The 66,308-nt window shown below is 47.2% G+C and overlaps 11 protein-coding genes across 16 annotated transcripts in view; 3 read left to right on the forward strand and 8 right to left on the reverse strand.

Moving 5' to 3' along the window:
• Positions 1-8,732: 8,732 nt before the first annotated feature.
• LOC108160074 (netrin receptor unc-5) lies at positions 8,733-24,433 on the reverse strand. 3 transcript variants are annotated; one of them, XM_017293830.2, is made up of 10 exons: positions 23,093-24,433; positions 16,577-17,498; positions 16,175-16,456; positions 15,933-16,103; positions 14,486-14,539; positions 12,908-13,189; positions 10,626-10,754; positions 10,348-10,540; positions 10,212-10,285; positions 8,733-10,153 (listed from the first exon to the last, which is right to left on the reverse strand). In XM_017293830.2, exons 2-10 carry the CDS (start codon positions 17,247-17,249, stop codon positions 8,835-8,837), a joined length of 3,177 nt encoding a protein of 1,058 aa, XP_017149319.1. In that variant the 5' UTR covers positions 17,250-17,498; positions 23,093-24,433; the 3' UTR covers positions 8,733-8,834. The 3 variants fall into 3 exon arrangements, with proteins under 3 accessions (XP_017149319.1, XP_033247176.1, XP_017149321.1); XM_033391285.1 differs by lacking the exon at positions 14,486-14,539; XM_017293832.2 differs by lacking the exons at positions 14,486-14,539; positions 15,933-16,103; positions 16,175-16,456; positions 16,577-17,498; positions 23,093-24,433 and adding an exon at positions 13,467-13,529.
• A 984-nt stretch (positions 24,434-25,417) lies between these two features.
• LOC108159943 (vacuolar protein sorting-associated protein 35) lies at positions 25,418-29,516 on the forward strand. Of its 2 annotated transcripts, none has more exons than XM_017293598.2 (8): positions 25,418-25,531; positions 26,177-26,366; positions 26,429-27,162; positions 27,227-27,462; positions 27,527-27,865; positions 27,928-28,491; positions 28,556-28,739; positions 28,802-28,963. In XM_017293598.2, exons 1-8 carry the CDS (start codon positions 25,529-25,531, stop codon positions 28,961-28,963), a joined length of 2,412 nt encoding a protein of 803 aa, XP_017149087.1. In that variant the 5' UTR covers positions 25,418-25,528. The 2 variants fall into 2 exon arrangements, with proteins under 2 accessions (XP_017149087.1, XP_017149085.1); XM_017293596.1 differs by lacking the exon at positions 25,418-25,531 and adding an exon at positions 25,724-25,783 and having other exon boundaries at positions 28,802-29,516.
• LOC108159944 (tubulointerstitial nephritis antigen-like) lies at positions 29,475-33,106 on the reverse strand. The gene is made up of 4 exons (XM_017293599.2): positions 32,955-33,106; positions 31,318-31,543; positions 30,263-31,248; positions 29,475-30,197 (listed from the first exon to the last, which is right to left on the reverse strand). The coding sequence occupies exons 2-4, from the start codon at positions 31,496-31,498 to the stop codon at positions 30,054-30,056; spliced, it is 1,311 nt and encodes a 436-aa protein (XP_017149088.1). The 5' UTR covers positions 31,499-31,543; positions 32,955-33,106; the 3' UTR covers positions 29,475-30,053.
• An 11,282-nt stretch (positions 33,107-44,388) lies between these two features.
• LOC108160976 (membrane-bound alkaline phosphatase) lies at positions 44,389-46,225 on the reverse strand. The gene is made up of 3 exons (XM_017295276.2): positions 46,105-46,225; positions 45,702-46,048; positions 44,389-45,639 (listed from the first exon to the last, which is right to left on the reverse strand). The coding sequence occupies exons 1-3, from the start codon at positions 46,175-46,177 to the stop codon at positions 44,431-44,433; spliced, it is 1,629 nt and encodes a 542-aa protein (XP_017150765.1). The 5' UTR covers positions 46,178-46,225; the 3' UTR covers positions 44,389-44,430.
• Positions 46,226-47,207: 982 nt separating this feature from the next.
• On the reverse strand, positions 47,208-49,034 carry LOC108160027 (membrane-bound alkaline phosphatase). Its single transcript, XM_017293766.2, has 3 exons — positions 48,582-49,034; positions 47,837-48,527; positions 47,208-47,772 (listed from the first exon to the last, which is right to left on the reverse strand). The coding sequence occupies exons 1-3, from the start codon at positions 48,981-48,983 to the stop codon at positions 47,264-47,266; spliced, it is 1,602 nt and encodes a 533-aa protein (XP_017149255.1). The 5' UTR covers positions 48,984-49,034; the 3' UTR covers positions 47,208-47,263.
• A 779-nt stretch (positions 49,035-49,813) lies between these two features.
• LOC117187982 (pyridoxal phosphate phosphatase) lies at positions 49,814-51,180 on the forward strand. Its single transcript, XM_033391046.1, has 2 exons — positions 49,814-50,718; positions 50,779-51,180. The coding sequence occupies exons 1-2, from the start codon at positions 49,973-49,975 to the stop codon at positions 51,041-51,043; spliced, it is 1,011 nt and encodes a 336-aa protein (XP_033246937.1). The 5' UTR covers positions 49,814-49,972; the 3' UTR covers positions 51,044-51,180.
• A 60-nt stretch (positions 51,181-51,240) lies between these two features.
• LOC108160026 (potential E3 ubiquitin-protein ligase ariadne-2) lies at positions 51,241-55,476 on the forward strand. Of its 3 annotated transcripts, none has more exons than XM_033391045.1 (4): positions 51,241-51,329; positions 51,866-51,998; positions 53,010-54,337; positions 54,402-55,476. In XM_033391045.1, exons 2-4 carry the CDS (start codon positions 51,914-51,916, stop codon positions 54,555-54,557), a joined length of 1,569 nt encoding a protein of 522 aa, XP_033246936.1. In that variant the 5' UTR covers positions 51,241-51,329; positions 51,866-51,913; the 3' UTR covers positions 54,558-55,476. The 3 variants fall into 3 exon arrangements, with proteins under 3 accessions (XP_033246936.1, XP_017149253.1, XP_017149254.1); XM_017293764.2 differs by lacking the exon at positions 51,241-51,329 and adding an exon at positions 51,373-51,705; XM_017293765.2 differs by lacking the exon at positions 51,241-51,329 and having other exon boundaries at positions 51,373-51,998.
• Positions 55,477-55,770: 294 nt separating this feature from the next.
• On the reverse strand, positions 55,771-56,696 carry LOC108160029. Its single transcript, XM_017293768.2, has 2 exons — positions 56,314-56,696; positions 55,771-56,248 (listed from the first exon to the last, which is right to left on the reverse strand). The coding sequence occupies exons 1-2, from the start codon at positions 56,665-56,667 to the stop codon at positions 55,820-55,822; spliced, it is 783 nt and encodes a 260-aa protein (XP_017149257.1). The 5' UTR covers positions 56,668-56,696; the 3' UTR covers positions 55,771-55,819.
• A 58-nt stretch (positions 56,697-56,754) lies between these two features.
• On the reverse strand, positions 56,755-59,265 carry LOC108160025 (solute carrier organic anion transporter family member 74D). Its single transcript, XM_017293763.2, has 6 exons — positions 59,040-59,265; positions 58,742-58,971; positions 58,352-58,672; positions 57,436-58,277; positions 57,065-57,375; positions 56,755-57,011 (listed from the first exon to the last, which is right to left on the reverse strand). Exons 1-6 carry the CDS (start codon positions 59,213-59,215, stop codon positions 56,822-56,824), a joined length of 2,070 nt encoding a protein of 689 aa, XP_017149252.1. The 5' UTR covers positions 59,216-59,265; the 3' UTR covers positions 56,755-56,821.
• A 363-nt stretch (positions 59,266-59,628) lies between these two features.
• LOC108160933 (solute carrier organic anion transporter family member 74D) lies at positions 59,629-62,023 on the reverse strand. The gene is made up of 6 exons (XM_017295220.2): positions 61,872-62,023; positions 61,573-61,802; positions 61,185-61,505; positions 60,289-61,130; positions 59,922-60,232; positions 59,629-59,856 (listed from the first exon to the last, which is right to left on the reverse strand). The coding sequence occupies exons 1-6, from the start codon at positions 61,991-61,993 to the stop codon at positions 59,679-59,681; spliced, it is 2,004 nt and encodes a 667-aa protein (XP_017150709.1). The 5' UTR covers positions 61,994-62,023; the 3' UTR covers positions 59,629-59,678.
• Positions 62,024-63,000: 977 nt separating this feature from the next.
• The window catches only part of LOC108160575 (solute carrier organic anion transporter family member 74D), a 3,742-nt gene continuing 434 nt past the window's right edge, over positions 63,001-66,308 (reverse strand). The window contains exons 1-7 of the mRNA XM_017294662.2: positions 65,883-66,308; positions 65,594-65,823; positions 65,198-65,530; positions 63,937-64,808; positions 63,748-63,879; positions 63,368-63,687; positions 63,001-63,297 (exon numbers count right to left, since the gene is read on the reverse strand). The exon at positions 65,883-66,308 is cut by the window's right edge and continues 434 nt beyond it. Coding sequence (XP_017150151.1) covers positions 63,123-63,297; positions 63,368-63,687; positions 63,748-63,879; positions 63,937-64,808; positions 65,198-65,530; positions 65,594-65,823; positions 65,883-66,223 — 2,403 coding nt within the window. The 5' untranslated portion in view covers positions 66,224-66,308 and the 3' untranslated portion in view covers positions 63,001-63,122. The remainder of the gene's footprint in view (positions 63,298-63,367; positions 63,688-63,747; positions 63,880-63,936; positions 64,809-65,197; positions 65,531-65,593; positions 65,824-65,882) is intronic.

Raw genomic sequence — 66,308 nt, forward strand, 5'->3', positions numbered from 1 at the left:
GATAGCGGATGCTGTGTTCCTAAAACGATTTTACAAATGTCAGTCTTTTCCATTATGCATCACGATTACTAGATGTACTTGCTTTAATCAACTTTTGAGCCCACAATCGGGGCAGCACACGCGATTAAAACGACGAACGGCAAATGGAAAGTAATTTGCAATGTAAATGAAAAAATTCGCTGCGCATGTGCAAGGGTTGGATCGACTAGGCGAGGGAGCGGGGCGGGGCGGAGCAGAAACCCATTGAGCATTGATTCCGAATGCAGTGCCACGCCAGGCAACGGCAAAGGCAACAACAGCGACAACAGTGCGGTGGGAGAGAGGTTGGGAAAAGGGAACGGAAGCCCGTTCATAACACCATGAATGAGCAGCCGGCCAGGGCCAGGGCCAGGTGGAGTCGAAGTCGAAGTGGACGCCGGAGCCATCGGCAAACAAATTCATTGCGTTTTACACAGGTGTCAACGCTACGTGATAACTAAACGAAATGCAATTGCGACAAATTGCAGCGACGAGAACTGCACGCATACTCTCCGACTACAGTGAGGCTTTTGCAGCACGAACAAACCAACGGATTGCTGGATGCTCCAAATGTCTGCGGCGGGACAAGTTTAATTAAAAAACACATGTTTGCCTAAATTGCCCCCGATTAAGCCGCCTCGCCTGACCTGGTTCTTTAGCCGAGCCGCAAGCCGCTGGCCGCAAGCCGCAAGCCTAGCCAAGTCCACTGGTCATTGGAGTCCGTGGTATCTTCCACTCATTAAAGTTTGGCCTTTGTTTGCCTTTTACTGTGACACTTTCGCGCCCTACGAAATGGCAGCAATTATGTGAAAAGTGAAATTTCTGGCTATGCCCCCTGCAGCCTCCCCCACTTTACCGTGCTGCTGCTGGCTGGTGATGCTGCAGTTCAGTTGCGATTGTCTTCGGAGACCAGCCTTGAGAGCAGTAAAAACTGATATTGGCATTACAGCTGTGCTCCATATCTGGGTAATGTTTTGTTCGTTCTGTTTCTCCGGTCGCTGATTGCCGTTGCCGTTGCCGGTGCCGGCTTCTGTTGCCTGTTGTTGTATTTAATTAATTTTGAATACATTCAAAGAAGAAATGCGCATGCCTGTGACCTTGAGCAATTAGGCTCGTCGGTCGGTCCCGTCTGGCATATCGGTTGGTTGTGCCATATACCTACATACGAGTACTACATATATACATACATACATACATACATATATGCCAGAGCTTCCGTCATCTCTGTGGAGGTGTATGTGTGTGTGTGTGTGTGTGTGTGCAGCAGAGGCTAGTAATTAACACTTGAAATTTCAAGAGCATTAGTCAACGCTCTCTTCCGACTCTCTCGCTCGTTTCTCTCTGTCTCTGTCGCTCTTCTTTCTCTATGTCTGTCTCTGTGCGTCTGAGTGGCTATGGGCTATTGGCTATGGGCTGTGGCTGCACTTGAAATGCAAAAGTCAATTGAAATACCAGCCAGAGGTGGTGGGGGATGGGGGATGGGGGTTGGGCCGGTCCACGTCCACCGCCAACAACAAAAGCTGTTAGTAGTTCAACGAACTTTCTCAGATCGATATGTGCATATATTGTACTCGTATATGTATATACGAGTATGTCATTTCCAGTGTGAGTGTGTGTGTTTGTGTGTGTGTGTGTGTGGGGAGAGTTAAAATGGCTGCAGTATAATATTTATTTATGGCAAATCGAAATGTAAATGCGATGGAAAATATTGCATAAAATACAAAGGCTCAACTGCTTGTCAACTTGTTTGCCATTGCCGAGGAGAGTAAAAATAAATAAATGAAAAATACAAATTTAAATAAAACCTGACTCCACATTGTATGCCAAATATTGCAAGTTATGAATAAAACATTCGCAAATGGGCAAAATAAATTCCATCAGCATCCATACAAACAACAGAGTCAGGAGAAATACAAAGGAATTGCAAATGGATCTCACAACAACAACAGCAACAAAAACGACATCGACAACGACAACGAAAACTTTGCAACTGCAACTGCAACTGCAACAATGTACGTACACACAACTTCAACGCAATCGCATTCGAATATGGGCTGCGAATTCGTATCATCATGAGATGGAATGGAAAAGGGAATGGGGATGTGGATGTGGATGGGGATGGTCGGCTGAGGCTGAGGCTCAAGTTGAGTATCTGTATCTGTTCCTACTCGCATCCGCACTCCTGGCGCTGTGGGTTGCGTGGTGGGGCAAACAATGGTTGCTGATGCTGTTGATGCTGACAGCGGCTGTGCTTGTGCCCAGCGGCAGTAACGACAACCTATACATGGTTAACTCTTGTGCTTCCATGGCGATTCCCTAACTCCCCCCAAACCCACACACACCAATGCACATACACAAAACACACTCACACACAGCGACACACATTTGTGCGCACATGCGCCATGCAAAAGAAATGGCGGCTCGGTCTGGTTGCGTCTCCGGCTCCATCTCAATCTCCGTCTCCCGACCCGGGTCTTGGATGCGTTTGGTTTTTTTTGTTGCCTCCATTTCTATTGGACACATAACTCATGACATTCGGGAGACAAGTAGCGAACCTGGCTGCTGTCAAACGCACCAAATGTTGAGATCCTGCCAACAACTAGAAAAAACCCACATAAATAAATAAATAGAATTCTGGGACTGACTGCAGCTCGGATCTCGACTTGGACATGCACGTAGACATGGACATGGACCAACGACAATCCACAGCCGCTGGCTGCTCTCAATGGTCGGCGGTCGGCGGTCGGTGGTCTGCGGGTTTTGGTCTTTCAGCGCAGTTCACTTGTACGAGTACGTAGCATCCTGCCGGCACTAAGCACTGAAATGTGCGACATGTGTCCAGCTTTGGTAAGCGACGCCTGCGGCTTCCAGCGATTGTACACTGAACGAAAATGTCATCATACAGTATTCAATTTCAAAAGCATATTCGATCCGATGAAGTATTAACAGTTTAACAATCTTTTTGTGTTCCATCTCAATAAAGCCTTCATTCATGAATAGGCAAATTATTTGAAATCAGATCGGACTAATGTGTGATGGTTTGGAAATATAAAACCTTTGGATCCTTTTTTTCTAGGTATAATTCAAACAAAAGCTTCGGCTGACACATATATATAAAAAATATATTTTCCTATCCACCAACAATTAAAATTATAGCAATAATGCTGCTTTCGGAGTAAATATCACAAAAGCAGAGGCCAAACACACTGAAGAACAGGGAACTCACATCGACTCTGTTTGACATCCGGATCTTAAATACGTATGCGCATAGTGGCAATTCGCTTTAAAGTTCTGACTTGAAACAAACGAGATCTAATGTCGTGAATTTAAATTTTCTTTTGAGACTGATACCAAATTTCTTCATTCCTACAATCGTTATACCTCATAGATGTCTATGAATTGTATCTGTACTGTGTTTTAATTTTAAATTGGGTAAAAGTACGGAATTACTTAATCGTTGGTGAATGTTTCTTAACTTATAAAGTCGCGAATAATATTCTCCACAATTGTATATTAATTTGAGTTTTATTCAGTGTTGCAATGTTTTTTAAAATAAATAAATAAAAGCTGTGGATTATTCGCAGAAAAAACCACTAGAATAGGGATAGGACAATACAGCGGGACCAGGATAAGAAGAGCCACAACCGAAAGCGAAACATGTCAAGTAGGTATGTACTACCTTGTTTTGCCTGGTTTTTCCTATATAACCCCAATTGAAAATCGGACATTATTTCGATTTTCCCAGCTTAGTAATTGGTTTTTTCGAAGTTTACTGAAGAGGAAATTGAAACATTGTACAAAACAGAACAGAACTACCAGCTACAATTCAATACAACAATGCCACCGAGCAAAAACACACCCGGGCAGGACAGCCGTCCCCATTGCCACTGTCCGATAGTCGATTTGTATGGCATTCGAAATGTTAACTGACGTCCAAGCAGCTCCTCCAGCAGCAGAAGCAGCAGCAGCAGAATCGGCAGCTACAACTACAACAATGGCGTTGACTTGCAGTCCACATCAAAGTAACAACATGAATCCTACGCAAACGCAACCAATCTTCAAAGGCAACAGAAATACCAACAGGCCGTGGAGGAAGGACTGCGGATGGGGCTGTGGCTGTGGCTGTGTCTGGGGCAGGGGCAGAGGCAGAGGCGAGGGCGAGAACGGTTGGATGCGGCTTCGATACAGCGTACCAATTGGATGCCACGAACGTCGCGACGTTCGCAGTGCCTACAGCAAAGATATCAAATGTATTGATAAGCCAGGAACCTTGGGCTTTGGCACTGCCACTGCCACTGCCACTCTGGCACAGCTCCAGCTCGGACTGCAATTTCCACTGAAAACAGCGAAACATCGGGCAATGGCAATGGCAACGGCAATGTGGATGTGGATGTAAGCTTGCGGAGGTCGCAAATAGAGGCTCGGTGATGGTAGCAGAAGCACCAGGTTTGGCGTTCGGTGGCCATTATGATGCTGCTCCTTGGGGATCCGGCGACAGCAACGGCAAAAGCAACACAGGCAACAGCAGCACAGCAGCAACGTCGATGGACGATTGACGATGGTTGCTGCTCAGGTAGATAAATTCGTAATACAACCGAAACGTCTGCAATTTCTTGGATCTTGGCCTGAAACTGGCTGTGTCTTCGATGGTTTTATGTATAGGACTGGACCCCATTGTCCACAGTCCGGACTGTCCATTGAGGCTTCGACATGTTGCAGGCTGCATATTCGTTTTTATTATTTTTTTTTTTTGCTTTGCTTTCGTTTCAGAGTATTTTGTATTGTTTTGTGTTTTTGCGGTTATCCAGCGCTTTCAACGCCTTGCGATCAACGCTTTGCCGTCCCGTCCGTCCCGTTCGTCCATTGTCTTAGTCGAAGACAAGGGCCGCAGAATCCTCAGCAGCATAATTCATGTTTCACGCCCTTTGCGGAGAGCAGACAAATTCAAAATGGCAGCTGGGGCTGCCATCTGCCTTGCCTTGCCCGAGCTCTGCAATTATTGGATTGACTATGCCATGGCCTAATCAAAGGTTGGCTTACGCCATTGAGTGTTCGTGAAATTGCATGCAAATTATTGGGCCGAGGAAACTGGGTTTGACCTGAAACCGATAGCTTCATTAAAGCTTGTGCTGCAACCTAAGGAGCAATAGAACCGATATCTTGGGAATTGCCCTTTCAACTACATATTATCAGAGCATGTGTGGTTTGGTTGGACCTTTGATACAATATTTACTCATTACTTGAAGACGTCGCTTCCGTTGGCCAAATACATACTCGCATGGACGAGTATTTGCACAGTTCTCGAGAGAAACAATGTGGCATTTTATGAACGCTATTTGTATACATATGTATGTACTCGTAAAATTACCCCATTCTCGATTGAAGGACCTGCTGCCCGTCAAATCATGCTACAGTTTCACACAAAAAAATAAAAAAAATAAGCTTAGGTATAAATGAAGACTAAACCCATAATATTGCACCTGCGGGTGCTGGGACTTATTGATTCCCACATTTTGTAGCGTTCGAAATAAGCTGCTGTGATGGCCACCAGATATACCGACGAAACTCTGAAGCTTGAAGGAGGGCAGAACCAGAAACATCAGTAGCGGCAGCTAAAAATTGTCAGCGCCGAATCGAAATCGTTGTTAGATTGGAATTTCAACCCAATTAGGAAATTTTTCAATAAGCGACAACGATATTGGCCGAGCCGATGCTTCTGCCCGCTGTCCTTTCTGCTGAAAAATGCAAAACCTTCGACGGTCAAGTCTATACGACGAATACGAGTACAACTGCTCACACAAATGCAAGAGTCAGCAAACGATACATAAAATATATTGTTATGTCTGCGGTGAGAAAACTAATTGACGATGACAGCAGTCGGAGACGGCGGCTTCCAATAACACTATCCAACAGCCAAAGTTAATCCAGGAGCCAGCAAGTCTATAGGGAAAAGTCAATTTTCTTCCAGTTAAGAAATAAAAATCCGATTTTGTTGGCTAGTGTAGCCGACGAGGCTGCTCATGGTCCTACGTAAGAGTATGACCAGGATCTCTTTTTTCAGCAGTTGCTGTCGGGGACGGACCGGACGGGAATGGTTTCGGGATGGCGACAGGGGCTCGACAGACGCTTTTTCCCTACATGCTTGTTTGTACGAGTATTGTATGAATGTAAGTGGCAGTGGCCTTCGTAGATTTCTATTTGGGAGATGGAGCAAAAACCGCAATCGCTTAAAGTTATTTATACGTATGATGGTGAGGGATATAAAAGGTGCCGCCAATGCAACAGCAATCATTTTGTGTTGCATGAAATTATTGATTTGTTATTTGTAGAATTGCTGCCGGACCCAAAGCCAGAGTCCAGACTGTTTCGGCTTTAGCTTTAGCTCGTTAAAAGGTCCGAGTCGCCGTTCCGTTGCCGTTGCCGTGCTCTACGCTGATTGCTTAACTTGACTGGTAGCTGCATGTATCTTAATTTTCTCGAATTCATGCCAATTGTTCCAGGCGCTATTACCCAGGAATGCTACGAAAGTGCAGAAATGCAGTCTATCAATTGATCTTGTTGCGACATACATATAGCAGGTTATGGATGCCGTAAAATTAAATAAATAAGAACTAGTAATAACACAGAACAGATTGCTTATACTGGCCGAAGTTTATATACCCTTCCAATAATCTGCTTTTTAATTTATTAATTTAAATGAATTATTAGGCAATGCTAAAGTCGAGTGCCACTTGTTTTGCTTGTATGTTTGTGCTGCATCAAAAATGTGATGTTTCCCATAACAAGTCAATTTTATACCGTGCATTAATGTAATAATATGAACGTAGTTTGGCGCCAAACAAATCAAACTGATGTGTTTTGAAATCGAAAACATTGCAACACTCACTAAAAGGCCATCGCCATCTGTGTGTGAGGTTCCACACTATGGCATCAACAAGGCGGCTCACTGGCGCTCCATGCTGTCAGGGTTTTTATATGGCAGCGAGCTTCTGTCAGAGCCAATATAGGGTTATGCTATCGATCTCTGACAAAAGCTCGGAGCCATGAAAATGATATTTAAGTAGAAATCAGCCGCGAAGTTCAAATCTCCTAGCCTGTGGGATTAACGCTTAGTAACTTACTCTGAAGGAGCGTTTCCATCATTCGTTGCTGAAATTGTCGTTGCTGAATATGGCGAAATTGTGACCATTCTGCCGCTGGATAACCAGTACATTGAGGGAGACATCTCTACGGGACAGCTCAAAGTATTGGCATAAGAGTGCACATTATGTTTGGCAAATCAGACGGAAATAACGCATACATGCACACTTATGCACGCCTGTATCGTTACACTTGCGACATGGCTGCCCTTCTCTTTGTCATCGTTAGGCCTTTGTTTATATGCTGATAAGCGTGTTAACTGCATATTGTGCATACTACATTTTTGGGTGCCCCAACCGTTTAATAATTTACTCAAAAGTGAGGTCGAATTGCTTCCTAAGATAAAACGACGCACCTACATTCATCTATTAAGGATGGTGCAGAGGCGCCCCTCTCCTGTCATTCTCTTCGTCAACGTTAATCCTTTGCTCTTCTGCTATTTACTGATAACTATTTCAATATATTGGCCGAAGCAGCAACAGTATGCCATAAGGAGCAATGGGCGAAGGAGCAATGGACAGACAGTAAGCCATGCATTAAATGCATATTGCATCCTGTATTTATGGGCCCAAGGATATTTTGCATCTCGACATATCTCTTTCCGTCTGAAATTTGGGTAGAAATCTTTATCATAAAGTTGATATAGGATCGATCTGCAAAGGACTTGAAAAGCTACGGCACACGGATTGGTTTTTTTGTTTTTATTTTTATCTAACTTTCTTTTTGAGCCGCTAAGGTATACGTAAATATTCAGTTAATGTTTACTTGATTAACGATTAAACGACAGGATCGGACTTATAACTAAAGACAAATACAATGGTTATCACTTGAGCATGTCTAACAAACTACTCGTTTTGTTGTTTTTGTTTTAGACTATATTCTAAATATACATATTCGTATAAATGTATATGCTCGCTATATAGTTTATATAGTATAGGTATGGTATATGAATGTGTGCTATGGCATCGTTTTGAGTACTTAATTCTGTTCTTCCATAGTGACTATACGTTAATAGAGCAGGCTGAGAAAATCAACGATTTGGCAAACAGTTCACAACTCCACATTTAAATTCGTGCGGAGGTTGTCTATATACGGCCATCACTTAGTCGTACTGCCAGAGATACATACATACTTGTATGTGTAGTATATCTTACAGTTGCTATCGTACATAGTTTCCATCGTAATACTAGAGTTTATGTTTAAAACTATAAGTTTGCTAAGCCACAAGTAATTTATCGCTATATTTCCATCTCTTAGTCATATATTAAATGCATGGCACCCGTGGGGAACAGAGTTCGTTGAGCAGTTACCTTAGAATAGAACACTACAATACTCGTAACTTAGGGACTATAACTACTCGTGTGACTACAGCTACACTTTGATTCAGTATTTTCATTTCGATTCATGTTTTCTGATTTCGTTTCGCTTCGTTCGTACATTTTTTAAATAAAAGGCAACTCATGAACATTTTTGTTTTCAACAGAAAGCTAAACGGACAACACAGCTGTATCCCCATTCACAGTGATTTCATATTAACAAACATTATAGATGGTTCGGTTCAGTTCTTGTGTGTTAATCTTCTTGCAAAACCTGGTGAAATCAGGAAGAGTGTATCGTTTAGTTTGCCGCTTTCTTATTCGCATTCCTTTCAACACTTGTTGGAGTGTGGACACCCATTAGATCCACAGGGGACCAATCGTTTCCACTATAATGTCCAAGACGTCTTGACGTCCCATTTCCTTCAACGTCAGCAGGAGTGCCATAATCGTATGTGAAACTGAAGTGGAACTGTTGGTGGAGCAGCTGTTGGCTCGACATTCCCACAGATTGAGAATCTGTTCGGTGGGCGAGGGCTTGGTGGCAAAGTAGGCAATATACCGATCCGTGTTCAGCTTCTTCGCAAGGAGACGCCAGTCGCGTTCGTCGGCACGCGGAGGATCGAGTGCGGCACAGATCAGGCGCTTCGTCACATGCGGTAGCTGGACAAAGTCCATCACGCAACTCTCATTGACGTAGTTTCCCTGGCGATCAATGGAAATCGTTGTATTTGTGGTAGATGCAAGCTCTTCCACAGAACCGCTCATCGAGTGGGTTGGAATGTTAAAAGTACAGTAGTCCGAGTCATCCTTGCCGCCTTGGCCAAAGTCCACGCACAGCGTACTCTGATCCAGTCGTCGCATGCTAAACTCGCAGTGTAGTATGGAGTTGTTGCTCAGAATGTGATGGTAGGGAATGGCGTGCTCATACGGAGCACCTGCCTCCATTTCCGCGCACCGTACGCGAATGTTCAAATTGCGGCTGTTCAGCTCGAACGCAAACACCTGACTCTCGCCCAGAAAGCTGCCGCCCAGCTTGCATTCCACACTAGCGCAGATGTCCTTGCTGTTGGGCAAGTCCTTGACCACGTAGATTCGCAGACTGCAGTTGGCACTGCTGGGCGGAGTGTGCTGGCTGAAAACCAGCAACTTCATCTTAATGGCGGGCTGCTGAATTCGTGGCTCTGCAACGATGGCGAAATGGCCCAGTTGCTCCGTCATGATGTACACATGCGTCGTCTCCAGCTGCACGAACATGGGCGTGTTAATGGTTTCTTCTCCCACTGACACTGCTCGTCGCCAGCTGACATTTAGCTCGTCGTGCTCGCTGTCTGCATGATAGATGTGAACATGCCACTGCTCCGGAGCCACCAAGCAGTGCGGTATTTTCAGGATCACGGGCTTCACAAAGCTATAGTTGCGCGGTGCACTATGCACCACGCTGCTGCACAAAATGGAGCTCTCGGTGGCACAGGACACGCGGCTGCACTCGTCGCTCAGAAGTAGCAGCGAGACGTGCTTCTTCAGGTTCTTTCCAATCGCATGCTCGGGCACAAAGAGCAATAGCTCCCCGCCATATAGACGCAGCTGTCCTCCTGTGCTGCCAAGGAGCTCGTAGCTGCTGCTCTTCGAGGCATTCAGTAGGGATAGCTTGGCGTTCATATCGAAGGTGGAATTGGCTGTCGAAAATCAGAGCGTTAGTGTGTCTCGGTGATAGCATTTATCTGAATCGCTTACATGTATCGGCAGTGGATGACTCTCCGGTTTCTGACAAATAATCAGCACTAAGATCGTCTATGGGGTTGGTGTAACTAAAATGAAAAATGTATTTTAGTTGAAAATCTAATAACTTTTCGGTCCTTTGTATACTTACTTGGCAGCCAGGTTGGGCACATCGTAGTGATGCTCTGTTACACCGCCGCAGCCCATGCCCATGCCCACAATGTGCTCGCCAGGCATATAACGATGTCCAGGATTGACATAGTCATATCCCAAATTACTGGCCTCGATGTGCATTCGCATCTCCTTTTTCTCCACAACGCCGGGCATATAATCCGCATCCATGACTGACAAACGGTAAGAAATCATACATACGTATATTCGATTGTTGCCAGAAAACGTGGAGCGGGGTCGTTGGACCCCGATACTCACCTGAGCGGGCCATGTTGTAGTGAGGATTGGCGCGCATCCCGCGGCGGGCACAGCAAATGAGAGCTGCGCCAAAGGCAAAGAAAACGGCGGTTATGAAGGCCAGTCCTAGATAGAGTGTCCAATCGAAATCTGCAATGGTAAAGCGAGGCGGACTCTTATAAAACTGCCGATTTCGCATTTTGTATCCTGTAATCCCAACAGCAGAAGGGCATTGCACCGCACGGCAAGGAGCAATCTCTGCCAGATACCGTGTCTTTAGACTGTCTGAAGAGTACAGACTTTCCAGTGAACTAAATGTTTACATTGCCTGCACGGACTTTAAGCCGACTTAAGATGCTTTCCAACTTCCAATCTATGTGTGAATGGCATTGAAAAAAACACCAAGAATTCTCTGCGTAATCCGCCACCCTCATGATTTCGAGGATGCCTGGCAAGCAAAATCCACACATACCCGTACATGTTGAGTCAACCAAACCAAAAACCGAACCAAAACTGAACTGAACCGAACCGAACTTTTCCATAATCAAACAGGGTCGGTTCGGGGCGCATCCTCACCCATTGTCATCAATCCTGAGCAACCATGCGTATCCGTATCTGGCGCTGTGGCGCTTGCTGAGCTGTGCCAGAGCGAACTGTATATGTCTGTATTTAATGTTTTATGTTTGTATGCTCATCCCCAGTCCAGGTCCCGTCCGTCTATTTCGCATTATTATTCGCCGCCGGCTCCCCGTCGCCAGCCAGTCAGTTACGACATCCCGATCCCCATCTCACATCTCCCCACTGCCATTGTTGCGCGCTGCCTGTTTCCGCTGCTGTGATTGTTGTCGTCATTGTTGCTGGCGCTGGCGGTGACTGGTTGGCGAAAAGGAATCGCTGCAGCGCAAGGAATTACTCCATATATATTATGATTATTATACTCGGGATGTACAGCTCGAGCTTTTCACAGTTCTTCTGGGCTCGAGCTCAAGAGCGAGCCTGAGAGAGTGGGAGGACGAGGTACAGGACGAGGACGCATTGTACAATGTATGAAATGAGCAATTATATTCGCTGTAAATCAGCGGCAGCATCGGAAACAGAAACAGAAGCAAAGCCGTCATCCCCAACTGGGAGAGACATACTCCATGGGCTTTCCTTTTTCATTCGCTTTTGTGCAGCTTGCATGCTGCTTTTTTAGACGCTGTGCCTGGACGGGACATCAAAAGCGAAGTCGTCCCCTTAGCATGACAAATACGCTTTTAATATCGGGTGGTTGATCGGGCGGCCTGGGGGCCTCCCGCAATGACAATGGCCCACAACGAAGACCGCAAATGTTGCCTTTGGAGCAATTGCAAGCAGGTATCGGTATCCCCAGGGACTGGATTTGCAAAATGTAATAAAACGGAAAATAAGCTGTTCCTAGTTCCGGGGCACCAAAAACTTGTCACTCTTCATTCTCCCCTTCGAAAACTTTTCAACAGCAATCAAATAACAGTCGAAGAAGGGCACAAAACCTGCGAAACATCAAACATTGTATTGTATTGTGCGAATGGCAATCGAATGGCAAGCACTTGTACCCTGATCCTTTCAATTACACAGTGTGACAGTCATCTAATTGATCCCTATGGACCGCACACAGACCCCAAACTATGCTTGAGTTGGGTCAATCCTACACTCCACCCCATCGAGAATCGAGGCAAACAGCAACAATGACACGGGAAAAGCTCTAAATGGGGATGGCGATGGCCGGGGCTAGAGAATAGGATGCGAATGGGGATGCGACGTCACGACTTTGCCGTTGCCGTTGCCGTTGTCGTCTTCGCCGCATGCCTAATTATCTGGCAAAGCACACAAGCCCACAGCAGCTTAAATCTCAATTCCGAACTCTGTTGCGATTGATTTGCGACCCTTCGATTGGGCTCTGCAGCTGGAATTGGAGTTGGGGATACGGGTTAGGGTTTGGGGGCGTAAGAGTTGGGCTTCGGGGTGGAAAGTGTCCTTTCTTTCTGTCACGAATATAAATACAGCTACTCTTGGTCGGGATGGATGCCGTGCACAAACAAAATGCACTTGGTTAATTTCCCATTGTGACAATCAGCGTTGAGTGCTCAGCTTTTGTGTGGTTGGGTCGACAAGAGACTGAACAGTAATCTGGGAGTTGGGAGTTGGGAGTTGGGAGCTGGGACCTGGACTGTGTCTATGTCGACTGTGATTGTTATTGTTGTCTAACTGTCTACTCTGTTGCTGCTGCTGTCCTTCCGTCCTTCTGTCCTTCCTGCCCCTGCCGTTGACATAAACACACTTACCATCCTTGCCAATATGACACTGCTCTCCACGGCACTCTGCCGTTTGTGTGTCTTTTCCGGCGCACAATGATTTGCCATATCCTGAGCCACCGTCAGTCGCAGTAGCATCCAGCAGAGCTGCGCTTCCGCTGATGCTGCTGAGGGCTGCCATGCCCACTCCAGCCAGGAGCAGATCCCCGGCTTCGTCGCCGTCAGACGTCTGCGTGAGGCACTTTCTGCGACGCACTTGAATACACTCCGCGGAGCAGATGCTCCAGTCGCTCCACGCGGACCAGCGGGCCACTGTGGGGAGAAAGGGCAGTTTAGAAATCAAAAGTCATATTAACATGATTTAGCACACATTCCCGACAGACACCGCCACTCCCGGACTCATATATCACGTGGAGGCCAAAGCCAAAGCCAAAGTCAGGACGTGGCTGTGGCTGTGGCTGTAGCTGTCAGGGGGTCATGGATGCAACAAATATAGCACCGTTTGCCCCAAATATGTGGTGGGACGGTAGATGGTGGACGGTTTGGACTAATAGATAGTCCGTTGGGAGAAATCGAAAGTTGTTCCCACCATAAAATAGAGCACCAGTAGAGCACCCTTCCTTAAGCACCATTCAAATCACAGCGCCACTGCCCCTGTTGATTCTTGGATAGGAGATTGTGTGGGTGAGCAAAAGTGATTGTCATTTTAATGCTTTTCTATTTTCTATTTTCGCATTTTCTTTGCTTTTTCAATTTCCATTTTGGTGTTGGGGGAGAAAACGGAAAGTCCGAAAGCCAAACAAAAATGTTCTTGGGGTGGGGGCCTGCTATATCATAGTGTATGTGTATGATGCATGCCTATGGCAGCTAAATATATATAGTACATATATATTTATACATGCCTGTATGTATATCGGCATTTGGCACTTCCTGTTTTTGGGAAACATAAAACCACCCCCATAAGGGCAGCTCCTCGGCCTTGTTGCCCCTTGTCAGCACTATCCTATGCCCTGGCATTTCTTTCCCCATTCCAGCGCACGCATCCTCTCATGCTCATCCTCATCCGCATCGTCATCCTAGCCATGGCGAGGCAAGGGTCCCAGGCCCGCCCAGCCAGCCCGACTGTTGCATGAATCAGAGAGCGTGAGTCGTGGTAAGTGATTTTTAAGTTTCTATCTGCCGCAGTGACGTCACTTGCCGCGACGACCCCAAAAAAAGTAAGTCACTTCGGCTAAAGCCAGTTCGGGTAGTTTTTGGGGAAGACCGACCCGTGGCGAATTATTCAATGGATGGATATGGGATGGTTGGTTGGGCACTAATGCACTGATGGCCTGGGCTTAGTTTAACACAATTGTTTATTGAATTGTTAAGGCCCGGCGAATCTGACAACTACTGGGGTCGGGGGGAGGGTATGGTATGGTCGGGGAACCCCAACTAAAAAATTTAACTGTCGTTGCCTCGTTAAGCATTCAAGTTTAACTGCTCGAACACAATGCCATATTGAATGCTCGCCCCATGGCAAGTCCCCAAAGGCCTCTTCCTCTCCTCCCCTCGGGAAGGGAAGCCTTTGAAAGAAATGCACGTTGTCAGGCTTTCGTTTCAACTTACTGCGCTTACTCGACGAAATGTCAAATCCATCAGTGCTCACGATTTGAGTATCCTCTGTTGTTGGCAGGCGACATCGGCACACAGCGTGGGCGTGGGCGGGGCGAGGGCGATGAGTGAAAAGCAGGACCATAAGGTTGACACGGTTCCATGGGGATGAAAAGTTATAAGATGGAGGAGAAAAAAACGAAACCCAAGCGAAATTTAAAATTAATTTTATGACACACTTTTCATAGAATAAAAGCCCACAACAGCATCCCCCTCCTCCGAGCCAAACCCTTACCACCCCCACACCACTCCCCACTCGAGTGGATTGCCATCGCTCCTGCACAGTTGCCTCCCCTCCGGATCCCTCACCATTTTGTCCCGCTTGTCTGTCAACAATTGCTCATTGCTGTGCCCGCTGTGCGCCTGGCCAAGTATCTATTGCTTGTGTGTGTGTGCGAGTATCTGTGTGAGCACTACAATACAATGCAATACAATAAATTTACATGAATAAAAGTGAAGAGTCTCAAACACATGCCGCCCGTGCGTCTGTCAAAAAAAAAAAACCAAAAGCGCCCCAGCTACCACGAGAACATCCCCATTCCTGATTTCGGTCTCAGCCCCAGTCTCCAGTCCGGGGTCCGGAGTCCGGAGACCAGGCTATGTCCCTTCCCCTTCCCCTTCCCTTGGACGCATGCCTTTGTCACCATTTAGTCAGTAGCTTGCCGGAGGCAGTCGTTCTCGTTCCCCACAGCAGCCACGCAGCCACGCAGCCACGGAGTCGCTCCAATCTATCCATCTATATGCATGTGGAGATATCTGTCGTCGCTGCAAAGGCACCCACAGAAGCCGAATGCCGAATGCGTGTTTAAAATGAAATACTCAGCACTCACTCAAATATGTATTACACTAAAAATGGGTATAATGATTCCCTGAAGATGTTCGCATCGGACTATAAGAGTCTTTTCTCCGTTTCCAAGGGACGCCTCCATATAAAAGGGTATTCTTATATCGGAGTGACCGCAGGTCCTTTTCTTTTCTTTTTTTTTGTTTAAACGCCTCTTGAACTTTTGCGTCATGCAGTGCAGTGCTTTCGGTTTTGGTTTTGGACTGTCCTATTCTACTCCTCTTTGCCAGCCTCCCTGCCACTGCCGCACTGCCACTGGCCCTGCCACTGGTATGAAAAATGTGCGCTGTTGTCAACGCTCCAGGAGACGTCAATGGCAGCGGGCATTCAGGTGGCACGACGCTGAGTCCCGACCGCAAATGGCATTTAAATTGACAATTTCGTTGCTTTTGCTGGTGTTACAATAGTGCTCCCACATTAAAGGCGCGCACACACAACAAAGTGGGCGCAACCACAGCCACACGCCCCCAGTTTGCGAATAACCACATCCCTTACATATACATATATGTATATTTTACGATTGCATATGGTATGTATACATATATCGTGTGGACATACCTGGGCAGGCGGCGCAGTCCGCAGATTTCTGTATCTGGGGGCCTGGACACTGGGCGCCCCCATTTAAGGGCATTGGATTGGTGCAGGTGCGCGACCGCTTTCGTCCCTGGCTCGGCTTGCCCGCGCACTTGCACTCGCGCCAAGGGCTCCAGGTGCTCCAGCCTCCATTCACTAAGAGGCGAAAAACATACAAGACATATAAGCATAACTTGAGATTGCAGTCGCACGAGTACTACACTGACCGTAGACAATCAGCACAGCGGAGTCGGAGACCCGCTTTCCCGCAATGTTCTCCGCACTGCAGCTGTAATTGGCCATGTGTTGCAGCGCCACCGGGCGGAAGGTCAGTGTGCCGCCAGCCACGGCCAACCCCGGCTCGCTGTCGGAGGTTATTACCGCGTTGCTCTTGTACCAGGAGAGCTTCGGCTCCGGGAAGCCTCCGGGTGGCTCACAGTGCAGTTCCGCCCGACTGCCCAGCTCGAGCCGCAGCGATGTGGGTGACTGGCCGAAGGTCTTGCGTATATCTGTTAGGGGGAGATATAAATGTAGATATAAATAGAGATATGGATAGGCATAGGAATAGGGAGGGACCCGTCGCCTATTCGAATCAGGAATCCACCCCTAGCCCAGGGTGCGGTACTCACATGCAATGTGGACTGTGGCGGCTTGACTTTTCACCACGCCACGGGACGACCAAGCGTGGCACTCGCACTTGAACGGACCCTTGCCAAAGTACTCGTCGACCAGATCACGGTGAATGGTGGCCGTGACCTCTTCCATGTGGACGCCCGTGTGTGGATCCACGTGCTTGTCATGCGTCGACGGCGGAGGCTGGGAGCTGCCGCTGCACTTGAAGATCACCTGCAGCGAGTGGGAGGCCTTGCACTTGAGCACCGCCGGACGATTCTTCACCACAAACACGCTCTCCGGCTCGCTGAGAAAAATGGGCAGCGTGTTGCTGGCTTCTGCGGGACTGAGCTTGCCGCCGTTGAACTCCTCCAGAAGCGTGCCTGCCGCTGCTGCCGAGGAGGAGCCTAGCCCAATCCTCCCATTCTCGTCCTCGCTGCTATTGCTAAGCAACTCGATATTGGTTCTGTGTGGGGCGCTGTCCTCAGTGACCAGGGGGGCGTTGGCGAAGGGCGCCATAGCAGTCAGTGGGTCAATGCTCATCCCAGCTTCCTCCATGGAGTCGGACATGCTGCCGTAGTCCACCTGTGGCAGCTCCCTTGCCACGGCCAACACTAGCCATGTTAGCTGAAGGTTCACTACGAGTACAATCACATATCCGGCTTTATTAATCACCGACGACGACGTCATGCTCGTTGCTTAGGTTTCGTTGTCAGTTTTTACGTTTCTGTACGTCTTAACGTTTCCCTGTGTGCCACGCAGCGGCTGCTGTTGCCGTTGCCGTTGCCGTTGCCTTTGTCCTGCGTTTCCTGTGCGACTGTTGCACCTGCCCTGGCCTTTGTGCCAGTATTTCTTGCTGTTGTTGCTTCGGCTTTGGTGCGATAGCTGCAGGCATTAGCATTAGCTGCACACTCGCTTTGTTGCTGTGGTAAATGCGATCTGGAAAGTCAGATAAAAAAACCTATAAGTGGGATTTACTTTTTCAATCAAGAGCCGAGACTGCAATTCCCTCACTTTGTGACTAAAAGATAACCACTACTTCGTTGGGTTTTCTGTGGTATTACGTTTTGCCTTTCACCATAGCCATTCCCATTCCCATTCTCATACCCATACTCTTCCAGCACCAGGCATAAGAACATCGAGAGGTTTGTCAAGCGACGAAAAGTGTCTATGAATTGTTGAGAGTGTTCGTATCCCCAACCTGAGCAGTCGGACATTTATTCCGACTTGCGGGTACCCTACCCTTGGGTTGGGACCATCTTTCAGACAAGCATCCGTTTAGCCTTCTACAGTTCACGCAGATTGATATCATTTTTCAGAATATATTTGAAAAGAAGCTGGTAATGACACTAGCCGACACTTCCTTCCTGCTCCTACGGGCGTAATCGATAAGTTGTCATCATCAATCAAAGGGCCAATACTCTCCGCACTCAGAGTCCAAGTGTAGGGCAGCTCAAATGCCCACAAGTTACAAAATTTCCCATTAGCTATGCAAGTCATGCGTCAGGTTCTACGAATCGTTGGTACCTAATCGAAATATTAATAACAGGTATAAGTATGCTCCACTCCACCGACTGCAGTTCGCCTTCTCCGGGCTCCGAGCACCGGGCACAGGACGTTGTGGCACGGAGGGACGTGGCTCTGTTCTGTTGTTGTTGTAGTGTTGTGGGAAATGCGCCTTTTGTCTTTCTGAGTTTCTGAATTATTATGTAGTTATCTGTGGAGGGACAGAGATGGATGCATACCAGCACGAACGGTGCGATAGCTCCGGCTTCAGTCTTTGCCTTTGGCTTTGCCTTTGAGTTTGCCTTTCAGTTTGAGTTTGAGTTTGAGGTTTATGTGTTTGGCTTTGTAATTATGTATTAATCATGCATAAGTTAAAACTTCAACTCCCCCTGCCAACACTCTCCACCTCCAGCATTTCAAAACGAATCATATTGCTGCCACCGCTAGCGCTGACGTTGATGACGTCCATTAAAAGGCGCATCAAGTTAAAGTCAATATGCAAATATTGCGGAAACGGTGATATGTGAAAAGTGTGTACGATTAGGAGGGACGGGACCATGCGCCACGTTCCACGCTCCACGTTCTCAGGAGCCGTGACCACGAATCGTAATAAAATATCGGGTAATAAGAAATTAAAGGGGAATAATACATTTCATTGGAGGCTTAAGCGACATCATCATCGTCTTTCTCATCATTATCACCGTCATCGTCATCATCATCATCATTTCATTTGGCTTAAGCGCCTTTTATGCGTAATTCAATTGGATTTACAGGGTGCTTGTGGGACACTTGAGTGTCTGTCAATATTCCCCATATCGGGCTGGTGCGGACAAATGGATGTGTATGTATGGATGTATGGAAGCACGGATGTGTGGGGCTCATGTAGCTGACCAGATTATAATGGTCTTCTCTGCCCCTTCTCTTCGATGGTAATGCACACACACACTTTGTTTTGTGTGCATTCAATTATAGATGGAATATTGAGGTTCGTTTTGTTTTCGATTTGTCTAGACTCTGTTTGACTAGGTCCCAGATCCGTGTTATTTGCAGGGCTACTTTGAAGCCATAATCAAACTCGCAGTAGAATACATCGCAAATCGATATGCGAGAATAATATTGTCGCAGAAAACCTGCCCGTTGGAAAGATGAATCAGCGAATGGCACATTAAATGTTCACAATTTCAATCAGAGGATGCCTGCCTTATCAGGGCGACATCGCCAATCGTCAATGTATCGTATCGCTGGATGCTGATACTGGGGCATTACTTTTTAATAGGTTTTTAATGAAGCAAAGTAGGCCAAATGGATGGTGCGCGGCGGCGCTTATCAGCGGCTTTTCATTGGCTTTGTGTGCACTTGTTAATCCAAATCGATTTTATTTATTGAAAGCAAACTTGTCGCCGCAAATACAAAAACTTTGCATTGATTTCGGCACGCAAGCGAATGTGTGGAGGACCCTCCCACTGATTGACTGACTGACTGACTGACTGACTGACTGACAAACTGTGTGACGTGACACACGCACGCAGCTCGAGATGCATGGCCGGAGATATGTACATATGCGAGGCTGAGTAATCCTACTCGTACTCGTATTTTGTAAGGGGTGATTACTCAGAAGTCCCGCCGAACTTTGACGCTGTCTCCAGCTACGTGGGGGAGACACGGAGTGCTTCTTCCTAGCCTGGGCGGATGGATGGATGGCTGTGAATGAAAGATTGCGTGGGATAATCGGCGTCGTATTCAATTTAATATCACAACTATTGCCGCAAAGACGGAGGACTGAGGACTGAGGACGGATGACGGAGGACCGGAGAAGCCCTTCCTGTGCCGAATGAAAACTTCCAAGTGAACTTCTTCTGTTGGGGCAAATGTCGACTGCGACGACGACGGCGACAGAGATTCGGTTGGAGGGACGAAATAAAAAACAGAGCAGAGGGAGGCGGAGTACGCACATGCAGACAATACGACTACCAGAGGAGGAGAGGAATGGGACTGGAATGGGGAATGGAGCAGAGCAGAGCAGAGCACACAAAACAAGTGAGCATTCTATAAAATAATTGATGGCTGGCTGACGACTCAGTTGCTTGGCAGCAATAATTTTTATACTTCGGGGGCACTCACGCACACACTCGCGCTCTTGAGTACTAAAATCAAATGCCACTCGAAACGCTGCGGCAGATATGTGCTACGCTATGCGATGGCGACTGCCTGAAGTGGATGTGGATGTGGCAGATGCCGCTGCTTCAATTGCGTGTGACTCTTGTGTGCTGTGCTGGAGCTACTCCTCGACAACACTCGTACGAGCATGTATGTATGTAGTTATGTTGTACAATCTCTGGAACATCTGTAGCACAAATGAAATCTTTAATACTCAAGGGACCGTGCTGGTTCCTATGGCAATCGCAATCGCTGCCGCATCTGTATTTCACATGTTGCGCATTTTGCCCACACACTCCTGTGCTTCCAGACTCGACTCCCAAACAGCCAGACCGGCAGACTGACAGAGGCTGCTATTGTGAGATCGCTGCTCCGCTCGCTTTTAATTTTTTCGGGCAACGCTTGTCTTGTAATCAAACAATTAAAGATGATTTTAATTAATCTATTTATAAGAGACGTTGCCTTGCTCGCTGAATGACTGCCGGCCCGGCATCAGTCCTCCCTCATAACTGTTCAAAAATGTGTGTACTTTTGTATGTGACGAGCGTTGGCCATGACGCAGGGGTACGATGCGGGGATGATGAAACAACTCTACGGGAGATACACGAGAACAAGCACAACAGCGACATCGACAACGAGAAACATCTTTAAATTAATTAAGCGTAATTGTTGGGGAATTAGAAGTAGAAACAAATGTTTCAACCATGAATTATGGACTGCTGTCACATGGAGAACGCATGTTGCTACAAGCTACAGCTCGAGATACTATTTGAGATAAAGCAGGCTGCATGCAATAAAGAAATTATTTATGATTCCATCAGCTGAATGTAGGACAAGCCGGCCAACTGGTTGGAGAAGTGATGACTCTTATCATTTGTATCTTATTAGCAAAGTTCTAATGTCTAATGTGTCCGAAAGTGGCCTCGGCCCAAACAAATGAGGACCATCAGACTCCAGGCGAAAGTTCGTCGGAGCTGCGGACTAATTTGTGATGCCAAAACTGAATCGATGGCTGCCATGTGAGGCCAGTTGAGGAAAGAAAGCTGCCCTGCCCTCATGGAAAGATACACTGGTTCATCTGTTCGAGAGACCAACCCTGTAATCTACCCTACCCTTGATCTAGGCTCTGTGTACCAACTGATACTGAAACTACCTAGCTCCTAGGCATATTAATTCCATTCCGCCTTTATACTCGCAAACATCGATGATGTCGGATCAATACAACAATTTACGACGGTTTCTCTGGCTTCAGCTACCTACTCTCGTCTTTCGGGAAGAACAAAAGCCGCTGCCGAAAGAAACGAGCCTATTCTTTCTCGCCGTATCGATGATCGACATCTAATCCACTGCTAAGTCGCGTCCCATGAACCCGGACCCGAACCCAAAACCCGAATGGGCTCTTATGCATATGTTGCCTAGGCCTATGTCTATGCTCGCAGGCCCAGGTGACGGTGACTGCCCCGAATGACAATTAATCACCACAGGAGTCAAAGATGTTTATGGGGCATGGTAGTACGAGTAGTACTCATTCCTATCCACTCTCTATCCTATCCAACGTTCCCATGCCCCGCCCCAGACCTTGTTTGCCCATCTAAGGGAACAGCTGTATGTCTGTAGTTGCACAACCCCTAAAATTATGACGAACAGCCAGAGTGTGAGAACTTGTGAGTGTTACTTGGAAAGAGTAAAGGGTAAGGGTAAGGCTCCGCGTAAATTGTTAAAAAAGCATAAACCAAAGTGTGAGTCCAATCATTACGTGCATTTGTCAAGGCCTGAGAATTATTTTGAATGTCCCTGCTGGTGGCTGAGCCAGTAGACATTCTATCCCGTCCCATCGTCTGTCTGTCTGTCCGTCAGTCAGTCATTCAGGCCGTTCAGTCAGTTAAAACGTCCAAAGGGGATCATTATATGCCAATTGGCGATTGTTTGTTACCCCACTCGCAATGCCGCCGCGTGTTGGGGAGGGTTGGTAATTGCAGTTCACATTTGAATTTGAATTTCAATTTGAATAACGGTTGCAGGCCCGAATTATAGCTGTAATTGCGGCATGTTGAACGCTGCATCTCGTCGTCGTCGTCGTTATCGTTGTTCTTATTGTTGTTATTGTTGTTGTTGTGACTATTGTAATTGTAGCTGCATCTTTGATCAATGAATTGAGTGCTGTGCTGTTCTCATGAGGGCTTCTCGACTACCATCAGCCCAATCCACGGCACTCCACTACACTTCACTTCACCTCCTCTCCCCATCCCTCCCCACCCCTCCCAACGCTGCTAAAGCTGGCTGACAAGGAAAACCAAACCAAAATACACAGCCAGAACCTAAGCGCAATCATAAAACAAAAATAATAAAAATAAAAATACACGATGGCGTTCCAAAGGGCACGCTTTTCATAATAAACATTAGCGAGCAGGGCTGCCTCCTCCGCGGTCACATGGTTCGGGGGTCGCCCACAACACACCGCCCGACTCTCCGCTCGGTTCCGTCCGGCCGCGTTCCGTTCCCCCGCACCGGAGGAACCGCTGCCGCTGCCACTGCCACTGTCGCCGGTTTCTGTTTGTTTGTTTGTTTGTGAATTGGTCGTCTTTAGTTACACTTGAATACTCGTAGTCGTACGCTTTGTATGGTGTCGCCGGTTGAGCGAGTGTGAGCGGTGTGAGGGGTGTGCTCTGCTCTTGTGCTCTTGTGGTGTGGGCAATGGTTTCTGGTTCGCACTTCACCTACTCAGTGCAGTGCACCTCAAAAATAGAACTGCACTGGCATACTTAGCGGCGCAGGATGAGCGCACTGCAGTGTCCTGTCCCTTTTTTGTCTCATGTCCGAGACGGAGAAGGGTTCTTATTATAGCTAAGCATCTACAAGCAGCTACTTACATTTTGTCGTCCTTTTGTGGCTGCTGCTGGTGGCTGGTGGTGGTGCGCTGCAGGGCGACCAAAGGAGCGGGCCTTCTTGGAGGCGCGCATGTATCCGTATCCAGTTACACTCCCGTCCTGTGTCCCCTCCCTTAGTGTCCTATCGTATGCTTGCGAGCCGGCCGTACCTTGTGTGCTCAGGACATCTGTAACCTTATCGCCTTTCACTTTAGTCTCTTAGTTTTTTGTTTGGCCTGCGTACGTTGTCCCCAGGACGTCAGTATTTCATATTTTTCATCAGCCCTCTCACAGACACATCTGCGGTGTAAGTGTAATCTATCTACACATTCATTAAACTCGGCACTTCACCCACACACAGACAACATTGGTGCCGAACATCCCGTTGGTGCCTCCTTTCACAGTGTCACTCCGTCATCAAAATCATCCACAACATTGTTGTTGTTCTGAAATCACACACGGCCAGGTATCTTTATCTACTTTAACTCGTTCTTGCAGTATTAGTACTTTATCCCGCATCTGGAGTCTTGATATTATCACGCTCCCAGCTTTCGAGTGTTCGAACTTCAATACGATGCACACGAAGCGCGCCCGAAACACGCAAAACAGGAACTGTGGTGACGAGCCGGCGAACGTACGACTGCGCTGACGGTCCGAATCGAAATGAGCTCCGATGTGGCTGTGGCTCGTTGTAGCGGTATAGCTATAGGAAATACCATTCTATCAGGGTGCTCATACCATGGTATTGCGGCCGCGAGAGCGCAAATGACAGAGCAGATGAGAGTAAGCGCTGGGCACTACTCTCAGTGGGCGCCTCCGCAGCATCCCCAGGAGCATGTCTTGTTGTTCCCGACTCTGGCATATGTTGTGCAGGAAGTGGGGAGCATTGGGAGCTCTCTCTCCATCGTTCTGGCTTTACGATGTGTATATTTATATGTGTGTGTATGCTTCTCTGGCTATTTTGTATCTTCCGCTGCCTGTGATTCTAATTTTACCCACTGGATTCCTGAGATGCTTCCATATTTTCGTTTGATGATTTATTGACTGCAGCAGCAATTAAGACCTTTTACTTCGCTTTTTATCAACTTCACTGACATTGACGACGAATGAGAGGAGGGCCTGGGGCTGCTGTGCGGAGTCTTCCTTCTTATTTATATTTTGTTGTGCGCGCATCCACACAGCACTGCACTGCACTCCACTGTACGCACGCACACCTACGCCAGGAGCAATAATTTCTGATGACTGCTCTTTTCCATTTGCTTACTATTTTCTTTGCACAGCCACGCAGTGCACTTAATGTTCATATAAAGTTTAAAATAAATTCTTCCTTTTCCCCAAGTGTATAACGGTTTCTATTGGGAGAGAGGACCGCGGACTTATTGTCTGACCCTTAGAAATATACCGAAATAGACGTCACAAATTTCAAAATATACCGTAATTCTACCGATGAAAAACGAACTAAGCCCACTGAAACCCCCTTTATTTAAACTGGATAACAATTGGAGTTAAACCGCGGAAAATAATACTAATAGTAATGATAACTAGTTGGTTAGTGGAATGTGTTTTAATACCCATTGCTCGACAATATGAACGAAAATCTTTATTCGGCTTAATTTTACTATCTAGCTAGGACCACCAACAATGTTAAAACAATAAAGAACGAAACGTATAAAACGTATCTGGGTATGGATTGCAGTGTAAGTGTGTATTTCATGCATTTGCCTTTCCAAATATATATGTCTCAATCCCGATACCGATTCTCTGTCTCCGTAAGAAAACCATACAAAATAAAACAGAGACTGTATAAGACGACAAACCATTCCTCAGTTCTATAATATCATTTTCCGTAGGGTATGCTGAGTGCTGCCACTAACCACTATACTGTATGGTTAGTGGTGCTGCCCAAGAAACGGCTATCGATACTATCGACTGCTGCGCGCCAAAGAAAAATAGCTTGAAAGTGAATGACCGACAAGGATGTGATTTCTGAATTCAATCAAATTCGACAATATTTTTCAATTGTTTCGAAAAATAAGTTATTAAAATCGAAATTTAAACTATTTCTGCCACATGGCAGTCAGAGATGTCTGGCGGAAAAGATATGTCATCTGTGCCATGGAGTTGCCATATTATTATATAATTTAAATTGGCGCACATATTCATTTTATATTTAGAAACACATAAAATTAAGGATGTCGGCTCTAAACCGCTGATTTCTGATGATGTTTTATCATGGACAGAGAACGTTCAACCTGTTGTAGACCAGTGTGTTTAAATAAAAGGGGCTTAAGTGAGCTAAGTTCGTTTGGTATATTTCGGTATATTTCTGAGGGTTATGTAAACCTGCGGTCACACTGTTTATCAATATCATCCTAAAAAAAGTAAATAAATTTAATTAAATAACTCCCCCATCTTCGATTTGCACCTGACGCTGCAGTAATGGTAAGTGCGCTCCACCCCGCATTGTAGCCGCCAGAAGCCGGCAAGCGAGAATTGGCCAAAAGAAACCAGAAAAGCAAGTGAAAATTGGCTAAAATCAAACCGCTGACTGCGCCTCTGTCGACGTCAAGTCGAGAGTACCTGGAGCAAAAACTACGCCCCCAACCCAACCAACAAACACTCATCATAACCACTATGTACCCCTGGAGCTCATCCTCGTACAGCGGCCAAGCGCCCAATCCTGCTCAGAATAGGGTAAATAACTCACACTCACTCCAACCACTAATTAAACCCCATTCGCTAAATTGTGGACCGCAGTCGTACATAGCAATGTACATACGTATATACGTGTGCACTTGCATGCTCAATGTGTCATCTTCATTCAAAAAAGTCTGCTTAATGTTTATGTGTGGCTGAGTCTGTCTTATCATCGATTCATTGTGTCCTCTGGCCTGGCTCCGCTCTGCCCAAACTTCCGTCGATATGTTTTATAAAGAAGGCTTATCTCAAGCTGTATACTGTTAAAGCATTTGTGTGTTCTCGATCTCATTGTAACCCGCATTCATGTATTTGCACGTTAACAAATCGAGAGCGAGGCAAACCCCAGGGACTAATAGCACCGACTCCACCTTCTATGTCTCGTTTCAGACCATGCCCAATGGTTTGGATGACCAGGAGAAGCTGCTCGCCGAGGCCGTCGGGGCAGCCCGCAAGCAGGCCTTCCAGATGAACCACTTCCTGGACAAAGAGCGCATGCTGGATTCGCTCAAGTGTGCGAGCACCATGCTGAGTGAGCTACGCACCTCCCTGCTGTCCCCGAAAAGCTATTACGAGTTATGTGAGTACTCAATATCGTGACGTATGAAAGTTTCTTTATTGTAATGCTTGTTTCCTCACCAGACATGGCCGTCACCAATGAGCTGAACCATCTGGAATTGTACCTGAGCGAAAAGAGCGACAAAAAGACGGATCTGTACGAGCTGGTGCAGTACTCGCACACCATAGTGCCCCGACTGTATTTGCTGATCACAGTGGGCATTGTGTACATAAAAAACGACTCGTCGCTCAAGCGCTGCATACTCAAGGATCTGGTGGAGATGTGTCGCGGAGTGCAGCATCCCTTGAGGGGGCTTTTCCTTCGCAACTATTTGCTGCAGTGCACCCGCAACATTCTGCCCGATGTGATGGTCGAAGAAAACGAGCACGAGGGCAATGTCTACGATGCCATTGACTTTGTGCTGACGAACTTTGCAGAGATGAACAAGCTGTGGGTGCGCATGCAGCACCAGGGACACTCCAGCGAGAAGACTAGGCGGGAGAAAGAGCGCGAGGAGCTCAAGATACTGGTGGGCACAAACCTAGTGCGCCTCTCGCAGCTGGAGTCGGCCAACCTGGAGACGTACCAGCGGCTCATTCTACCCGGAATCTTGGAGCAGGTTGTTAGCTGTCGGGATGCCATTGCCCAGGAGTATCTCATGGAGTGCATCATCCAAGTGTTTCCCGATGAGTTCCATCTGCAGACACTAGACCCATTCCTCAAGTCCTGCGCCCAGCTAGAAACGGGTGTGAACGTCAAGAATATTATTATATCGTTGATTGAGCGTTTAGCTGCCTACAACCAGAGGAGTGGCAAGGTAATATCCTCTATCGATGCTATGCCCCAAAATCTAGCATTTACTAACATTTATTATGCTGTAGACCAGCGGCAATGGCATCGATGCCATCATTCCCGCTGAAGTGGAGCTCTTTGAGGTCTTTAGCGTTCAGGTGGCCAACATTGTGCAGATGCGCCATGACATGCCACTGGAGGACACCATTTCGCTGCAGGTGGCTCTGCTGAGTTTGGCCCAGAAAGTGTATCCGGATCGCATCGACTACGTAGACAAGGTGCTGGGCACAACCGCACAAATACTGCAACGAATGAACATGAACAAGTAAGGGATCCTCGAGCTGATAAGAAATGTAAAGACTCTGAACTAAACTTGTACACTTTTGCAGCATCTCGCACCTTTTGTCCGTGAACCAGGAACTGTCTCGCCTGCTGCGCATCTGCATTGACTTCTACAATAATGCCCTGACCATCATCCAGTTGCACAACTTTTGTCCACTGCTCGAAAAGTTCGACTACACTTCACGCAAATCGCTGGCGCTGTATCTGGTAATGAACATTCTAGAGAACGAGACTCAGGTGCCGACGGCCGATCAGGCGGACAGCCTCTTGACCATTATCACGCCGCTGATCAAAGATGATGATGCAAATAAGGACATTTTGGCGGTAGCTGGAGCCAGCAGCACAGATGCCGAAGAGTTTGCGGAAGAGCAAGGAGTCGTAGCGCGGTAAGTAGATCTCGCTATGCGTTGTAATTTCACCTTTAATTAATGGTCCGTTCTTGCTTCAGCTTCATTCACCTGATGCGCTCTGATGAGCCGGACATGCAATACAAAATGCTGCAAACAGCTCGAAAGCATCTGGGGAATGGGGGCGGCCAGCGGCTGAAGCATGTTCTGCCTCCGCTCGTATTTGCTGCCTACCAGCTGGTCTTCAAATACAAGGCGATCGCCGAACAGGATGAGAACTGGGACAAAAAGTGCCAGAAGATCGTGCAGTACTGCCACAGCACAATCAGCGCCCTGGCCAAGGCGGATCTGGCCGATCTGGCGCTCCGTCTGTATCTGCAAGGGGCTCTGGTCATTGGAGAGATCCGCTACACGAACCACGAGACTGTAGCCTACGAGTTCATGACGCAGGCATTCTCCCTCTACGAAGATGAAATATCCGATTCGAAGGCTCAGCTGGCTGCCATAACACTCATCATGTCCACGTTCGAGCAGATGTCCTGCTTCGGTGAGGAGAACGCCGAACCCCTCCGTACGAATTGTGCGCTGGCGGCGTCCAAGCTGCTGAAAAAGCCGGATCAGTGCCGCGGTGTGGTGGCCTGTGCAGCACTCTTCTGGAGCGGAAAGTATGATACTCTTTGATGTCCCTTTAGTTGGTATTATAGCTAAACTGTCATGTTGCATCGGTAGGCAAAACGGCGAGGAGATGCGGGACGAGAAGCGCACTCTGGACTGCCTGAAGAAGGGCGCTCGCATTGCCTCTCAGTGCCTGGACACGGGAGTGCAGGTGCAGCTGTATGTAGAACTGCTGAATCACTATCTCTTCTACTTTGAGCGCGGCAATTCACTCATCACCGTAGCCATGCTGAATCAGGTGATTAGTGCGCACTCGGTAAAGCAAAACCTCAGGGGTCTAATGTAAATGTTTCCTTGCAGTTAATTGCTAAGGTGAATGAGGAGCTGCCCAACCTGGAGCCCAGCGAGGAAACCAAGCAGATCGAGAGCCACTACAAGAACACGCTGGCGCACGTGCGCAGTCGCATGGAGTCTAGCGATGCTGCTCTCGAGGTCTCCTTCGCAGGCATCACCTTAAACTAGCCCACCCGACCCGCATGCATCAAGGAGCAGAGAGCAAGCAGAAGAGCGTTCGACCAGGCCTTTTTTTGTACCAGATGCAAATAGAATACTATCTCCGGAAGCGTATCCAAATTGAAAGTGTGAGAAATTAATTGAATTATTCCATGGCTAGGAAAGTTGTGGGCCTTCGACTTTTGTTTGTGTCAATTTAATTTCTGCTTTAATCGTAAGTGCAAAGTGAAAACATTCTTGATTATTCTCCTGATTTATTCAGTGCGTTAGCATTAGTAAATAACCCCCAAGAGATTTTTGTTCTATTCTATTCAACCCCGAACAAAAATGTGAAAATATTGTTAAACAAAGCAGAAAGAAAGTGAAAAGGTTATACAAGACACATACGATGACCGAATTGGTCCATGATACGTATAAATATGTATTACAAAATAAAGTTAAGATCAAAATGTTCTCGGCGGGAGTGTAGATTTGTGGAGATGAGAAATCATCGAGATGGAATCAAAACTCCGCGGCGGTAAACATGTAAAGTAATTCGTTTATTAAAAATATATAAGCTGAACGAACATGTTCCATCGGGTCCTCGATCAGTTAACTTAGCTTCCATTTACAATACATGATGGGCGTGCTCGAATTCTACAGACTCTCTCTCGCTGATGCAATTCGTCCGTCAATCACATGCGCTGCTTTGGGGCAGGGGTACGTTGTTGTTGTTGTTGTGGCAGTATCAGGGGATGGAGCGGTGGTGTTGACTGGTTAATGTGGCAGTTTCGTGTTGCATATGGATGCCCCTTACCCATCTTCGAGTCCTGTTTAGTGGGTGAGGGAACAAGTGGTTAGGGCTGGGGCTAGGTCTGGGGCGGTGGCTGGGCAGTTAACTTGTGCGTTCGCGCATCTTAAAGCTAATCATTTTAGTAACTAGGTTCTAGCATAAACTTTACAAATACAGAAGCGCCTAATTCACTTTGAGTGCCATAGCAATGGAAAATTTTTGAAGCATGAGATAAATTTGTTTTCGTTTCTGCATAGCTCGAGATTACTCGGGGTACATGTGTGCGTGCTCGACCAGAGGGTCCGGTCCGGACTCCGGAGGTGGCGTCTATGCCGACTTCACGTTGTAGTAGTTGTAGACGTAAGGCCAGGAGGCCAACACGTAGTCCTCGATGCCGCACTCGTTCGAGCCGCGCAGGATGCGGAAGTATCCCCGCTCACCCCACCAGGGACCCCAGGAGTTGGCAGCGATCTGGTCAACAAAATTAAGTCACTCGTAAAGAAGCCGTAAAGGAGCATGTGTAGATGGACACTCACCCAATACTTGTCGCCGTTGTGCTCCTCACCCCAACCGACCAGCTTGACCGAGTGGAAGCCGGTGGGAGCGCCTCGGTTGGCCGCCGTCTGCCGATAGACTCCGCTCGAGTATGAGAAGAAGTCCCTGTACACGCGCATGGTGGCCTGTACGGGGCCAGAGTGGTAGATCTCCGCCATGATGTCAGACTCTTTGTTCAGGGTGTAGGCGGGGCCCACCGTGTAGAAGCTGTCCCGATCCACGTTGGCCGAGGGCCGGCAGCCGTTGGCCTTTAGAGAGCGACTGTTGTGGCGGATCTTGCAGGTGTCGCGGTGCTGGGTGTACGGATAGCAGCTCTCGTCAACGACTCCTTTCTTGTGCAGATAGCGCCAGGCGGCGTCCAGGTGACCGCCCTCGCAGCCTTGCTGACGGCGCGTGCAGGAGAGGATGTTCTGTGCCGACAGTTGGACAGCTTCCTTGCCCTTACTTTGAATGGCGAAGCGATCGCTGGCCACCGAGGTGGTGGACAGAACCCACGAGGAGCCGCACCAGCCCTGGTCGGGTACCTCCGAGATGTAGCTGGACCACTTTTCCACTGCATTGAAAGCGGCGGGCAGGCCCGCGGTGGGATTGGTCAGCCTGCTCATGGCCTTGACGCGGTATGTTGGCTCCTTGGTGCCCAGACGCAGGCGCAGACCCTCGCTGTACTTGTGGCCCCACCACTCGTCGTACTTGCGGGCGGACCAGCCCAAGTGGTAGATCGTGTTAATGCTGTGGATGATCGACTCGTCGGTCAGGCAGAGCTCCTGGTCGCACTGCACCCGACCGCCGTCAAGGCAACGGCACTCGTTGCAGTTGTCCCACGTGCTGTTGTATTTGCTGAAATAGGCGCCGTTGTGCAGGCAGGTGACCAAGGGATCCGCCTCGCCAAAGCAGAAGGAGCGGTAGTCAGGGCAGCAGTCACCGGCGTCGTCCCGGTCGCAGAACTCATCACAGTAGCACAGGGTGGCTGTGAAAAGGGGAACATTCAGCTGGATGGCTGGGAGATGGAAGGGAAGGGATCAGATGAGCCACTTACTCGAGATGGGCAGCGAGCAGCCGTCGGCCCGATCCTTGCAGCATGTATTGCGCACGCCGCAGTAGGGACCCGGATAGTCCAGCTTTAGTGTGTGGTCAAAGGCGTGGGCCAGGTCCAGCAGCAGGGGCAGCAGGGGCAGCAGGGCCAGCAGGCCCACCACCTGGGCGCACTTGACAGTCATGTCTGAGTCCTGCACGGGAAGACGTGGGGCAGTTGACTTTCGCAGCTGAAATGGAGCGAATGGCACAGGGAATACCGTCAGTATATCTTATCGGCCAATTTGCATATATATATACATATGCATGTATATTGTATCTTGATAAGGGGCTCTGCAATTTGCCAGCAATTAGCAGTCCGATCTCTATCTCAGTTGCTATCAACGCACTAGGAATACCTGAAATTCCACGAATTTATAACGCATACGACCCGTGCAACGGACTACGGATATTAGGCAAATGAGAAACTGGAAACTCGTTTAATTAAATAATTTATCTACATATACATATTTTGGAGAGCGGACTCCTCTTTGGGCTCCTCAATTCGCAATCATCAGACATTCACTGGGAGGGGGCCAAAGCACAGTCTGAACTGTAAACAGTTATCTTTTCTATATATGTACATATATTCTGATGACGTCAGCTAGTTGGTACAAGTCCAATGGCATTATAAATAAGCGTTTCTTTTTTAATTTGGTTTTTTATATTTCTGTTTGTTTTGTGTTCAAATTTTGCGCATACCCAATCGAAAAATCCAAAGACAACAATGTACAATGTCTTAGAAGTGCCCCCTTTCATTTCATGCTATTATGTTTTTTCGTTGGTGATAATTCTGGAAACCCAGAAGAAGAACACACTAAACTTGTTTATCCGAGAACAGAAACAGAAACGAAACAGAACAGAACCCGAAGCCGAAGCCAAGTTTCATAAATAAATGCAAATTGCAAATAGATTTTCCTGTTTCGCCTGCGACGGGGGGGGGGTCTGGCGCGGATAGCCAGCCATAGCCTGGCTGAAAGCGGAGTTGTCAGCGATTTTATTGAGTGCCACCAGGTCTATTCAATTAAAAAGATTCGGGTATAAATAGCGGCTGAATCATGGGTGTCGTAGGGGCTCAAACATTTTGTCTAAGGCTCCTCTCCATCCCCACCCCCCATGGTTATTGTTCCATTCCGTCTTTTTGATGGTGGTATTATTATTTGCTGGGGTTTCGCTAATGCTGAACCCGTTTTTAATTTAGTGATAATTAATCTGAAAGTTTGAGTTGATAATTAATTGCCAATTGGCCATAAAGTTGGCGTGAATAGCCAAGAATTGAATTGTCGCAGTGGGAGCTCTGACGAAATGGGTCTTTAATTAGAAACGAAAGGTTCTTGATAGCCAAAATATTTGCCAAAACTCTGTCTGGACAAACAAAGCACCGTAAAGATAATAGTTCACAGTAAACTTCGTCTTCTGAAGAGAGAAGACCCTCTTCTTATATCATCTTCAATATGTATGTATTAATCCCCTGTGAGTTCACAAATATTGAATGACTGTCGTGGTCAATTTCCTGCATATCCGATTCCACATATGGCTTTACACAGCGTTTTCTTTTTGTTTGGCTAATAAATTGCGATTATTTTCTGTACTCATACTAACATTTTTTTGAAAACTCTGCACAATTTGAATAAAACTCGCAAACTTTGGGGCCAATAATCGAAACCGAACAATCGTTACTGTTTTGGGTATAATTCGTATTTCCTTATCGCGTTGTTCTGACTCTGATCGCGGCTCGCTGCTGACTGATTTCAGTTAGAATTATTGGCCACCACCAAACGTAGCTGCTGCTGCTGCTGGGGCTGTTGGGGCTGCTGCTGCTTCTGTTATTGTTGCTGCCGGCAGCGCTGCTCAGCGCTCGAGTGCTGGTCTTGCGCAAGCTGAGCTGATACAAGGTGAGGCATTCCCGCCGATCGCATTCACACACCAAAAAAGCATACTGAAATAATATATGCGACTAGCTGGGAGTGCCTCACCTTGTTTTAATACACTTTGGCCGCGTTGGCGTAGGTGGAGGCTGCGAGAGAGATGGCCCCAAAGCGAAGCACTGCGAGAGAGGGAGAGAGTGCTGTTACTGTTACTGTTACTGTTAAGTTAACAGTGGACGCGTCAAGGTATTTTGGGGGGCAAAATGTTTGCCCGAATTTGGCAGCTGGCGGCACCATGAAAGCGGAGAGAGAGAGAGAGAGAGAGAGAGAGAGAGACAGGGGGAGAGGAGAGAGGGAGAGACAGTAGCCTCTGTTACTGTTACTCTGTGTCGTGTGTGGGTGTGTGCTTAGTATTCCCCTCGCTGCTGGCCACGGATATGATATGCCAACCCACCTATAAGGTCAGAGATCATTAGAGCCAAACGGACATATGTGCAAATTCCTTGGCTAATTATTGTGCGCAGTTGGTTTTCGCCTGTTTGTTCACTTCGCTTGGCTTGCTGTTATCTAGTCCCGAAATTGATAAGACTCGTGTTAATTGGATGCAATTCGGTTTCAAGGCCGTCAAAAAATAAATCGAATTAAATCGATTTTGTCAGTTGGTGTGAAATTGATACACTATACTGTCAATCACTTAGAGCCAGCTGCACTGATTTACAAATAGATATGATATCTCTGGCCCATTTGCTGGGTATGTGATCATCGCTAATCTGTCTGCCATTTCACTGGCTTCTGCTTTTCGCATAATACTCATCCAGAGATTCGCAATTGCGAATTTCAAACGCCCCCAGCACAGTTCCCTTCGGTTAGCCGAGTTTCCTCATCGATTGGCGATTGTCCATTGGGGGCGGCTATCGCACTGGAAGCGATACGAAGCGAAACAAACAATGCAATACCGTCAGAAGCTATTTGTTTACCGATGAGCCCTCGACTCGGAGTGTCTGAATGAATACGAATACGGTGAATGAATCGCCGGAGAATCCGAGTTTCACCAAAGAATTCCAAATGCCAACAGGAAGTTAAATTCCCAAGTGTCACCCCCCATTGACCGTGAGTCATAATCGCAAATTATTTGCTTTTAATATCGAGAATGATAGAGATGGAGTGAATCACGTCGTTGATCCAGAGTTGGCCGGATAAGCAAGCCCTACAAGAAATAGGCCAAAACATTAGCTGCGATAATTAAAAAGCAAAGACTGAATGGCCCGCCTCTGAATGGGGGAACAAATCAGACTACAATGTGTGAAATAAAGCTATCAGACGACATTAAGTCGCTCTGTCGCCTCGAAACATGATTTGCATGACATTAAACTCCGGTTTTATGAGCGATTTCTGTCCGGCCCCAGCCGAAATACGATCTCTTGCCGAATGCGGACAAAGGCCTAATGCCAGCCAGGGAGAGATTGATATTGATGGAAACCGCGTCGAGTAAATGCCCCGAAAGCGGGAGAGTCATGTTTTCTATTAAGTAATTCCCCTTTCTCCAGGCTAAACTTGTCTTATCTTATTTATTTATTTATTCCGGAATGGATGAGATAGGACGTTAAAGGTTTATCTTAGGTTATCTTAGATTATCTTAGGTTCAGTGCAATTGGATGACTAATCGAATCCATGAATATTCGTTCGAGTATGTGTGACTGATTTTCGGTATTAATTGTTGACACGACAACTACGATGTACGAGTGATGTGACGATGTGACGAGACCCATTCCATTGGGATTGCAATACAATTGAACGTGACACGTTGATCGCAATCTGTTCCATGAGTTCGTCGTTCAATGAAGTCATTAAGGCGTCAGTTGATGAAGTGAATGAGATGCCTGGCTTATCATCGCCGATGCCTGACATTAACTGGCCAATCAATTAGCGGATATTTATACATAATTATGCCACTATTTAATTGCCTCCCTGATTAGCATTATGTGTGCTGTGCTGTTTGTGTTTGTGGCCAAAAGCGTTTTATTGGTATTCTGGCCGTACGCACTGGCATTCCAAAGTATTTAAGTCATGCGCCACAATACGTATAAATCGGCCAGTCAGTACCGCGGCAAACACTCCGATCCGGAAGGCAGAGCAGACCAAGCCCCAGTCGCATCGGGGCAGGGACACTGGGCGCACGAAAGTAGTTCAAGCACAGACCCAAACCAATGTAGCTTCCTTATCACAGATGTTATCAACCGATTTTACATTGTTCAATTTTTGGGACAGATTCATTGTTTCGTCACACCACACCCCTGCTGATAACTGGTGGAGGTGTGGGCCTCATTCTTGGTGAGGGGTTGGTGGAGGGGAGCAATTTAGGGAACTTGGAAAGTTTTCGCATAAACCGCTAGACTACCCAATGAATGCCAGTTTATTGTCTATGAAGTTGCGAATGGAATATCAATCAAGTCCCCGTCATCGAACGGCAATCTTCGGATTCGGAATAAACAGGCAAATTTTCGTTTTATCGGATTTCGTTGGGCCCATCCGTCGGGAATCATAATTTACCAAAAATTAATATCGTTCGTCGTTTCCGAATCGAATTAATTTCATGGTAAACAGAACCGAAATTACGCTCCTACATTTCATTGGGATTTTGCAAGGCAATATCTCCTGTGGATAATCATTAAAAAAGTTTATTTATTTACTTGATTCTTTTAACGGACTTGTCTTTGTTTAAACGCGAATGCAAATGGGGATCTTGAACTTTCTGATTAAACCATTACGGAATTATAAACAAGAACCCATTTCATTCGTCTCCTTGATTGCCGGGGTACCTCCTTCTCCACTAACTAAATTGGTAACCTTGTGCTTATTGATTGGATGCACTTTTCGGCATTTTTCCTGAGAATTCCACTTGGCATTGATAGAAAATTTTCACTATTACACGGAAATTTCGTTTAGGTATGCGAAATATTTCTCGCGGCCCCATTCTCCTGGCCTTTAGGATCTGCGAGTGCAGACAATCGTGAACTTTGGCTGGCGTTGAATCAATGTGTTTTCAAGGTTGAGGCTCCTCCATTTGGCACGCCATATACGCATCGGCTGTGGGTTCTAAGGGGGATGATGCGGTTGGTGCTGGTCAGGTTATGACGAAATCGAATTGGCTCGTCACTCCCTGATTGACTGACTGACTGACTGATCGACTGACTGGAAGTGTGACCACAAACCCAATTGAATTAATTTCAGCTTGTAATTTGGACAATTTTGTGAGAGTCGGCAGCCACAAACAAGACAAAAACACGCTCCTATGAAGAAGGGTAGCTGAGCGGGTCAGCGGGCAATAAAAGAAATTTTTTGTTGTTTTTTTTTTGGCATATTTGTGTTTAATATTTCAAATTGTCGATTCGTTTCAATTACACTTCAATTGTGCTGGACTTCAAGTGCAAGGCGCTTCGTCTCTTCTTTCTGTTTGGCTATATGCAATTGAAATACTTGAGCTTTTTGTACGGTTGTCTGACATTGAAAGCGAATTATTTTATTAATTTTAATATCAAAAGAAAAAAAATGTATATACGTTGATGTGCGACGACAGAGGTGTCGGTGTCGGACTGCCGATTCGCTCACAGCATTTTATTTATGCGAGTGCAGACAAAGTGCTTGGAATTTGACAGTTTGACAATTGGTTTATTATTGCCGGCTGCTTGAGAGCCAATTTATTGATCAGTTTCGGTTTCTGTTTCTGTTCCGGGTGTAGCCCCAGCCACAGCCACAGTCACAGCCCCAGCATCAAGCCAAACCCACCTCACTTTTCCTCTACTATCCTACCACACCCCATCTGATGGACAATTTATTTCCCATATCTATTGTTTACAATTACAATTTACGACTTGAACACGGGAAAACCCTGATTCTGATTTTTATTCGGCTAGACGCATATCAACTAATCGCATAGATTAGCCGATCGAACCAGCAATTAGTCTATTTATATCAGCTTATTCCAGCTGGTAATTTTAAAGCGTTAGCAAACAATTCCGGCCCACGTCATTGTTTAATGGCCTGGCCATTGGCTACGGAATATTCACGGCTAACTCAAGGATATTTATGTACATTTCTGATAATCGGGCGCCAAGCACAGGCAGAGCAGGCATAATTCACACCATATTCTCACGGACCATTTAGCTGGAAATTCGAAATATGCTGGCCAGCACTTGATTTTTTCTTAGCCCTGAACGGAAGGCACTTAGTCAGCCATACCAGACCTGGGTAATAGTAATTTAGTTAATGGTGAATCCCCTAATTAGCATTAGGCTAAGCAGAATGGAATATCATTTTGGCTGGTTGAGCATTTCGAGGACATGCCTGCTCTGACAGCAGTCGTGCCCCTTTGTGGCACTTGCTAATAAAGACGCAAGTGCTGGGATCGGATCGCCTGGGTCCGGCCCACTCATTTGCGCATCGCTTGAAAATACAGACGTAGTACTTATGTATTTGGCAGAAAAACATTTCCCTGTTTATGCCATAATATGTTTATTAAGAATTGTAAGCCAAATAAAGACAGTGGCAATGGATATTCCGTTATTTCGGCTGTTGCTTACGTATTTTCATTGTTCTCCAGCTCTTCGATCGATGCGATGGCACAAGAAGATACAATACACAAAATGAAATTGTTTTTCTTTGGCTCTGCTCTGCCCATATTGTTGTTGATAATTAATAATTCGCTCATCGAGCAAATTTCGTGGCGCTTAAGGGGAAGGGGGATGGGAGGGAATAGGGGCTATGTGTAAGCGTCTATATTTAGCTGCAGTAGTCGTCGTCATGCTATTAGCGGTGCAGGTTTCTACCCCACCTCGACAGGTACAGTATACTACACCAGCCAGTCCCAAACATTGCACTCGAACGCCCTCGCGGGAATAAGTTGCTGTATTTTTTCGGCATGTGTGCAGTTAGCAGTAATTATTGTACTTGACAGATAGATAGCTCTCCTCTGAACAGTCCGAGTCAAGAGCCACCAAATTAGGCGGGCTGCCAATCAATCATTCACCATTCATCAAGCCAAAACGTGAATCCACACACTCAGAACTCCAGTTTGACATGAATTATATAAGAAGAATAGCGAGATCAGATGTTTTCAAAGCTGTTCCACAAGTCGTAACATATTTGTTGGGAGAACAAGGCCCTCAAGCATAGTATTGCGAGACCTGGCCCAATCCTCACTTCTCGCAGCGGTTCACTGGCGACAAGGCATTCCTCAACCGTTCGCTGCTATAACCGTTTGGGAATCATAAGGCACGATAACGCAGCGAAATTCCCTCCCGAGAGCTGCTAGGCGCTCTTCCGTTCCGTACTGCTGAGTGGTCGCGTTTTTATGGGATTTTCTTGCTGTTGATTTATGTGGCTGTTTGGGGCCCTTTGTTTATAGTCGCCGTCTTGTTTGCGTATTTAATTTTCGCTTTTGTCGCTGTGGTAGCACTCAACTTAAATGCCTCCCCATCAAAGTCGCTCCTAAACTGTTGCAGCGAAACGGAACAGAAATAAACACAGAATGAGACCATAAAATGGGCCTGACTTTGTATCAATCTGTCGATAATAGTTTTCGGATTATATAATCCCCATACATCCATATGTAGTAATTATGGTCCGGCGCAGTTCCGAAAACATCTGCAGAACTGTATTTATTATTAATTGCATTGCATGTGCTTGTGCTTGTGCTTGTGACAAATGCCTTAATTATATTCAGAGTAAATGCTTTCGATACGGTTTGGCCCATTTTTAAACGCCTACGGTCTCTTGGGCATCGACCGGGCCAGTGGGACAAGTCTGGTATCTGCCATCTAGGCAGCCCGCCCTGCCCCCGGGCCAGCTTCGGCTTCGGCTCGTTGTGAGACACTCGTACATACAGCTGAATCTGAATCGGAATCTGAGTCTCGATCTGAATGTTATACAAGCACTTGTCTGTCTGGAGCACAGCCGGCATATGGAGCGGCGTTGGTGTGTCGTTCGGGAACTTATAAATAGCAAACTTTGGTTCTGAATGTCTGATTTTGGGCTGTGATTCGCATGACGAACTATTTCTTGGCACTTTCCTCGGTACGGTACGCCCATCAACCGAAAAAGGTAGCAAATTATGGCCCAGAGCGAAAGGGGCATTCTTTTGGGCTACACTAAAGCTCATTAAATTACGGCTCAATATTTCTGAAAATGTATTCCCGTTTTTATTGTTATTGTTTTGCAATGGCAAATATCATGTGCTACTCGTAGATCAACAAACCAAAAGCTAACAAAATGTTTCCGAATCTGCCAACAAATGTTCGCCAGAAATGCCGTATTTTTGAAGAAATTACTTTTACTTTTTGCCAGATGCACTGATATATAAATTTAGAAAGGTTTCCATCTGACTGTTCACCTAGATGGCCTAGACCTAGCGTGCATCCCCTAAAACCAGCCGGTGCTACCCATAGAAAACTCTCCCAAACGCTCAGAAAAGATTGCTTGATATTTTTCGTGGGATCATTTCGGCCCGAAAGTCATTGTCAATGCCAAATGCGAATCATTTGGCGTGCGATAGATACAAATGTGTTTGGGCCTGTGCCTGTGGCAGTGACTGTTGATTCGTGGATACGATTTAATTGCGGCCTCATCCAATGTCAGTGACACTCGTAGTCCGTGTCAACGTCTGCACGGCATGACAAGGCATTCGCTCATCGGCGTTAATGTGTATTGTATTGCCCCGAAATAGAAAAAAATGGATATTTTCAGTTGATTCATTTCGATGCTATTCAGATACAAATGTACATACATTCTCGGATATAGATATGACGCGCCCCCAATGACTACCTCTTTGCGGGTAGAGCTTCGGCAGAGCCCAACAATGTCGCCGCAATTGTTCTTTAGTTCATTTTTATTCCATTATTTTGCGCAGTTAGCCCGAAAAGTTTGTGTCATGTGAATGGTTGATATATCATCATAAATTAATTGTTCAGAAAGCCCAAATTGGGGGAATATTTGCTCAAACAATATTTACATGAAAACTGAGTTGAGTACTTAAGCGGAAAGTATCTCATGGCTTGGCTAGCCTTTGCTTGTCGCTCTTATCGCGCTGACAGGCAGAGTGGCGGACAAACAAGTCCCACCCCATTTGGCCTATTCATTCATGAACTTGTATGGCTTTAATCGGACTATCTATCGATCGATCTATCTATTTGACCGACTGGGGGCTTCACCTGCTGCAAGTTCAATTAGCATTCGTTGCATAATTAAAGTGACAACAGAGTCGCCCTCCGATCGCAGCTTGCTAGGGGGCTAGGGCGCCACTTTACCGCTTGGTGAGGTGCGAACTGCTAATGTGCCAGAAATGTCGGGACAATGCCCAATCCGGTAGAGTGAGAAAAGCAAACACCGCGGGCAAACAGCGCCAAGAGTGCTGTGACGTCAGTGGGATTCGCACTGCCAATGGAGCGGAGCGGAGTGGAGCGGCTTGGATAATCAGTGGTGACGTCATTTGTCAACGCGTTGCTGACAGCCGCCCGATTGCTAAGTGCATTTAGCATTTAGCGCCATTGAGCCGGAGATTGGACGGGCTCTGATTGAATGGAACTCAATAAATCAACTTTGAATGCATCCAAGGAAGATCGTGTTTCACAGAGATACATTCCATCACTGGAGAAAGGTCAGAGTTTATTGGCATGGGTGTGTTGTGGACAGTGGCCCCCCACACCTCCGTCGATTCACAGTCGCGATAGTAATAATGTTGATCGCAATAATAATTTTGAATCAATCACGAAAATATGCTAAGCTCGAGCTAGCAATTCCATGAGCGTGTCAGTTGCGAATAAATAAATAAATGTGCATTTAACATATTTTTCCACTACACTCGACTCGTACTCAATCGTGGCAAATAACCTTAAATGCCGAGAGATCTCGCCTAACAGTGCGTATGAGCCATATTTCAAAACGATGACGGAGCAGTCCGCGGGGTGACGACTGTCTGAGGACGGAGTGTAAACTGCTTGTGATGCAATTTACATTTTAATTGCCGCATATTGAGTATCGTTTCAGAGAACACAATCCATTTAAATGGCGCTGTGCCTAATGACAACGTCACGTTCCCCGCCACAGTGGCCACTCTATGCTAAAGGCTTAAGGCTAAAGGCAGCTTATTGATCTGGCGCTGAACTTTCTGTGGCAAGCTGATTATGTTAATTTCCCAAAAGTATTGTTGAATTTGATCAAAGTTGATCAGGTTGGGGGAGTGGGAGAAGGTCTACACCAGTCGTAAAATCTTTGGGAATTATGTTAATGCTAATTAGATAACCTGAGACGCCGCGACACAACAATCGAAAGTTTGGCAAAGGCTTCACAAAGTGTACAGTTTTGTGTACGAACTTAAGAGGTTTAACTTGCGAGAAACTGGGCTTTAACGTGCTCCACAGCTGTCCAATGACCCGCCAACCCCACAAAGATAGACGCCAGTCCCATCCCCGCTTAGAGACATGGATATGACATCACCTGGACAAGACCAGTAGCCACCATGCCACGCTCATTCACTCACTCACTCACTCACCTTCGTGAGGTGAGTGTGTGTGTGGTTTGTCTGCCTGTTTGCCAGGGGGAGGGCAAGGCAAGTGCCGGAACTGGATCGGCCCGAGCGCTGATTGCGTGTTTTTGTCGAACAAAGAAGAAAAACTAACCAAATTTATGGGATTAATGGATGCAAAGATACTCTCTGCCTGCCATCGGTGTTGTGTTACAGATTGCTTGACTAACGCTTAAGAGTCGTGACTGCTCTTCCTGCTCGGTCGAATTCTGGTTAACCTTAGGAACAAGATGGGCTACACATTTACATAAGAGTATTCATAACCGATCAACATGATATGCGCAGCTATATCATATACATTTCTTGGATGGAGAGCGCATTTAAAAGTTCGCATCAAATCCCATTGGTATCCGCATCATCAGCACTCGTTCAAGTTCACGGTCAACGGATCAAAATAAACATAAACTCAAAGCACATGTGCATTGCTCAGATAGGGAAGGCGAAAGAATTTCAGCTACACGTCGAACACAAGCCGCTATCTTCCAGCTGCCTATTTACATAGCAAACAATTGAACCGAGATACAAACACCGCCAGATATACATACATATCCATCTCTGCCTCCTCCGAGTAGTGGCCCCCCCGTTCCCGCCCGATGATGGATTCGCACTCGTGGCTGCTTTTTGGGTGAAATGCATCGTGTTGGCTGGGATTTGGCATGCCGTGACTTGGCTCCGCTTGGAAATCTCCCCGTATCGGGGTGAAGGCATCTGCACCCACGAAATGCCATCAGCACTTTGGCAGCCTGGATCTTTGCTTCACTTTAAAGTAGCACAGCGATGGATAGTAACTTTCTAGTGCGTCCTATGAAAAATGCAAGTTTTCCTCAGATCGCAGATAAATGCCTAACCGCATTATCAAAGAGTTGTAAAGAGAGAGAAAATCTACAGAAGAAAGGAATTTGGTTAGCTGCGTTAGGAATTAGCTGGGGATTCATTTTGTCAGCGCTTTATCTACCATAAAGTTTATTTTACTTCAACAGGAACCCACAGAGAAGGGAGACAACTGTTTCAGTCATAAAGTGTTAAGCTAATTACTCGACTCTTCCATATTTAAGGCCCCCAATCGGCGGGGCTTACTGTTTGCTTGTTCGGGGCGTCTGATAAACTAGCGAGTGGGAACTGGATATCTGTCAAGCAAATTCCTATCTTAGCGCCCCACCTGTTCATCAGTGACTGACTGTAATAGGCATCTTTTTGCGGGAAAACCGCAGAGCCAAGATATCGGTTTCCCGCATTCAATTACAATTACTATGCTCAACACTCGTGCTCTAGATCAGATCGGATCAGATCAGAACAGGCCGAATCTAGATCCATCCATTGATTGTTGACCATTCTCACCTGTCACCGACAATTGCGCCACCGAATGAAACTTCAATTAGCTGGAAGCAGCACTAGTTCAGCTCAGATACACGCACTCACAGTCTCTGACTGTCACTGAGAGATACAAAACTGCAGTCAGGAAAAATTAGCATTAGCACAGAAATGTTTAAGGCCCAAGCCGCACGCGCGTTTGCTGTCGCGACAGATTTGGGAATCGGACTGAGACTTAGACTGAGACTCTGAGCTGACTGAGCCGACCGATCCGACCGAGAGTGAACGGGGGACAACAGCTAGTGGAGAAACGACGGCGATGGCGACGGCAACGGCGACAGCGACAGCGACTACTACTCCGACAGCCGACCGGAGATATCCGATTGCCACGAACTTCAGACGGCTTCCACTTTCCGCTGAGCCAGCGAAATGTTTAACAGACACATTTTTGCAGCGTTTCGGGCAAACTTCCAATAAAGAACCCACCGAAAAAACAGGGCCAGCAACGAGGACAAGGCACGAGACTGTGAACCAGACTCCAACTCAATCGATTTGGATGCTAATGAGGGAGCGAGAGCATGCCGCAAAGCAAGGACACTGCCTTGGCAAAACGATCCTTAATTGCAATGGCTGAGAGAAAAATTAACTTTAATTGTCTGACTCTGTGTTTGTCTCTGTCGCGCCTCATTTCATGTCAAGCGCATTCGAATGAATTCTGTTTGCATGAATGAATAAATACTCGTAAAGAAACACACAATTACAAGTCAAAGTCAGCGAGAGAGAAGGAGCTGCTCCGAATGCGCGTGGGTGCCTCTACAGATAGATCTATGGAGATCCCCATCTGGCGGCAATGCCAATGCTTGAACCTGACATTCAACGCGAATATGTATATTTGTTCTTCTCCTCCTCCGCGGCAAGTGACAGCACTCCAATCGATGCGATCGCACGACTCGTGCTCAAGACAAATTGTATCTGTAAAAGCGTCTGTGCTGATGCGTTTTTAATTGAAGTCAATTTTTCTTCGACCATTTGCATTGGCTGGCAGACAGACTGGGACTTGGCCAGTCACTGGGACTTCACTGGGATAAATGCAATAAATAAAACGAGTAAAGTCAATTTAATTACTGATTTCAATCGAACTGCAAACAAAAGAATCCCAATAATCAAAGCGGCTACTTTGGGACACAAACTTTCCTCGGAAACAAGAAGAAACCCCAGGGAGAAGGCTAGCTCTTCAAGCCTTGCTTAAATTTGTCTCAAGCTTAAGATACAAGAGTACTTTTGATGAACGCACTTTATTATATTATATAAATCTCAATAATTAGTTATCATTGTCGCAAAGAGTGGGGCCATCGCCAATGCAGGAGGCATAGGCCATCAGGTGAGGAATGGTGCTTTGCTGCATGACACCGCTGAAGAGATGGCTCTGGGGCCCGGTGGCAAAGATGCCCACATCCTCGCCAGCATGAACGCCAATGTTACTCTTGATGTAACTGGGTGCCAAGAAGCCTGGCTGGTCGATCTTATCGGTCAGGTCGATGCGGTTGCCATACTCGTCCAGGTACTGCTCCAAGCCCACCGCATAGTTGAGGGTGGCATACTTCACGCCATTTACATCGGTGTCGTGCTGGTTGAGACCAAGAATGGGAGTACCACGACCAGGATAGCCGGCGATGGTGAGGGGATGGGCATGGTCGGAGGTGACCACGATCAGTGTCTCGTCGGGATCGGTTATGTCGATTGCCTCGTCCACGGCGTTGGACAGCTCCAGAGTCTCGTCCAGGGCGTAGACGGGCACGTTGTAGTGGTTTCCATAGTCAATGAGTCCACCCTCGACAAACAGGAAGTAGCCATTATCGTTCTTGCTGACCACCTCGATGGCCTTTCGCGTCATTTCCGCAAGGGTGGGCTGCGTGGCTGCATCGGCCAACTTGTGGAAGTTCATAACTCCCGAGCCGAAGGTTCCGATGAGGTTGGTGATGCCTGAGGCATTCACTCTAAGCAGCTGGTTGCGGTTGTAGGCCAGGACGCCGCCGGGATGGAGGGACTGCCACTTTGAGAGAAGATTCACTCCGTCCGACCGCTCGCCCTGCTTGTTAAAGGGATCCGTAATCGTTTTGGGCAGGAATTTTCCGATGCCTCCGCCCAGCATCACGTCGAAGTTCTTGCCCGGATTCTTGGTGATCAACTGCGTGGCGATATCCGTACAGGTGGCCGGATCGTTCAAGCCCTCGCCATAGGTAATGATGTCCGTGTCGGCTTCGAAGAAGCGATTTGTGCTGTGGGCATAGGCGCCCGAGGGACTGGCGTGGGTCAGGGTGGTGGTGGTCACAATGCCGCTGCCCTTTCCGGCCGCCTGGGCCCAGGCGGCAATGGAGCTAATCTGATTGGATGGATCCTCGCTGCCGCTGCAGTTGTTAAAGTTAACGGCTGAGGTGATGCCCAGAGCCACGATATTGGTCTTGACTCCGCATAAGTAAGCGGTGGCCGTGCAGGCGGAGTCCGGAACCTGTGCGTTGGAGCAGTACGTCTACGAGAAGGAAGATTACCTCAGTAAGAATATTCCACCTCACTAAGTTCCCCAGTTCTCACCCTGCTTATGCCGGAGTAGGGGAACTTCTCAAAGCTGAGGGAGTCCTCCTCGCCAGGATTACCCTTGAGCTGACCCTTGTGAATGCGAGCAGCAGCCACCGTGGACAGGGACATGCCGTCGCCCAGGAACATGATCACATTCTTGGCCTTGCGTTTGTCTACCTGCGGCAGCTCCAGACGTTTGGCAATCTCTTCGTGGGCGAGGTCGTACCAGAACTGAGCGTTCTTCTCCTCCTCCGGTCCGGTCTTGCCCTTGGCCAGGCCATTGGGATCCATGAAGGACTCTCGGGTTTTCCCAGCGTTTGATGCACTGCCCAACAGCTGCTCCTGGTTGTGGATCTCGGACACTGCAACGGAGATTCGTCTTCAGCACTTGCCCCACTCTGACACCTCCTTTACTTACTGTCTATGGAGAGAGCCCAGGACGTGGCCACTAGGCCACTCAGCACCAGCAGGACTTTGATGAATCTTTTCATTCTAGGCAGATGATGGCTATCGCTTCGACAAAGTAATTGGACTATACATGTTGTGTGCCAGCAGACCTATATATTCGGGCAGACAGCCAGGTCTCTTCCTTATCGGGTCTGCCATATCTTCATCACATAATTCAAAAGTCTGCAGATCTCAAGCAAATTCCCCTTTTATGAGACGGTCTTTTCTTAATTCTTGTAGACTTGGGTGTTTATGGTTATGGGGGAGCTTAGAAGGTCTGTTCGGATGACTTCGCTACCAGTCCGAGTATCTGTGGACCAATCGTGTGCGAGAGATAAATGAGCTAAATTCGGGTCGTGTCGCTCGGCATTCAAATATTAATAAGGGGGCCCGTACCACAGAACCCAAGGTGAGTTACCACAGGTGGTAAAGAAATTTGCACGCATACATTAGTATGACAATTATACCCGTCTCAAGATAAGTCTAATCAAAGAGCTATGTACTAGAAACAACGATGTACTCGTGCATCTCGAAGGATCCCTCATCTTTATAGAACGAAAAATTTGATCCTTAGCTATCCATGCAGTATGTATCTATTAACACCCAAAAGAAAAAAAAGCGAAGAATCATAGATCGGACCATTCTTATAGTCAGAATTTAAAAATTTAACTGAAGTGGCTATGTTACTCCCAGCCACGCTCTTAATCATTCGTTCTCTCTCTCTCACACGCACTCTTCCTCGTGCAGCGTGCGCGCGTTGGCGGAGGGGAGCGAAATATCAGCACAAGATATAACACAAACTGACTGAGTATCGGCTATTTTTGTAGAGCCACGGCACTTGACGCAACGTTCCCGCTCGTTTTCTCAACTTTTTAGGATCCGAAAAAAACGAAGTCCAAGCCATCAGTGTTATGCCTGTGTTACTCTGCACCACTGGCTGTTATTTAATATTTAATTAGTTAATATTATTTAATGACTTATATCGGGCTGGAACACTCGACATGCTGAGTCTAGGTTCTTTCCTTTCAACTATCGAAGCTTCCCATCCCCACCGTTTGAATAAAAAGTGTAATATTTGCTTATTGAATGCTCATTTTTTTGCAAGTATTTATTTTTAAGTGTTTGATTCCTTATGTTGAATTGTCGCAGAACTTCTGGCCATTGCCAATGCAGGATGCATATGCCATGAGATGTGGAATTGTGCTCTGTTGCATCACACCGGTAAAGAGATAGCTCTGAGGACCGGAGGCCCAGATACCGACATCCTCGCCAGAGTGAACGCCCTGATCCTTAGGAATGTAGCTGGGGGTTATCGAGTCAACGTCTCCCAAAATACCGTCTAGAGGTATACGCTGACCGTTCTCATCCAGATATTGGTTGGGACCAGCCGCATAGTTCAGCACAGAGTACTGCACTCCATTGATATCTGTGTCATGTTGGTTGATGCCCAGTATGTCGGTGCCGCGTCCTGGATAGCCGGCAATGCTCACCGCGTGTCCATGATCAGCGGTTACCACAATAAGGGTATCTTCTATGTCGGTGATGTCGCGGGCCAGCTGAATTGCCTTCTCGAACTCCAGGGCCTCGTCTAGCGCATAGCCTGCCTGGGTATAGTGATTGCCGTAGTCAATGAGTCCGCCTGCAAGAAAGAAGAATATGAGTCTCTCCTCTCGGTTACTAGAGGTACTGTCTCGATCTCTCACCTTCGATAAAGGCAAAGTAGCCATTCTCATTCTGGCTCAACTTCTTGATAGTCACTTCGGTGAGCTCGGACAAAGTGGGTTGATATGTCTCATCGGCGTCGATATGGAACTTCATCAGCTCGGACTGGAACAGGCCGATGATATTTCCTACCGCCGAGACGTTGACACTCAACAGCTGCTTGCGATTGCTCACCAGGACACCACCCTTGTGCTGACTCTGCCACTTGGAGAGGAGATTCACGCCATCCGAGCGTTCGCCGGCCTTGCCGTGGCTATCCTGGATGGTTTTGGGCAGGAACTTGCCCATGCCGCCGCCGAACATGATGTCGAAGTTCTTGCCGGGAGTCTGGGTCACCAGTTGGGTGGCCATGTCGATGCAGGAGCTGGCATCCACTCCATAGCTGGTCACGTCCGTATCGCACTCCCACATGCGGTTAGCGGTCTTGGCGTAGGCGCCCGAGGGACTGGCATGCGTCAGGGTGGTGGTCGTAACAATGCCTGTGGCCTTGCCAGCGTTCTGAGCCCACTCCGCAATGGAGGTGAGGCGGTTAGCTGGATCCTGACTCGCTGTGCAGTTGTTAAAGTTTACGGCGGCGCTGACTCCGATGTTGATGATATTGGTCTTGACGCCACATAGATAGGCAGTGGCCGTGCAGGCGGAATCGGGCACTTGGGCATTGGAGCAGTAGGTCTAAAGTGTGTTTTGTTAAAGCTGTGAACGATGTGGACAGAACCTGGTACTCACCCGACTGAGACCCGTATGTGGGAACTTCTCGAAGCTCAGCGACGACTCTTCGCCGGTCTTGCCCTGGCGCTGACCCTTCAGGATCCTTGCCGCCGTCACTGTGGTCAAAGGCATGCCGTCTCCCAGGAACATGATCACATTCTTGGCCATTTTCGTGTCGACTTTCGGCAGCGCAAGGCGCTTGTTGATCTCCTCGTTGGCCAGGTCGTACCAGAACTGCGGATCCATCTCCTCCGGGGGCGTGTACTTGTCTTCGGCCACGTCTGTGGAGAATCTGGCCTTGTGCGCGATCTGCCCTGAGAGTTCATACACGTTGTGGACTTCTTGGACCCCACCTTGGACTTGGACTGCCCCAGACAGGGCCAGAACAGCAAGGACCATCTGTATTTGCTGGACGCGCATCTTCCAAGTGTGATTTGGATTGTGAAATGTGGACAACTAACGTGATAGCTAGCTAATGGCACGATTTTATATAGTCTTCCTGGCTCGTAAGGGAGAGATTACCTATGTACTCTACTGGGGACAATGTACGCCTAAATTTAAATTTTATTTCCATCTTTATGAGTGCAATATTATCTCTGTTGGCCAGCTCTATCTTTATGTACATCACCCGTTTCTCTCATGATGTTTTCCAAGTTGGGGAAGGGCGGATTCTTGCTTGTCCCTACGGAAGAACTTGTATTCTTACAGGGGAGTGGTTTCAATTCACCCCAAAGGGTCTTCAAATTCTTGTAACCCTCTTGTGTACCGCAAAGTGTGCCAAAATGTGACCTATAACGAATTGCAGATGACCACTATCACTCACTCCCCAAAATGCTGATTTCATATGTGCAAACACCTCCGAGTCAGTGTTATCTTCTGAATCGCGTCTGTCACGTTTGGAGTCATAAAAGCTAATGCTGGCTGGACTGCCGCCTCGGAGAACGCATGCTCCGGATATGTAGGGAACGTGTGGTGACTTATCACTGGAATTTTTGCATTTTCATGAATAGCACAAGCAATTTGCAAAATGCGATCTCGTGGTGTTGTTGTTTAGATAAGTCTATCGAAAAAGTTTTTATTTAATCACGTCTGAACTATCACCAATCTCAGCAAAGTACACTCAGAGCAGAATAAGGTGAAAAGCCTACCTACTCGTATTATCAAAAATAGTAAATCAATGGCAGATATCCTCATATGCTTAGTTACAATAAAGTGAACAAATTTTGAAGTGAAAACAACATCGAAAACATTGAATCTAGTATTCTCAACGATTCCTATTGTAGTTTTCTAATTATATCCATATGCTAAACTGAGTAGATATTTTCTGCTCTGTTTACTTTTGACATTGTTTTTTTAGTATAGTGCCAAATTTTTTGTTCAAGACCCTCTAAATTACTGATCCCAGAGCAATGTTTAAGCGAAGCTGCACCCTCCTAGCCGAAATACCAAAGCAGCAGGTGCTCCAGTGGCTGGGCTCCATTGAGACCGTACTCTTTGGGACAGACGGAGTACTGTGGAACTTTGACGACCCCATCAAAGGATCTGTGGAAACCTTCAATGCCACTAGGAACAAGGGGAAGCGCTGCTTCTTAGTGACCAACGATTCCAGTATGGTAGCCAGCGATATTGCGCAGAAGGCAATGTGCCTCGGCCTCAAAGTGGGGGAACAGGAAATTTTCAGCTCAGCGGCGTGCATATCCAACTATCTGGTGGTCAAAAAGTTCAAAAAGAAAGTTCTAGTCGTGGGCGAGACAGGAATCCAAGAAGAGCTCCAGAAGGCTGGCATCCAATCCATTACCATGGATCAGCAGGCAGAAGAACGTAAGATGGGGCAGTTTGCCCGGAATTTAGTAGTCGATCCGGATGTGGGAGCTGTGGTGGTCGGCAGAGACAAGAGCTTCAACGTTTCCAAGATCGTCGTGGCCTGCACCTATCTGCTCAACCCCAAGGTTATGTTTCTGGGGACTTGCATGGATACCATCTACCCGTTGTGCGAAAAGCGTGTGACTGTGGGTGCCGCGGCTATGGTGGCTGCCATTGAAAAGTGCAGCAACCGGAAGCCCCTGATCATGGGCAAGCCCAATCCTCAAATGGTGTATAAGCTGAGGCAGTCCGGAGCCCTCAATCCGGAGAAGACCCTCGTCATTGGGGATCGGTAAGTGATGCAATTTGAGTGATTGATTGATAATAATAATTATGTTATTTTCTCTGTAAGATTAAGTTCGGATATCATCTTTGCCAATAACTGCGGGTTCAAATCACTTTTAGTGGGCTCGGGAGCGGGCTCTCTCGAGGAAGCGCAGGAACTGAAAATGGAAGGCAATGAGAAAAAACTGATGATGGTTCCCGACACGTTTTTGCCCAGCTTGTGCCATTTAATGGAGTATCTGTGTGAAGATGAGAAAATTAAAGAAACTGATGAGGGTAAAGCGGAAAAGAAGCGTGTCGACAATAAAGGGAACGAAGCTAAAGTCGCATAATGCGATTCCCAAAATTTTAAATTTTCCCGGGTAAATCAAACAGCTGTTTGGTCGCAGCCAACCTTTTACAACACTTGCTAAAGTAAATATCGATGTATCGATAGATAGAAAGAATATAAATATACTGTCGTCAGCCACGCAGCCCTTGGGTTTATTTTCAATAAAATTCTACGAAATTAAGCAGATGAACACGATTTATTTTCTCTCCGTTATTTTGAATATTAAAGTTTGGATCAGCTGTTCGCGAGAGGTTCTTTTTGCCTCAAAATCCAGCAGGCGATAACAGGTATACTTAATCGATAGCTGCAGTGGCAGTGCTGCAAAACGCTTGGATCGAATCGAAAGAAGAAGGAAACAAAGAAACAAAAAATGTTCTCCGAAAAAGCTGTGTTTTAATCGAAAAACAAAAACAAAGCTGTCGCTCCGTTTATGCCTGCGTGTGTGCGACGTGTGTTCTATTAATATAAAAATGAATTTAAACTGCAACTAAGACACCTTGAATGCAACGGTGCAGCGAGCACTGCATATGCGAGAGTGTGTCAGTGAGGGCCAGTGTGTCTGCGCGTGTGTGTGTATACATGTGGATAAACGAAAATAAAACTTCCCGTGCCGTGCCTTGTATTGCTCTTCTCTACGTTCTGGTTGCCACCCCGCAAAGCTTGGTCCGAGAATTGCATCGTAACACCAAATCTTCCACTTCCACCACCTCCTATAGCGGTGGCAGCGGCAGCACCAATAACTACTAACACCACCCTTTACAACTGTTACAAAAGAAACCCCGCAACCCCCGTTAAAAACAGCCTTGTAATCTCTCGCATACAGGCAGAACGTAAGTCACACACACAGACGCAATTCCATCTAGCCCCTGGGATGGACATGGACTCGGACATGGAAATGGAATTGGAATCGGACAACGATGGCGAGTACGAAGATGACTATGATTATTACAATACAGGTGAGTCGCACGTCCTTCACTCCTCGTCTAAACCCTCCTCCCTTCATGACAATAATCTGCAATCGATTTAACTGAAGCTGAATCAATGTATATGTGTATAATGTATCTGTGTTCAAAAATCGGTGTGTGCCCTGCAAGTGTGTGTCTGTGTGTGTGTGTGTATGTGCTGTTGTGCGGCTAAGCGGCTATGCGGGTTGGTTATTCACCTTTTTGGGAAGGCCTAGGCCTAAGAATTTGCATTTAACCTTCTCAGTGCTGGTGGGCCAGCACTTGACATTCGCCTTCGCCAGGGTCCGCACCCAGCCCCCATAGCCACCACTGCACAACCACTATCCTAATGTTCGTTTCGTTACGTTCCGTTTGGCTCTGCGGCCATGAAGTCGAAATTATGAAATTGAACTTGAAACGAATACTCGTACACACTAGCGAACGTACAAACGGTCGTACGTAAGTAGTTGGATTGCCCTTGCCCCCCTCTGAGGTTTGCTGTTGGCTTCATTATTGCCCAGTCTTCCTCTTGCGCTCTTCTTGTAGGGGCCAGGTTTAGACTCTGTCTCTTTCTCTCTCTCTGCCTAAGTCTGTCTCACATACACGCACACTCGCAGCAAGCACTCGATCTCTCAGGTGCGTGCTCAAGTACATTGTTGCATTCTGCTTTGTGCCTCCCTTCCGGCGACTCCGGTCTCTTCTCTGCTTTTTGACTTGTCTCCTGCGGCAGTGGCTTGCGACGTGGTTCCGATCTGGCAAAATTTGATAAGCCTCACCGGCATTCGTAGTTGTTCAAGTTTTATTTTAAATAAACTAAGATCATACTCCAAATGAAGACAATTGGTCAAATTGCAGGTTGAATCGTCCCACCGTAGAATGTAGGGTATTCTCAAGGCAATGTCATCTGTTATTCCATTCACATCCCTGTACATTTTTGTACATTTAAGGGTTGATTTCACTAGATACCCCAGGGGGAAAACAAAAACTGATTTACTAACCAATCTCCCTCCCTCTCCTTTGCAGGCGAAGACTGTGATGTGGAGCGCTTGGACCCGAAGCGAGCCGATCCCGAGTATTTTGAGTACGAGTGCCTGACCGTGGAGGATATTGAGAAGCTGCTCAACGAGCGGGTGGAGAAGCTGAACACGATACTGCAGATAACGCCCTCGCTGGCCAAGGTGCTGCTGCTGGAGCACCAGTGGGACAATCTGGTGGTGGTGGAGAAGTACCGACAAGATGCGAACGCCCTGCTGGTGACGGCGCGCATCAAGCCGCCCACTGTGGTGACTGATGCCGCCTCAACCAGTGCGGCTGCGGCTGAGGCCAGTGCCCAGCTTGTGAAGCTGGGCAGCAGCGGGTACAAGACGTCCTCGTCGGTGGTCAGTATTGCCAACTCGAATGTCCCCCAATACCGGAGTCAGATGTGTCCCGTATGCGCCAGCTCGCAGTTGGGTGACAAGTTCTACAGCCTGGCATGTGGCCACTCTTTCTGTAAGGACTGCTGGACGATTTTTTTCGAGACGCAGATATTCCAGGGCATTTCCACGCAAATTGGCTGCATGGCCCAGAAGTGTAATGTGCGGGTGCCAGAGGACCTGGTCCTGACCCTGGTTAATCGTCCCGTCATGAGAGACAAGTATCAGCAGTTCGCGTTCAAGGACTATGTCAAATCTCATCCAGAGTTCAGGTTTTGCCCGGGACCCAACTGCCAGATCATTGTGCAATCATCGGAGATCTCCGCCAAACGTGTCATCTGCAAGGAGTGCCACACGGGCTTCTGCTTCAAGTGTGGGATGGACTATCATGCGCCAACAGACTGCCAGGTCATCAAGAAGTGGCTGACCAAGTGCGCTGACGACAGCGAGACGGCCAACTACATTAGTGCCCACACCAAAGACTGCCCCAAGTGTCACATCTGCATCGAGAAGAACGGCGGCTGCAATCACATGCAGTGCTTCAACTGCAAGCACGACTTCTGCTGGATGTGCCTGGGGGATTGGAAGTCGCACGGATCCGAGTACTACGAGTGTTCGCGCTACAAGGACAACCCCAACATTGCCAACGAATCGGTGCACGTGCAGGCCCGGGAGGCCCTCAAGAAGTACCTCCACTATTACGAGCGCTGGGAGAACCACTCCAAGTCGATGAAGCTCGAGCAGCAGACGATCGACCGGCTGCGCAAGCGCATCAACTCCAAGGTAATGAACGGCAGCGGCACCTGGATCGACTGGCAGTATCTGTTCAATGCAGCGGCACTGCTGGCCAAGTGCCGATACACACTACAGTACACATACCCGTATGCATACTATATGGAGGGCAGCTCCCGGAAGAATCTCTTCGAATACCAGCAGGTGAGTGTTTGCCAGCCATTTCCAGAAGCTTAAAATTCTACTACTGATTTGATTTGTGTTTCAGGCGCAACTGGAGGCTGAAATCGAGAACCTGTCCTGGAAAATAGAGCGCGCCGAGACAACGGACCTGGGTGATCTCGAGAACCAAATGGATATTGCTGAGAAGCGTCGCACCACCCTACTCAAAGACTTCTTTCCCGTGGATGCAAAAACGGCATAGGCGGAACCAAACGCTTCCAGAACCACCAGAAGCTTGTCCAGTTTAGCACAACCCGAACTACATTTGATCCACTTGGCAAGCCACACGACAGTATAAGAGACGCTTATTTAATTATAATTATACACATATACATTATATACATACATATATCCATATATTCATATAGCGGTAGCAAAACGATGTGTAGCTAATTTTTAAACTAATTGAATATTCACGTGCATATAGACTAAAGGACTTAGCATAGAACATAGTCGACTACTTGAAGTATAAATATTATAGTTGTGACATTCGAAATCACTCAAAACGATCGATCGGTGTAACTGCAATACGACGCCTTGAGCGCTAAGATTATGATAACGATATCGATAGTAGCCATAGCTATTTCAGTAAATATAACTAAAACAATAGAAAGAAAAAAGAAACGAAAAACAAAACCAGGCTCATTTTTGTGGCCATGTGTTCCAACAGTTTTCCAAAAACTATCCCAAGCGACCCTATAATATGCATAAACAATTCTAAATATGTAGCATAACAAGTCAAGCAATTCTCACTCAGACACGGCCCGCATAGAGAAAAGACCTCACCTCAATCGGTTAGATTTATAAGTTTTAAATATCGTATTAACAAATTGGCCGAACGGCATCAACAATATCAAAGTATTTGTAATCGGTAACTCGTAATTCGTAACTAGCCACAGCACATCCATCGAATCGAATGCAAAAAGTCTTCAAACTAAAAAAGATGTATGTAAAACGAAAGTTTGGTACTCGAACAAATGAGGTACTTTCACGTTCGTTTCTTTTATATTCTCTGCTCGATTAACGTATTAAGCTGAATTATAAATTATAGTCTAGGATAACGCTATGTATTTATGCTTGTGCGACTGAATTTGAATTAAATTTACACTAGATATATCATATATCATATCATATAAATCGATTTAGTACAAGTGCTATACGGTTCTGCTTGCAGCAAGAGCTTTGCACTAAAAGCTGATGGACAGCTTTTATTAGCGAGTCTTTTGTCCGAAAAAGCTTTATCTCAAAAGCTCATTCATGCTTTAATTATTTTGACATTCACTCAAGAGTTTGGTTATTTCGCTCAAGTTTATTTCAGTTAAACGAATTCATTAGCTTCATTCCATTCAATTTATTTTGTGCCACATGTAATGTTCCGTGCTAGCCCCCAAAATTAAGTTAATGTTAACAGAATCTTTGTTTTTCAATTTATTCTGATCTAATATTACTGCAGTGTGCTTCGAACTACTTTTTACCCTTCTTTTTCCCTTTTCCTTTTTTACCCTTTGGCTTCTTCACTATGGACCTTATCGGTGGTACGATCTCTGGAGGAGGGGGTGGCGGGGGCAGGGCAAACATACGGCACTCGGACCTATCTTTTAACACCCGTTTGGTGATGCGCTTAGGCCCGGTTATCATCCCAACAGGCACGTTGTTCATGTTCTCGACCTTTTGATGGGGATACACCTCTACGTCGCAGCAGTTGGACAGCAGCAGCAGGTTTTTGCTGGCCGTTATGGGATGCCTGTAGAGGAGATCCCTGCCGCAGCTGAGGCACTTGTTTTTCAGGCGGCGCAGGCGGAACAGCATTGGGAAGCAGCGCCCCACCACAGTGTTGTCGTCCAGCATGACGCTGTGCTTGTAGGTTGGCTTGGGAAGAGGTCGCTTGGTGTACTGCGGAGTACGAGGCACTAAGTCATGCGATAAAGCGAAACCGAACATACCGAAGGGTACTGTACCTCGTTCAGGTGCATAATGGTCTGGAGCGGCCTGCATTCGGCGGAGCACAGGTTGGGTCGTATGTTCCGCTCCTGGGCTGCACATAAGGTGCAGTAGGCTTCATCCTTGTCCTTGTTCCTGCTGCAGCTCTGGCTGCACTCGGCTCGGATGTCGATCTCCTTGCGCGGTGGGCCGTCGGGCTTGAGGGTCACCTGTATCACCTCCAACTGCGGATCGACCAAGTCTTCGCGGGGCAGCTCCAGCTTGTAGTCGAGACAGGGTCCGCTCGGAGGCTCGAAGCAGTTCCTCGGGCATGTCCTCTCTGAGGCAGTCTTCTCGTACAAGCGCTGACAGCTTTTCCCTGCCCCGGCCATGGTGGTGATCGGAAAAACGAGTCTAAAGGATAAGTCGACTGTCCCAAGGGGAGCTGTTAATTTAGAACTGCTTTCCAGGTGCCAGGAGAAGCAAAGCGTCTACATTTTTGATTTCAATATACACGTACTATTCTTATTTGATTGTACTAAAAATTTATTCGCTATCTTGGGACTTTATTTTGGTTAGTGTGTACTCCTCTAGCTCCAAATCTTTATCCGCTGATTTCTTCTCAGTCCTTTCGTTCTCGTCGAATATCTTGAGATTCTTGGCATGATACCAAACTGAGATGTTGAGAAAGCCCGCCACAAATATGAACGAAGCGGCCGTGAGATTGAGAGCATAACTAAGGGGGAACACACATGAGACACAATTCTAATAGGCTGTTTGTATATCTACCGCAAGGACTTTGTATCGTAGAGCCAACAGTTTCCCTTATTGGAGCAAGCCTTGCCCCACACCAGGCAATAATTGTCGATGAGCCAGCCAAAGAAAATGGGGCTTGGAATGAATCCCAGCAAGGAAGCCGCCATGGAGCCCAGTCCCAAGGCGAACGTCTTGTCCTCCGGCGGAATGCAGCGTAGGGCAATTAGCAGATTTGTTGACTTACTGGAAGCCCCCACAAGTTTAAGGAAGCACATCACGGATAGGAAGATGAGGAACTGATTGAAGCAGTCCACCGGACAGACCCCGTCCAGGGCGAATTGTGTCTGCAATTAACCGAAAAACTCGCATACATTCAGCCATTATTCCAAAAAAATATTGAATACCTCAGGATCAGAAATCAGGTTCAAAGATGTCATGCACTTGCAGCCCGTATAAACGGTCCGTCCTAGGTCATCCTTGGCCTTCTCCGAGCATCCTGCGTGGCAGGCAGATATGTAGGTGACGTTCTGCGGTGTGCAGACGGGAGCGTAGTGCACGTAGTCGCAGTGGCAGGAGGCAATGCAGCTGTTGCCGGCGGAGAGAGTGGCCAGGGAGTTCAGACTGTCGCTGCCCTCACAGCCGATGGCCACGTAGCAAAGGATACCAGCCACAGTCATGAAGTCCACAATGGCATTCCAGGAGGCCATGGCCCGAGCGCTCGGCTTGTACTTGGAGATCACATAGCCTGAGAGAAGGACTCCAACCGCGGAGAACCCGAGGGCAACGGTTCCCGTGGCCATTGTGGCCATTGCCGCCGACTGTCTGTACTGGGTCTCGATGTACTTGGGAGTAAATATCCAGTAGGCCATGTACCCGAAGAAGTACAGGATTGAGGCAAGGGTGTTGTTCACATATACCTTGTTGGCTCCAAGTCTCTTAATCGACTTTAGCATGTCGCCAAAGGAAAGTTCTTTGATATCCGTTTCAGCTTTGCTGTCGGGCTGTCTGTTATCCATCCGACGCTTTCTGGCGCTGGGCAGCTCCTTGGGGAACATGAACAAGACCAAGGCAGCAATCAAGGACATCACAGAGAGGACGATCCATCCCAGCCACCAGGCTCCCAGCCAGCGGGGATCCTCCTTAGCAATCAGCGGCTCCATTGTCGGTTCTATGTACATCCTCAAGCAGATGGCAGCCAGGGAGTAGCCGATGGCGGGACCCAGCATGCGCAAGAAGGTTGACAGACCTGGCGGCGAGATTAGCCAAAGTCTCATAAGTGTACCTCACCTCAAATCTTGAAAATCACTATAGGAAACTCACTCAGCATGGCTGGAGTCTTCGACTTGGTGCCGTTATCATCCAAGTAGGCTATGCCCAGCGTGTAGAAGAGGCCCTGGCCCACTCCCGATATGAGCTGTGCCCCAAACAGAAAGACCTGCGGCACCCACAGGCCCACATCCTGAATACAGCCTGACGCACTTGTCTGGCAAAGTTTTTTGTTCTCTTGCGGGTCAGACACACTTTCGTTCGCCTGACTCTGACCGCCGTACTCCCGAGTTAGCTTTAGGGCCTCCTCTCCGGCTCCATAAATGAAGTGCAGCGAACCCGTTAGCAGGCAGAAGGCCACAATTGTTAGCAACCCTATACGGAAGATATTCAGAGATAACCGAGAGAAGGAGGTACGTAAAGGTGCCCAAAGTTACGGCTTACCTATTCCCATCCAGCGGGGTCGATGGCCATTGCCGGCATAGTAGCCCAAGACGGCGGCGGTTAGCATGGTGCTGATATCGTTGCCCACTGAGATTATACCGGAGATCTTTGTGGGTATTTTATAGCGCTTCTCCAAGGTCGTTATGGTTCCATTGAAATAGGCAAAGGTCATTGTCATCACACAGCCGGCCAAGCCGTACAGAATCACATACATTTTCTCCGTGGCAAATCTGAGTTACGTTACGCCAAAAAATCCTTTAAAATATGTAAAGAGATGCTCGTATATTCGTGGGATTACCTCTGCATAAAGCGGCCTTTGAAGAGCCAGAAACCACAGGCGGTATCTTGAACGACGTCTTCTATTTTATCCGCATCCCCAGGTAGGTTCCTCCGTTTCTCTGAAGAGGTTTCCGTTTCCCCCGTCGATAGAAAGGGTAAGCTCTCAGGGGTTTCCTCTTTATGATCATCTCCCATGCTCTAAACTGGACTCTTCTAGCTGCTCGGAAGAACTGACTCTGCTTCGAAGAGTTTAGATGTCTACAACTTATCTGATCTGCCAGCCATATAATTCGCTGCATCTCGTTTTGCTTAGAGATCTTATCTTTCAGCAAGATTAGTACAGCAGGTGAAATTAGAGGAGGTAGCACTTTTGTAGTAACTGTCAAAGTGACTGTATCTGGCGAGGATGATAAATCATACGAAGATCTAATTGATGGAGGAGCTTTCTTATCGCAGACGCCAAGGCTGATTTCGGAATTGTGTGAAATGCTGGCGAGATCGTGTTGGTTACAATCATAAACATTTGGTGTGATAAACAGAAGACGATAAACGAGTAGCTTTACCCCCCGTAAAAAAAAACTCTTGACGAAAGCTTTTGTTTTCTTCACATAGATGTTTTTTTGTTTTAAATGTTTAAATTTTTGTATAATGTATTTATTTAATTTGTATCACTTTTAATAGGTTTTTCGCTTAGCTCAGTTAGTTCTTCCTTTCGTGGATTATCTTTTACCTCCTCTTCATCGAAAATTTTGATATCCTTGGCGTAATACCAAACGGCAATGTGCCAGAAGCTACCCATCAAAATGAGCACGGCGGACACGAGATTCATTGTGTACCTGGAGCAAAAATGAAATCAATGCAATGTCTCAACCAATGCCTTCTCAAAACAGCATCAACCCACCTCAAAGAACTGGTATCGTACAGCCAGCAGTTTCCCTTTGTGCTGCAGGTCTTACCCCACACCAGGCAGTAGCTGTCCAAGAGCCAGCCAAACACTATGGGACTTGGAATGAAGCTCATCACGGAGAAGAGCATGCTGCCAATGCCCAGAGCAATGGTCTTGTCCTCTGCTGGAACACAGCGCAGGACCAGCAGTAGATCAGTTGATCGCCCAGTGGCTCCCACGAACTTTAAAATACACATGACGGCCAGGTAGATAAGGAACTGGTCGTAGCAGTCAACGGGACAGACTCCATCAGAAGCGAATTGGTTCTGGAATATAGAGAAATATATCCCATATATCGAGAAGATGAGACAGAAACACTCACCTCATCAGGGAAGGTCTGGTTAGGGGCTAAGGAGGAGGGAATGCACTTGCAGCCAGAGTACGAGGCTCGTCCTAGGTCATCCGTCAACTTCTCCGAGCATCCTGCGTGGCAGGGGGATATATATGTTTCGTTTGCTGGACTGCAGACGGGAGCGAAGTGCACGTAGTCGCAGTGACAGGAGGCACTGCAGCTGTCGCCTGCGGACAATGTCGCCATGGAGTTCATCCTGTCGCTGGGCTCACAGCCAATAACTATGTAGCAGATGATACCGGCCACCGTCAGGTAGTCAACGACACAGTTCCAGGCGGCCATGGCCCGGGCACTGGGCTTAAACTTTGACACCACATAGCCCGAGAGGAGGATTCCTGCAGCAGAGAAGCCTAATGCAACGGTTCCGGTGGCCATGTTGGCCATGGCAGCGCTCTGTCTGAACTGGATCTCGATGTACTTGGGGGTGAATATCCAGTAGGGCATGTACCCGAAAAAGTACAGGTTTGAGCCGATTGTTTTGTAGATGTACACCTTGTTGACCGCCAGTCGTTTTAACGTTTGGACCATGTCTTTAAAAGATCGCTCTCCCAGTTGAGATTCCACCCCGGTGCCGGCCTTTATACGCCTGGCTCTGGCACTGGGCATCTCCTTGGGAAACATGCCGACAAAGAACGCTGAGATCAAGAGGATTACGGTCAGTACAATCCATCCCAACCACCATGCCCCTAGCCAGCGAGGATCCTTATTGGTAATCAGCGGCTCCTTGAAAGGATCAATGTATAGGCGAAGACACACCGAGGCTAAAGAGTATCCGATGGCCGGTCCTAGCATTCGCAGGAAAGCCGACCAACCTGTCAAGGGCAGCAGATTTATAATTGCGTATTGGTTTCCATTGGTTCACTTACTTATCATGGCTGGGGTCTTCGACTTCTTAGAGTTGTCATCCATGTAGGACAGGCCCAAAGTATAGAACAAGGTGCATCCAATGCCACAGACAAACTGCGCCAAAAAGAACAGCATAATAGGCATGAAGTCGCTGGGTTCCTGGTCCTCCTTACAACTGGGCTTCTCCTTCTGGCAAAGGGCTTCATCTCGCTTAGTGCCATTAAGAGTATGATCGATGGATTCACCATATTCTCGTGTCAGCTTCAGGGCATCCTCGCCTGGTCCATAGATAAGCTGCGGGCAGAGCATGAGAAGGCAGAAAATCGCCAAAATAATGAGACCTGCATCCCATATCCGAAATTTTTGGTTAATAAAACTCTTTCCATCAAAGGATAAGGAATCATTTACCAAAACCAATCCAACGCGGTCGATGTCCTCGGCCGGCGTAGTAGGCCAGGAAGGCCGAGCAAAAAACTGTGCTTATATCATTTCCCACCGAAATGATTCCGGTTATCTTAGTGGGTATTTTGTAACGCTTTTCCAGAGTGGTGAGTGTTCCGTTAAAGTACGAGAAGGCTATTGCTAGAAAGCAGCCAGCAATCCCATAGATAACCATGTATAGATTCTCACTAGCAAATCTGGTTCAGAGAATTAGTCGTAAGTGGGCCAAAATATTAGACATTTTAAGAGTGGAGGAGCACGAGTACCTTTGCAGGGTGGGACCTTTGAACCTCCAGAAACCACACGTAGTATCCGAGTTTTCTTCCTGCTTCTCAGGCCCCCTTCTGTCTTTTAGGAACTCTGAGGTTTCGGTCTCCTCGCTGGCCATTTCGATCGCTCCCGTCGAACTAATCTTTTATACTGAACCACAATTCAGACGCAGAGTGCCTGTGCGATTAAAAAGCTTCCAGATAGCAAAATTATAGTAGACAGCTTAAGTGGTAATATCATTTTTGTTGGTCAGAATTTTACAATATACAATACGCTTGTCAACAACAAGTTTTTCCTCTCCTCAAACAGACTATAACAGAGTATCAGTTGGCAGCTCTCATTCTAGCTAAAGACTGTAAAATTACTTAGATGTAACAAGGCGCAGACAAAAACGGTTCTGTGGTGGCAACATAGAACGCCAAGATTGATATTGTTTGACCTCTGTCATACTCTTTTCAATTTTCACCGTATCATGACAAGAGTTTATATTCTTTGTTCTAGCCCGGTCGCGCTCTCTTTATTTTTGTTGTTGCCTTAGCCAATACTTACGGCGCTAACCTTATCGTACGGCTTATCGTACACCTGTTTGGATTCGAAAGCATCGGACCTTCCTCAAGTTAACATAGCTCCTCTTGCTTGAACAGTCGCTGCTGCAAATATTGAGGCTACTCCAAGTGTTGATAATTTTATCATTTATACAATAGCGGGGCATCCGACAATAAGTAGTAAATGGAATTCGTGAATGTTCCACTGGGATGTTACATCCGACAATAACTAGTAAACGGAAACTTTGCGTTTAATTGGAGCTGAAGAAGATTGTTCTTTCGCTTGCATATCTAAATACATGTACATATGTGGGATTCTTATGGGAATTCTTTGACTTCGTGTATAACCGTCTCACCATGTAAACCATTTGATTATAATTTTAAAATAGGGACATTTGGGGAAATTGCAACATTTGGAAACCAACTTTATTTCGTATATCACATGATATCACAGGACTCCTATAGTCTTTGAGTACCGGGTGTAATAAATAAACGTTAGAGGATATTAATTCCTACTTACATAGTTTTAGTTATTCTCATACTCACCATTAATTAAGTTGAATTGTAAAGAAATCATGGATCACCAGTTAAAATACGCTTTATTAATATTATACAGGGCTCTTTGGAGAAATCACACATTGATATAGACACCAAAAATATTCACTCATACAGCTTTTTCTTAAGAGTAATGTAAACTTAAACCTAGATCTCTGTATTCTTCTCGTTGTTGGCCTCCTCCTCGTGCTGGACAATCTGCATTTCGACCTCCTTGACCTCCTCGTCAAAGATTTTCAGGTCCTTGGCATAATACCAGACTCCCAGATCAAAGACAGAACCGATGCCAATGAACACAGCAGCGGTAAAGTTCAGTGTGTACCTGTAAAGACCATAGAATATTAGCCAGTTCAAGGCATTCTATTGCTTGAATGGAGGCTGAGTATCCTCACCTCATGGACAGCGGATCGTAAAGCCAGCAGTTGCCTTTGTTTGTGCAGGTCTTGCCCCAAACCAAGCACACGCGATCGAAGACCCAGCCAAAAAAGATGGGGCTGGGAATGAAGGCCAGCATGGAGCACATGGTCATACCGAAGCCCATGGCAGCCGTCTTATCCTTCTCGGGCACACAGCGCACGGATACCAGGAAATTGGATGCTCTGCCACTGGCTCCAATGAATTTTAGGCAACACATCACCGCCAGGAACGTCACGAATTGCGTCCAGCAGTTGACGGGACAGGATCCGGGCATAGCTTGTCCGCTTGCCAGACTCTGAATGGGAGAGAACATTATTTAAACGCGCTTTTGAGACATCCATAAAAAGGTAGCTACCTCCAAATGGGAGAGACTCGAGGTGTCCAGTGTGGCATTCTCAAGGCTGAGGTCGAGGCTTGTAATCCGTTTGAACTGAGCGGTGGAGTTGCCCCATTCATCACCAGGAATGCAGGAGCAATCGTAAAATATCTGTAAGGGTTGAACAGGTTTAATTAAGCCCTGTGCAAGAGTGCATCCTCCACTTACCTTTCTGCCATCAGAGTTGATGTGTTGACCCTTGCAGCCCGCGTGACAGGCGGAGATGTAGGTCATGTTATTCTCCCCGCAAACGGGCGAGTACCGAACGTAGTCGCAGGAACAGGCCGAGTTGCAGGTGGATGCGTTGCCGCTAAGCGCACTGTCGTGGATGTTGACAATCACTGAGCTCTCATTGCCGGGACATCCAATGAAGGCGTAGGTCAGGATGCCTGCCATCGTGAGAAAGCCACATATCACGTTCCAGGCAGCCATATAGCGGGCCCTGGGCTTATAGCGGGAGATGATAAAGCCAGAGAGCAGAACCCCAACGGCTGAGAATGCCAGGGCCACGGTGCCAGTAACCATTGAGGATGTGGCCGCCGACTGCCTGTACTGAACCTCGATGTACTTCGGGGTGAAAATCCAGTACGGGGTGTAACCGACCAAGTAGAAGATGGTCGACAGTGTGTTGCACATGTACGTCTTGTTGGTGGTCAGGCGCCTGAAGGTCTTCAGCATGTCCTTGAACGAGGCTTTCGGCTCGACGGCGGACATCTGGTCTAATTCGGCGGTCAGTCTCTCCTTCTCCGAGGAATCCTTATTCTTTAGCGACAGTCTCTCCTTCTCGCGCCTCCGATTCTCCTCAACCTTGCGACGGGCCAACGCTCGCGGCAGCTCCTTGGGAAACATCGACAGAAAAACTCCAGAGAAGGCAAGCAAGCCGCCCATGACCAGCCAGCCCAGCCACCAGGCTCCCAGCCAGCGAGGATCCTTGTTGTTGATCACCGGATGCAACTGGGGGGCGATGTAAAGCCGCAGACAGAAGGAGGCCAGGGCATAGCCAATGGCGGGACCCAGCATGCGCAGGAAATACGAGAGACCTTGGGAGGAATTGAAAAATATTAATGATAGCCGAGAATTCATAAATGGAAAGGAGAAATATCCACAAATCAACATATTTTTTATAAAAAATCTGATCGATCTACTTAGGATTGAGATTCTCTAGTTGATTATACAGACAGAAAGTCTTCCCAGTTGATCCCGAAAATTTAAGAAACAGATTTTTAATCAGCAGTCTAACGGTCATCCAGAACTACCAAGTAATTCTCACCACACCCCCGCGAAGTATTTTCCCCACTTATCTGAGAGCACACAATATATTATGGCAGGTGAGATACTGAGATACTGAGCTGATTAACCACTTGGCCTGCCTGAGGGTTTTTATGGACTGGTGTCGACTCGGTTTAAACCGGTTTTTTGCTGTACTTACTCAGCAGCGCCGGAGTTTTGGACTTCTTCGTGTTGTCGTCCATGTAGGAGACACCGAGGGTATAGTAGAGGGAACCGCCGATACCGGATATGAACTGGGCCACAAAGAGCAGCAGTTGGGGGGCAAAGTTTCCCTCGCCACCCTCGCACTCGGGGCCGCCGCCATTCAGGCGACAGAGCGTCTTCGAGCGCTGCTCCTCGATGGCCTCCATAGTTGCGTTCTCATCGGGCATGCCTCCGAACTCCGATGTAAGGGCCAGGGCGTCCTCGCCGGGGCCGTACAGGAAGTGTGGTGTGGTGGTCAGCACGCAGAACAGGACAATGGTGAGAAGACCTGGAGGAGTAGCCGATTAGCTGTAATGGAATCGATAGAAATCCATCGGAATCATCCTCTTACCGAATCCTATCCAGCGAGGCCGATGTCCCTTGCCCGCATAGTATGCTAGGACGGCGGATACCAGGGTCTGGCTGATGTCATTGCCTACCGAAATGATGCCGGTGTTCTTCGAGGGGATCTTGAAGCGCTTTTCGATGGTGGTGATCGTGCCATTGAAGTAGGCGTACGTCATTGAGAAGACGCACCCTACGATGCCGTAGAGGAGCACATACGCTGTCTGATTGGCAAATCTGATAGAAAAACAGTATGAGCAGGGAATACTCCAAGGAGTGTACATAGATCCACCCACCGCTGATAGAACTGTCCCTTGAATATCCAGAAACCGCAGGTCACACTCTTCTCCAGCGGCGTCTCGTTCAGCAGTCGGTTGATCTCCTCGGTCATGAGGCGGTCCTGTTCCGATTTCTGTTTCTTCTTCTTGGTTTTCGACGGTTTTGGAGTCGTCCTGGCCTCTTCGTCCTCGCCAACAGGCACTTTGGCCTTGCTGTGATTCGTGCCGTTGTCCAGGAGCCTGGCCTCTACATCAGCCTCATCGTTCGCCCGGTCGCGTGGTGAATCTGTCGAGTTGCTCTCCAGCTCGTGCTCCTCCTCCTCCGGCTCGGCACTGTGGGGATTCTCGCCCTGCACCATCGTAATTAATTGGCTTTCGCTCGGCTGAGTCTTCACTGAGTCTCGATCTCGATTCCGATCTTGCTTGGCACATGGGCCGCTTCCG

This window comes from Drosophila miranda, chromosome 3 (genome assembly GCF_003369915.1).
Source record: "Drosophila miranda strain MSH22 chromosome 3, D.miranda_PacBio2.1, whole genome shotgun sequence".
NCBI classification, from domain to species: Eukaryota; Metazoa; Arthropoda; class Insecta; order Diptera; family Drosophilidae; genus Drosophila; species Drosophila miranda.

Excerpts from the sequence above, each read along its gene's own strand:
- LOC108160074 (XM_017293830.2), bottom strand. The coding sequence starts at position 17,249 with ATGACGTCGTCGTCGGTGATTAATAAAGCCGGATATGTGATTGTACTC. Across the intron at positions 16,457-16,576 it reads CGCCACAGTCCACATTGCAT|ATATACGCAAGACCTTCGGC; the intron begins GTGAGTACCGCA and ends TCCCCCTAACAG. Across the intron at positions 10,286-10,347 it reads GTGCCCAACCTGGCTGCCAA|TTACACCAACCCCATAGACG; the intron begins GTAAGTATACAA and ends TTTTCATTTTAG.
- LOC108159943 (XM_017293596.1), top strand. The coding sequence starts at position 25,724 with ATGTACCCCTGGAGCTCATCCTCGTACAGCGGCCAAGCGCCCAATCCT. Across the intron at positions 27,163-27,226 it reads ACAACCAGAGGAGTGGCAAG|ACCAGCGGCAATGGCATCGA; the intron begins GTAATATCCTCT and ends ATTATGCTGTAG. Across the intron at positions 27,463-27,526 it reads CAACGAATGAACATGAACAA|CATCTCGCACCTTTTGTCCG; the intron begins GTAAGGGATCCT and ends ACACTTTTGCAG.
- LOC108159944 (XM_017293599.2), bottom strand. The coding sequence starts at position 31,498 with ATGACTGTCAAGTGCGCCCAGGTGGTGGGCCTGCTGGCCCTGCTGCCC. Across the intron at positions 31,249-31,317 it reads CTGCTCGCTGCCCATCTCGA|CCACCCTGTGCTACTGTGAT; the intron begins GTAAGTGGCTCA and ends CCCTTTTCACAG. Across the intron at positions 30,198-30,262 it reads ACAACGGCGACAAGTATTGG|ATCGCTGCCAACTCCTGGGG; the intron begins GTGAGTGTCCAT and ends TTTGTTGACCAG.
- LOC108160976 (XM_017295276.2), bottom strand. The coding sequence starts at position 46,177 with ATGAAAAGATTCATCAAAGTCCTGCTGGTGCTGAGTGGCCTAGTGGCC. Across the intron at positions 46,049-46,104 it reads CTGGGCTCTCTCCATAGACA|TGTCCGAGATCCACAACCAG; the intron begins GTAAGTAAAGGA and ends TCTCCGTTGCAG. Across the intron at positions 45,640-45,701 it reads CCTACTCCGGCATAAGCAGG|ACGTACTGCTCCAACGCACA; the intron begins GTGAGAACTGGG and ends TCCTTCTCGTAG.
- LOC108160027 (XM_017293766.2), bottom strand. The coding sequence starts at position 48,983 with ATGCGCGTCCAGCAAATACAGATGGTCCTTGCTGTTCTGGCCCTGTCT. Across the intron at positions 48,528-48,581 it reads CACATACGGGTCTCAGTCGG|ACCTACTGCTCCAATGCCCA; the intron begins GTGAGTACCAGG and ends AACACACTTTAG. Across the intron at positions 47,773-47,836 it reads CTACTTTGCCTTTATCGAAG|GCGGACTCATTGACTACGGC; the intron begins GTGAGAGATCGA and ends TCTTTCTTGCAG.
- LOC117187982 (XM_033391046.1), top strand. The coding sequence starts at position 49,973 with ATGTTTAAGCGAAGCTGCACCCTCCTAGCCGAAATACCAAAGCAGCAG. Across the intron at positions 50,719-50,778 it reads ACCCTCGTCATTGGGGATCG|ATTAAGTTCGGATATCATCT; the intron begins GTAAGTGATGCA and ends TTTCTCTGTAAG.
- LOC108160026 (XM_017293764.2), top strand. The coding sequence starts at position 51,544 with ATGCAACGGTGCAGCGAGCACTGCATATGCGAGAGTGTGTCAGTGAGG. Across the intron at positions 51,706-51,865 it reads TTGCCACCCCGCAAAGCTTG|GCAGAACGTAAGTCACACAC; the intron begins GTCCGAGAATTG and ends TCTCGCATACAG. Across the intron at positions 54,338-54,401 it reads ATCTCTTCGAATACCAGCAG|GCGCAACTGGAGGCTGAAAT; the intron begins GTGAGTGTTTGC and ends TTTGTGTTTCAG.
- LOC108160029 (XM_017293768.2), bottom strand. The coding sequence starts at position 56,667 with ATGGCCGGGGCAGGGAAAAGCTGTCAGCGCTTGTACGAGAAGACTGCC. Across the intron at positions 56,249-56,313 it reads CCATTATGCACCTGAACGAG|TACACCAAGCGACCTCTTCC; the intron begins GTACAGTACCCT and ends CGTACTCCGCAG.
- LOC108160025 (XM_017293763.2), bottom strand. The coding sequence starts at position 59,215 with ATGGGAGATGATCATAAAGAGGAAACCCCTGAGAGCTTACCCTTTCTA. Across the intron at positions 57,376-57,435 it reads ACCTGATTTCTGATCCTGAG|ACACAATTCGCCCTGGACGG; the intron begins GTATTCAATATT and ends GGTTAATTGCAG. Across the intron at positions 57,012-57,064 it reads TACGATACAAAGTCCTTGCG|TTATGCTCTCAATCTCACGG; the intron begins GTAGATATACAA and ends GTTCCCCCTTAG.
- LOC108160933 (XM_017295220.2), bottom strand. The coding sequence starts at position 61,993 with ATGGCCAGCGAGGAGACCGAAACCTCAGAGTTCCTAAAAGACAGAAGG. Across the intron at positions 61,506-61,572 it reads ACCGCGTTGGATTGGTTTTG|GTCTCATTATTTTGGCGATT; the intron begins GTAAATGATTCC and ends TATGGGATGCAG. Across the intron at positions 61,131-61,184 it reads GAAGACCCCAGCCATGATAA|GTTGGTCGGCTTTCCTGCGA; the intron begins GTAAGTGAACCA and ends TGCCCTTGACAG.